This window comes from Lolium rigidum, chromosome 3, assembly GCF_022539505.1.
Source record: "Lolium rigidum isolate FL_2022 chromosome 3, APGP_CSIRO_Lrig_0.1, whole genome shotgun sequence".
NCBI classification, from domain to species: domain Eukaryota; kingdom Viridiplantae; phylum Streptophyta; class Magnoliopsida; order Poales; family Poaceae; genus Lolium; species Lolium rigidum.
The window spans coordinates 4,492,225-4,563,854 of record NC_061510.1 but is presented as its reverse complement, the minus strand read 5'-3'; the positions used below and the strand labels follow the sequence as shown (position 1 = coordinate 4,563,854).

General features: G+C 45.8%; 6 protein-coding genes and 1 pseudogene across 7 annotated transcripts; 3 read left to right on the top strand and 4 right to left on the bottom strand.

Moving 5' to 3' along the window:
* Window positions 1-199: 199 nt before the first annotated feature.
* LOC124694196 (BTB/POZ and MATH domain-containing protein 1-like) lies at window positions 200-1,279 on the bottom strand. Its single transcript, XM_047227213.1, has one exon. The coding sequence runs from the start codon at window positions 1,277-1,279 to the stop codon at window positions 200-202; it is 1,080 nt and encodes a 359-aa protein (XP_047083169.1).
* A 1,372-nt stretch (window positions 1,280-2,651) lies between these two features.
* LOC124699029 (BTB/POZ and MATH domain-containing protein 2-like) lies at window positions 2,652-3,716 on the bottom strand. Its single transcript, XM_047231400.1, has one exon. The coding sequence runs from the start codon at window positions 3,714-3,716 to the stop codon at window positions 2,652-2,654; it is 1,065 nt and encodes a 354-aa protein (XP_047087356.1).
* Window positions 3,717-20,949: 17,233 nt separating this feature from the next.
* Window positions 20,950-23,036, top strand: LOC124694220 (annotated as a pseudogene).
* Window positions 23,037-23,901: 865 nt separating this feature from the next.
* On the top strand, window positions 23,902-28,619 carry LOC124701109 (bifunctional fucokinase/fucose pyrophosphorylase-like). 2 transcript variants are annotated; one of them, XM_047233158.1, is made up of 7 exons: window positions 23,902-23,985; window positions 24,081-24,360; window positions 24,434-24,801; window positions 25,373-25,499; window positions 25,687-26,706; window positions 26,974-27,668; window positions 28,039-28,619. In XM_047233158.1, the coding sequence occupies exons 2-7, from the start codon at window positions 24,168-24,170 to the stop codon at window positions 28,435-28,437; spliced, it is 2,802 nt and encodes a 933-aa protein (XP_047089114.1). In that variant the 5' UTR covers window positions 23,902-23,985; window positions 24,081-24,167; the 3' UTR covers window positions 28,438-28,619. The 2 variants fall into 2 exon arrangements, with proteins under 2 accessions (XP_047089114.1, XP_047089113.1); XM_047233157.1 differs by lacking the exon at window positions 23,902-23,985 and having other exon boundaries at window positions 24,247-24,340.
* Window positions 28,620-29,089: 470 nt separating this feature from the next.
* LOC124694219 (cucumber peeling cupredoxin-like) lies at window positions 29,090-29,827 on the bottom strand. Its single transcript, XM_047227233.1, has one exon. It carries the CDS (start codon window positions 29,825-29,827, stop codon window positions 29,219-29,221), a length of 609 nt encoding a protein of 202 aa, XP_047083189.1. The 3' UTR covers window positions 29,090-29,218.
* Window positions 29,828-36,101: 6,274 nt separating this feature from the next.
* Window positions 36,102-36,722, bottom strand: LOC124694218 (early nodulin-like protein 1). Its single transcript, XM_047227232.1, has one exon. It carries the CDS (start codon window positions 36,720-36,722, stop codon window positions 36,102-36,104), a length of 621 nt encoding a protein of 206 aa, XP_047083188.1.
* A 4,931-nt stretch (window positions 36,723-41,653) lies between these two features.
* Window positions 41,654-42,322, top strand: LOC124694195 (mitochondrial import inner membrane translocase subunit TIM23-1-like). Its single transcript, XM_047227212.1, has one exon. It carries the CDS (start codon window positions 41,654-41,656, stop codon window positions 42,245-42,247), a length of 594 nt encoding a protein of 197 aa, XP_047083168.1. The 3' UTR covers window positions 42,248-42,322.
* Window positions 42,323-71,630: the final 29,308 nt, after the last annotated feature.

The following is a 71,630-nucleotide window of genomic DNA, read 5'->3' as shown; positions in this document are numbered from 1 at the left end:
CCAAAACTAAGGAGAAACAAAACAACACAGAAGAAAGAAACAAAATCATGTGGATTTCCTTGGAATTTTTAGCGCCAATAGGATCAGAGCACACATTCTCTAAGGGAAGTTCAGTCTTTCTACGGACACACCACACAGATATAAAATTGACAGAATACGACTACAACTCCATGCGTCAATCGGTTCTGAGCCAGACTGATCAGACTCCTGATGGTGCGGCGACCTTGTCTAAAATGTCCATTATAATCGATGGACAGCTTGCTGTGAGATGCTTGAATCCATCAGTCTCCTTGACAACTCGAAGCACATCCAAGGAAGACAGGTATCCAAGGCAAGCATGTTTGAGTTGCACAGAGTTGTGCTGCTCCGCTAAAGCTAGGGTGGTTGCAACTGTTTGCACATCAATTCTCTGGCATAGCTTCACTTCACTAATAGCCTTTAGCCTGTCCAGTCCATACCGATCTGCGGCAACCAACAAGTGCTGTAATGCCCCATTCTGATCAAGTTCAGAACTCCTTGGCAGGGAATCTGTGTAGATGAAGTGAAGAAGTGCCTCGAATATGGCAGGTTCCATGTCATCAATCTTGATGCATTTTATGGTGGTCTCCTTCATTTGACCAAAAAGCTCGGCCTTGAAGACCGAGGATCGTGCAGCTAACACACATCTGTGGGCATTGAAGAGTTGATCGCCGACACTGAATGTCACATCCATGCCATCCCCATCCTTCAACATGCTTGCAAAGTGTTTGTGCAGGTTTGACTTTGGGACTGGGACTATGGCTGTGCTTACATCTTCCGTGCGAGGCTCTTTGAGGATGGTCAAAACGCACCTGATTGTGAAGCAGTCGTCGTTGCGGGATAGCAGTTCTTGCAGCTTGGGTTTCTCAACAAATGTGCTCCAGCCCCAGTAACCACCTACCGACTGAAAGGTATGTGTCGCCCTCTTTTTTAGGTTACTAACTTTTCCATCTTTCTGCAATAGACTCAAGGTGAATTTCACCTTCACTCCTGTTGTCCCGCTGCAGAAACATAAGAAGGCCGACATGTAGGCATCTTTGTGCTCCTCGCTCCACCCATCAGGGTACATCATGATGTTCCAGCCGTAGCCGCCGACGGTGAATGTGCTCGAGCTAACAAACTTACCGGCACCCATGCCCTCGAGCAGTGAGAACCTAATCACCTCAAAGTCGTGGGTTGAGGTGGCGTACTTTGTCAGGCACCGTGACGAGGTCTTGGGTATGGGGTTGTCAACTGAAGAAGTAGTTGAGTTCTTCCCCATGGTGTGCAAAGGAGGACGCTGCAAACTTTCTGGGTCCGACGTAGACTGTAGGTTTTATCCGGCGGTGGCGTCAGATCGAAGAGGAACGGGAGCGGCGGGAGGAACAGGAGTGCACGCGCTGGTGATCAGGCGGCGGCAGTGATCGTGCGATGACGAAGATGTGCGGGACAGAGGGTACGATCCTAGGACCGATCGCTGGCCGCTAAGTAGGTTGAGTTTCATGTATGGAGATTAATCGGGGTGCACAAGGAGACGTTTAGGCTCTCCCTAAAAAAAGGAGATGGTTAGGATCCGGTTAGGGTCGGTCTTTTCGATCTTGAATTACGTAAAGTTACATGTTTTCATTAAAGAATAAAGATATACTAGCTTACCCCTCGGTAAGTTAGGCCTCTTTTGGTTCAAAAGTTTTTTTTTGTTTTGCATATTTTGTAGGATTCTATTATTTAGAGGAATTTTTTCTACATGGCCTGTTTGGTTTGTTGGATTGGAAGTTCCTATGGTGTACTTTGTATGCAATGCTAATGGAAATTTTCCGTGGAGTACAACCTAATGGAAAGTTCCTATATATCCCATGCATTCAGAATTGACATACTCCCTCCATCCATAAATAAATGTCCTCGATTTGTTAAAAGTTAGTATGGTTTTGACAAATCGAAGACATCTATCTATAGACAGAGGTGGTAGTTAAAATCAAAGTCAAACCGCAAAATGGTATAACTAGGATAACGATAACGACCTTCTCATACTTCGTGCATATGAATTCTAAAAAGAAGTTTGTGGATATTAAGATTCCTCAGTTTTTCCTTTGAGACCGAGATAAAATAGTAATCCATTTTTCCTTTATTCCTGCTAACCAATGGATTCATAGTGCTACCTAAGAAAAAAAATATTCATATGTTTTTGCTCCACTTTTTCCGTGAGCCAAAAGAGGCTTAGCATCTCTTCAACACGAAGTCTAAAAACAAGACATGTTGATAAAATAAAATGACGGCACATCTCTGAATGTTATCACAAATATGAGGGAGTGCCATTATTTTGCTTATAAAAGGCTAAGAGAGTTCGTCGACCTAGCTAGAAGAAGAATTAAGGTCAAAAGAAAACCTAGTCATGAGCTTCCGAGTTCGCTTCTCTGGGAGACGATTGGTTGAACTGTACAATCAACTTTCGCATGAAACAAGCTTTAGCAAAGAAACGGAAAAACCATGTGAATTTCCTTAAATTTTCGGTGAAATAACTCAAAGTAAAGAGCACACATTTTCGAAGAGAAGCTTAAGTCTTGCAATGGACACACCAGACTGATGGTAAAAATCGACAGAATGCTACTAGAACTCCACGGTACAATCAAAATTCTGAGCCAGACCGCTCATACTTCTCACAGCTTGTCTAGAATGTCCATGGCAATCGATGGACAGCTTGCCGCAAGATGCTTGAATCCATCAGTCTCCTTGACAACTCGAAGCACATCCAAGGAAGACAGGTATCCAAGACAAGCATGTTTGAGTTGCACCGAGTTGTGCTGCTCCGCTAAAGCTAGGGTGGTTGCAACTGTTTGCACATCAATTCTCAGGCAGAGCTTCCCTTCACAAATAGCCTTTAGCCTATCCAGTCCATACCGATCCGCGGCAACCAACAGGTGCTGCAACGCCACACTTTGATCAACATCGCAATCACCAGACAATGAATCTGTGTATATGAAGTGAAGAAGCGCATCGAAGATGGCAGGTTCCATGTCATCGATCTTGATGCATTTCATGGCGGTCTCCTTCATTTGACCAAAAAGCTCTGCCTTGAAGACCGGTGATCGTGCGGCTAACACACATCTGTGGGCACTGAAGAGTTGATTGCCGACACTGAATGTCACATCCACGCCTTCCCCATCCTTCAACATGCTTGCGAAGTGTGTGTGCAGGTTCGACTCCGGTATTGGGACAATGACTGTGCTTACATCTTCTGTGCGAATTTCCTTTATGACAGTCAAAACACACCTGATTGTGAAGCAATCGTCATTACGGGATAGCAGTTCTTGCAGCTTGGACTTTTCGATAAAATGGGTGTAGCCCCAAGAAGCACCTACTGACAGAAAGGTATGTTTTGTGCTCACAAGATTACTCTCTTTTCCATCTTTCTCCAGTAAACTGAAAGTGAACTTCACCTTCACATCCGGTGTCCCACTGTAGAAACGCAAGAAAACCGACACATAGGCAGCGTTGTCCTCCTCCTTCTCCCCATCAGGGTACATCCTGATTCTCCAGCCATAGCCGCTGAGAGTGAACATGCTCGAGCTAACGAACTTACCGGCACCCATACCTTCGAGCAGCGAATACTCCATTACCTCAAAGTTGTGGGCGGTGGTGACGCCTTCTGTCCAGCACCTCGACAAGGTCTCGGAGATGGCGGAGATGGGCTTCTTAACTGAAGAAGTAGAGTTGTTGCCCATGGTGTGGAAAGGAGTAAACAAACGGTGCAAACTTTCAGGGTCTGACGTAAGGTTTCATGGGGATGCGGGGGTGGTGACCGGAGGCGGGCCAGGCGGCGGTGCTGGCGAGGCTTGGCAATACTACAATCGATCGCTCGGTGGGTTGAGTTAATTTCATATATATTGATGAGATCAATCGTGGTGAAAAGATACGTTCAGGATCCTGTTATGGTCTTTTTGGTATTCAATTTTGTTAAGTTAGGTGTTTTTAGCTAACAAGGCTAGCTTCCCGATTGGTAAATTATGGCTTCTTTTGGTTCAAAAGGTTTTTTTGTGCAAATTTTGTAGGATTCTATTCCATATAGGAATTTTATTACATGGCTTGTTTGATATCTACATGACCTTGTATGCAATAATTAAGGAAAGTTTCTGCCGAGCCTAGACGAATGGAAAGTTCCTATATGTAATTTCATGTGTACACCTGTGTTTCCAATTCATCAGCGATCCGTTCTGATCCTATGTTTAATTTTATGGGTGTTTTTTCTCAGCTACAACCCCATTTTTGCAACTAAATAGAAATCTCATTTGCATCCCATGCTATCACATATCAGAGTGCAGTTCTATGATAAAAGAGAACTAGTGAAACCGATGTTTTATTTACTCCTGTGTGTCGTACCAAAGAAGCCTTTTTTTTTCAAAATGAGAGCATGCCCCAGCCTCTGCATCCAAATGATGCACACAATTTTTCTTTATTATATTATTCACAAAATCTTACAAGGAAGATACAAAGATCAACTTGAAGCCACCTTTCTAGCGACAACTCGCTATATCTACAAGAGTGATGAAGGGGGTGACCATGAACATGGCCAATACCCTAACAATACACCAACCCACATCATCTAAAACTGAATGCCTTCCCAAGCCGTCCATTGCGGGTGAGAAGTACAACCAGTCAAGCAGATCCTTAGCGCACGCCATTGCACACGCCACATAAATCGATACCGCCGTCTTCCTCGAACCATCTCCAAGATGGATCATCGCATTGACCTTGCCAGGCCTACCATCGATGCTCCCACGGCGCCAGATAACACCACCATCCTGCGCGCATCTATCACACTGCGTCCATCTCCGAGACACCACTGCACCATGACGCCAAGAATCGACGACGCCGACGCAGCAGAAGCACACCGCTCCACCTCAGCACCACCACCAACCGTTGTCTGCTCCAAAAATGATGTCCCCAACAGCTAGAACGGCGTTGCACGCCGCCATTGTCCGATCCGGGAGACCCGAGTCTAGGATTTCCCCCGAAGCAGCCCAGGCGAAAAGGACCCGAGTCTAGGATTTCCCCGGATCAGCGGGAGTGCATGGTTTCTGGATGCAACCGCCTTCGAATGGTTGTCCAGGATATTTTCTACCAGGCTACTTGGCGGTCTGTTAAGAGATTACATGATGCTTAGAATGCTTAGTACTTTTTTATTGTTTCGATGGTTGATTTTTGTATCGACCCTCGTTGATCCTTGAGTTGTAAACTTCGAATATTTCGCTTTTTTAATAAAAGGTTGTGTGCATCAACCGATGCAGAGGCCGGGGCATCCCCCATTTCGGAAAAAAAGAGACAATGCCTTCAACAAGGTAACGACAAACATGCGTCACCATCGTACGCCATGACCGAAGTCGGGACCGGCTTTCACCGGCAGCCACGCCTTGCCGTCGGGAGCTAGACAACGAATCGCGAGATCCGCCGAAGCTAGCCACAAAACTAGCCGATCTCCGCCAGCGAAAGACAAGACTACCACCGCCGTGCCTAGAGTAGATACTCCAGGCGCCCCCGTGAAGCGGAAGGAACACAAACGAGGACCGCGCGTCGCTGCCCGCAGGAGCCCGCACATCTCTTCCGCCCGAGCCCCATGGGGCCCGATCGGACTGAATGGCGCCGCCTCTGCATCTTGCAGCCGCCGGATCCGCTGTGGCCGCCATCCCCTCGCTACACCAACGCCATGAGAAGAGGCGACGAGCGCCGTCAACTCGGCGCCAGGAGGGAAGTCCGCCGCCGCCACCACACCGCCCGGGCTTTGCCCGGTGATGCTCCAGGCGGCGGCGGCGGAAGGGAGAGCGCGGGAGGGGGTGCAGGGGGAGGGGGAGGGGGCGTGCGTCCCGGCGGCGGCGCGGGGGTGGTTTAGGGTTGGGGAGGGGGCCGTGCAGTGTGCCCGTGTCTTATAGTATGTCAGTTGGCCAGTTGGGTGTTTTACCAAAGAAGCCATTTGGTGTTTGAATTACAGGAAGGAAAAGACAAAACTTCAAATTAACATAGTTATAATTATGATATTATTACAATCATAATAAATACCTTTACCTCATACTTCATGTGTATGAATTCTAAAAAATAAGTTTGCATGATATTATAATTCACGAGTTTCTTTTAAATTGTTCTCCTTTTTTATTCACGAGTTTTCTTTTAAATGGTCCGTCATTTTTTTTTACTTTATTCTAGTCAAACCCAATGGATTAATAGTTAATAGTGCCACCTAACAAAAATAGATATTCATATGTTCTTCCTCCACTTTTTCTATGAACCAATGAGGGCGTAAGCATCTGTTCAACACGATTTTATTCAACAAAAATACATGTTGATAAAATGGTACTGCATCTTTGAATGTGCACTACACCTAGCACAAACTATGCTGTTTTTTTAGGAAAAACACCTAGCACAAAATACGTTATTTGTTTAGGGAACACCTAGCACAAATGATGGTGCATCATGGTGGTCGCCGACACTGAATGTCACATCCGTGCCTTCTCCATCTTTCAACATGGTTGCATAGTGTGTGTGCAGGTTCCGGGATTGGGACTATGGATATGCTCGCATCTTCTCTGTGCGGCTTTTTTATGATGGTTATTAAAATTCACTTGATTGCGAAGCAGTCGTCATTTCCGGGTAGTAGTTCTTGAAGGTTGGACTTACATATGAATTTTTCCTACCCTATTTCGGGAGCTTGGGATCCTCCTAAAATCAAACTCTATGTCTGACTCACTAATAAGAGGGGCATTTGGACTGCTAACCAGCTGCTAAAATGAAGTCTTCCTCATAATCCTCGTTGTGTTTTCTGCAATGTGAGAGGTGAGGTGAGGACATCCAACACATATTCATGAGTTTTGCATTCGTCAAAAATCATCTAGTGCTCAGTGTTGACCTAGGCAGGAGTGCCCCAGCTACGTTCATCTCTTCATATATGAAATCATGGCGCTTATCGGGAGAAAAAAATTATGCAAAGGAACAGCATGAATAGTTTTGATTATAAGTACAACAAAATTTGCCGTGCGAGAAATTGAAGCATTTTGTAACATATATAAACATCAAATTAAAGCTAATGCATGTCAATGGGAAGCAGCGAGCGGAGGTTGCCTCGTTCTTCCCTTTGTTATTTCGTATGGTTGGTCTCATGATCTGTGTCTAAAATTTTCTAGTTGCTTAGTTCGTAATCATGTTTGTTTACAGTTCGTTTGCGGGTTTCAATGATTTTCTTTGATAAAACATGGTTTCTTGTGACAAGATGAGGAAAGTCTACGTCAATTGCCTAAACTACTATGATGTATTACTACCAAAACTACGGTAAATGTTACTACCTTACTTTTGTAAATTCTCATTTTTTTAGCAGTGTAAATTATAATTTTTCTGATATACATTTTAAAAAACAAAATCTCAGTTAAAAGTAGGCTACTACATTTCTTTTTTTACCATCTTCTACATTTCCTTTGGGTTAAGTAAGGCCTGTTCGGCGTCAAAGTAGGCCTCTATTTGAACAGAACTTTTTTTTGAGAACTATTTGAACAGAACTACTACATTTCCTTTGGTGTTTGAATTACAGGAAGGAAAAGACAAAACTTCAAATTAACATAGTTATAATTATGATATTATTACAATCATAATAAATACCTTTACCTCATACTTCATGTGTATGAATTCTAAAAAATAAGTTTGCATGATATTATAATTCACGAGTTTCTTTTAAATTGTTCTCCTTTTTTATTCACGAGTTTTCTTTTAAATGGTCCGTCATTTTTTTTTACTTTATTCTAGTCAAACCCAATGGATTAATAGTTAATAGTGCCACCTAACAAAAATAGATATTCATATGTTCTTCCTCCACTTTTTCTATGAACCAATGAGGGCGTAAGCATCTGTTCAACACGATTTTATTCAACAAAAATACATGTTGATAAAATGGTACTGCATCTTTGAATGTGCACTACACCTAGCACAAACTATGCTGTTTTTTTAGGAAAAACACCTAGCACAAAATACGTTATTTGTTTAGGGAACACCTAGCACAAATGATGGTGCATCATGGTGGTCGCCGACACTGAATGTCACATCCGTGCCTTCTCCATCTTTCAACATGGTTGCATAGTGTGTGTGCAGGTTCCGGGATTGGGACTATGGATATGCTCGCATCTTCTCTGTGCGGCTTTTTTATGATGGTTATTAAAATTCACTTGATTGCGAAGCAGTCGTCATTTCCGGGTAGTAGTTCTTGAAGGTTGGACTTACATATGAATTTTTCCTACCCTATTTCGGGAGCTTGGGATCCTCCTAAAATCAAACTCTATGTCTGACTCACTAATAAGAGGGGCATTTGGACTGCTAACCAGCTGCTAAAATGAAGTCTTCCTCATAATCCTCGTTGTGTTTTCTGCAATGTGAGAGGTGAGGTGAGGACATCCAACACATATTCATGAGTTTTGCATTCGTCAAAAATCATCTAGTGCTCAGTGTTGACCTAGGCAGGAGTGCCCCAGCTACGTTCATCTCTTCATATATGAAATCATGGCGCTTATCGGGAGAAAAAATTATGCAAAGGAACAGCATGAATAGTTTTGATTATAAGTACAACAAAATTTGCCGTGCGAGAAATTGAAGCATTTTGTAACATATATAAACATCAAATTAAAGCTAATGCATGTCAATGGGAAGCAGCGAGCGGAGGTTGCCTCGTTCTTCCCTTTGTTATTTCGTATGGTTGGTCTCATGATCTGTGTCTAAAATTTTCTAGTTGCTTAGTTCGTAATCATGTTTGTTTACAGTTCGTTTGCGGGTTTCAATGATTTTCTTTGATAAAACATGGTTTCTTGTGACAAGATGAGGAAAGTCTACGTCAATTGCCTAAACTACTATGATGTATTACTACCAAAACTACGGTAAATGTTACTACCTTACTTTTGTAAATTCTCATTTTTTTAGCAGTGTAAATTATAATTTTTCTGATATACATTTTAAAAAACAAAATCTCAGTTAAAAGTAGGCTACTACATTTCTTTTTTTACCATCTTCTACATTTCCTTTGGGTTAAGTAAGGCCTGTTCGGCGTCAAAGTAGGCCTCTATTTGAACAGAACTTTTTTTTGAGAACTATTTGAACAGAACTACTACAATGGTCGGCTGCTAGATCCAATGTGCACAGCCCATAATGAGTCCTACAACGTTTGGGTAAATATTAGTGGCCGCCGTTCAGAGCATGTCTAGCAGGCCCCTCAAAACGCTGGTATCATGTATTATTCCGACGGGATAGGGAGTGAGGGCGAAATGGGCCGTCTAGCAGGCCTCGTATTCGGGCCGGCCACTACCGGCAGAATACGGGGCCCGTCAAACCCACCCCGTCGCCCCCTACAAATAGAGGGTGAAGGTGCGAGTGGGGGTCCAACCCCTCACTCGCAACCCTAGCCCCGTCGTGCGCCGCCGCCAGCCATAACCACTCCGGCGACAATTCTCATGCGCACGCCGCCGCATTTGCACCGCCGCCAGCCGTGAGCGCACAGCGTAGGAGCAGCCTCTCGCCCGCCGCCGGATCAAAGCCGGCCACGGTGGAGGAGGTGTGGCGTCGCCACTGCAAATTCTCCGCCGCCGGGAGTCGGCGCGCGGCGTGCAAGTACGTCGGCTCCGAGTGGAGGGCGGCCGCTACCACAAGATCGACCCGCCGTTGAAGCCGATGAGCGGCGGCGATTTTGAGAAGTGGCGGCGCGCGTGGGAGCAGGAGCGTGATGACCCACAAGTATAGGGGGTGTATCGTAGTATCTTCGATAAGTAAGAATGTCGATCCCAACGAGGAGCAGAAGGTGTTGACAAGCAGTTTCGATGAAGGTTTCACTGTAAATGCTCACAGACAAGTATTCAGGGGGTTTTGATGTAACAGATGAATAAAGTACGAGTAGGTAAAATGCGAGAGAAATAATTGCAGCGAGTGGCCCAATCCTTTTTAGCACAAAGGACAAGCCGGTTTGTTTACTTATAATGACCAAACGTTCTCGAGGACACACGGGATTTTAGTCTAGTGCTTTCGCTACATACAGACTGATTAATCTTCATTGTTTTGATAAGTGTTGTGTGGGTGAACCTATGCTAATGTACCGCCCTTCCTAGGACTAATACATACTTGTGATTATACCCCTTGCAAGCATCCGCAACTACAAGAAAGTAATTAAGATAAATCTAACCACAGCCTTAAACTCGAGATCCCGCAATCCCTCCCGCATCAATATACCAACGGGGGTTTAGGTTTCGTCACTCCGGCAACCCCGCAATTGGCAAACGAGTACAAGATGCATTCCCCTAGGCCCATAAATGGTGAAGTGTCGTGTAGTCGACGTTCACACGACACCACTAGAAGAATAACACCACAACTTAAATATCATAACATTGAATATTACTCAACCATAGTTCACTACTAACATTTAGACTTCACCCATGTCCTCAAGAACTAAACGAACTACTCACGAGACATCATATGGAACATGATCAGAGGTGATATGATGATGAATAACAATCTGAACATAGACCTTGGTTCAATGGTTTCACTCAATAGCATAAACAACAAGTAGAAATCGAGTACCGGAGAGTTTCCCCTATCAAACAATCAAGATCAAACCCAAATTGCTACAGCGGTGACGAGGTGCCACGGAGGAGATGACGGTGATGATGGTGGAGATGATGATGGTGGTGATGGAGATGATGTCCAGCTCGATGGCGGTGACGATGGCGTCGATTTCCCCTCCGGGAGGGAATTTCCCCGGCGGATTCCCGCCCGCCGGAGAGCTCTTTTCTCTCTGGTGTTCTCCGCCCCGCAGAGGCGGCTGTAACCCTTCGTGAGGATTCCTCCGTGGCTTAGGTCTTCGGGACGAAGGGTTTCGCGAAGAAAAGGAGGCGAAAGAGGCCGAGGGGGCCCCACACCACATGGTGGCGCGGCCGAGCCATGGGCCGCGCCACCCTATGGTGTGGGCCCACCCCGGGTCCAACCGGCTCCCCCTTCCGGCTTCCTCCGTCATCCGGAAAAATAGGATTTTCCGTAAAACTTCCTTCCACGATTGATCTTCCGAAATATTGCATCCCGACGGTGCTTTTTCCAGCAGTAATCCTGGCTCCGGTGCTCGATCTCCAAATAATCATGAAACATGCAAAATAGATGAAATAACATAAGTATTGTGTCCCAATATGAAATATATCAATGAATAACAGCAAATTATGGTATAAAATAGTGATGCAAATTGGACGTATCAACTCCCCCCAAGCTTAGACTTCGCTTGTCCCCAAGCGAAACTGAACTCTGTAAACAGGTCCACATGTTTATGGAGTGAAGAGTCGATAAATAAAATACGGACAAGAAGCATCATATTCATTCACACAAGACATTATAGTAAACAACTTCCTCATATAACTCAATCTTGAAACAAGTATAAGGTAGTCACAAATAAGGGTGCATAAGGAATCATAATTGGTTATGGCAAACTTTGTTCTTGGTCAGAGAACATTTAACAGATTATATTCATCTATTGAGCAGCGCTCTCATATCAAAAGCTTATGGTAAACTTGCATACTCAATCATATTAATCATTGATGACTTTCAAAGCTATATTCATTCAAGGTAAAACTTGTACTAAACAAGAAAGAGTAAAGACATGATGAAGCAAATCACAATATAATAGTTTAATCACAACAACTCAAATGCTTGCTTGAGATGGAGGGAAATAGGTTTACCGACTCAACATAAAGTAAAAGACAGGCCCTTCGCAGAGGGAAGCAGAGATTAAATCATGTGCTAGAGCTTTTTCAGTTTTGAAATCATATAAAGTGAATAAAAGTAAAGTTTTGAGAGGTGTTTGTTGTTGTCAACGATCGGTAGCGGGTACTCTAACCCCTTGCCAAACAAACCTCCAAAGAGCGGCTCCCATGAAGGACGTTATCTCTACCAAACAAGGTAGATCATCCCTCTTCTCTTTTGTTTACACATGTATTTTAGTTTATTTAAGGGTGACACTCCCCCAACCTTTGCTTACACAAGCCATGGCTAACCGAATCCTCGGGTGCCTTCCAACAATCTCATACCATGGAGGAGTGTCTATTGCAAAATTAAGTTGCTTACTGATGAATCAGGGCAAAACATGTGAAGAGGATTATTAATGAAAGTTGATTAATTGGGGCTGGGAACCCCGTTGCCAGCTCTTATTGCAAAATTATAGGATAAGTGGATGAAGCCACTAGTCCATTAGTGGAGGCTGCCTAACAAGACTGAAAGATAAAACACCACATACTTCCTCATGAGCTATAAAACATTGACACAAATAAGAAGTAGTAAGTTTTGAATTGTTTAAAGGTAGCACATGAAGTATTTACTTGGAATGGCAAACAATACCATGCAAGTAGGTAGGTATGGTGGACACAAATGGCATAGGTTTGGGTTCAGGTTTGGATGCACGAGAAGTATTCCCTCTCAGCATGTGTCTTTGGCTAGCAAGGTTAATTAGCAAGCATAAGAGTTGAGGGAAACAAACAAATATACATGTGATAGAAACAATCATGCATCTTACTTGTAAGCACAAACAGTTTTAACTTTAGAATACTAAGCTAAGAACTGATAAGAAAGATAATAATATTTTCTACATGTACTTCCTCTATTCTTCTAAAACTCAAAGTGTTGTTGCTATTGACCATTGCTAATTTTGCCAAAACCAAATAGATTAACTCAATGCTCCCAAAGTGGTACCAATACTAAAATCAAAATCAATCATATAGCAGAAATTGCAAACTAGAATAAGGTGTGCAATATGTAAATGATAAGACTTCTCATTAATATTCCATAACGATAACTCACACCAAGGGATACATAGACAAACTAAAGGAGAGATACTTCCACACTGCAACCCATCTCATATGATAACTTCCCTACTCATGATATGACACTACTTGATAGTAAAAAGTAAAAGGTAATGATAATGTGATACCGCGGCACTCCCCCAAGCTTGGAACAAACCAAGGGGATGCCAATACCGATGATGGATTACTCCTTTGGCGATGGTGGTGATGAATTCCCGTCTTCGGACTTCCAAGATAGTGGCTCTCCATCAACAAATGACATCTTGGTCTCGGGAATCCTGAAACTAGCAAGCACGGCTTATATGTTTAAACCTGTTTTCATACTCACAGCTTCCGATTATGAATGTCATAGAGTTGAGCTTGGAGTTTGTTGGTGGTGTCGTGAAGTGAGAGGATGTCGCCCCATAGCTTTGCAGCTTCCTTCTCGTGTTCAGCAATGAGTTCAGACACAATCTTGTGAAAGATATCCACTTCACGCTCGGCCATCTTCTTGTAATTGAAGACCTCTTGTTCTAGCTTCTCCATCCTGTCTTCCAAGCTTCCTTCTCCTTTGGATGCATCCTCAGCTCCTCCATGTACAAGTTGCCAACATCCTTGCAGGAGTTGTCCTTCGGAGTTCCCGATGAAGACATGATGGCTCTAGATCTAAAACAAATCCTGGCAGAAACAGCTCGAAACAAGACACGTCGAGAAAACGATATACGGACCTCCGGGGGTCCGGGGATTTTATAATAATAATTTTCAGAACAAACGGAAAGTACCAGATCGAACCAGAGTCGGAAAGGGGCGACGAGGCGGCCAGACCATAGGTCGGCGCGGGCCCAGGTCAGGCCGCGCCGGCCTATGGTGGCACGCCCTCGTGCGTCCTTTCCACTCCGTTTCGAACTCGTAATTTTTCATATTTTCCAAAAACAACAAAAATAATGTTCGGAAAGTAAATCGCGAACTTTTCATTACCGAGTAATGTTACCTATTCAAAGTTGAGTTCTGGCGGATCTGTCAATTTGTCCTTTGATGAAAGCCTCCGGTGTTTCCACTCGAATAATATCAACATCAACATTATAAGAATCACCCGAGATATAATGCTTGAGTCTTTGTCCATTACCACTTGCGTAGCATTGCCTTGGAGAGAGCTAATTTTAATTGCTCCTCGAACGATACACCTCCTCAACAACATACGGTCCTTCCCATTTCGAGAGTAATTTCCCCGCAAAGAATCCGAGACGAGACCGATACAATAGGACTTTATCCCCAATATTAAACTCTCTTTTGATGATCCTTCTATCATGCCATTTTTTAACTTTTTCTTTAAAGAGTTTAGCATTTTCATAAGCTTCACTTCTCCATTCATCTAGGGAACTTAATTGTAGCAACCTCTTATCACCGGCAAGTTTAGGATCTTTATTTAATTCTCTAACAGCCCGATAGGCTTTGTGTTCCAGTTCTAAAAGTAAATGACAAGCTTTTCCATAAACCATTTTATAAGGTGACATTCCCATGGGGTTTTTATAAGCAGTTCTATAAGCCCATAGTGCGTCTTTCAATTTACTAGCCCAATTCTTTCTAGATTTATTAACGGTTTTCTCGCAAGATAGATTTAATTTCTCTATTTGATAGTTCTACTTGACCACTACTTTGAGGGTGATAAGCGGAAGCAATTCTATGATTAATACCATACTTAGCAAGAGTTTTTCTAAAACCTCCATGAATAAAATGAAAACCTCCATCAGTCATAATATATCTAGGTACTCCAAATCTAGGAAAAATAATATCTAAAAGCATTTTTAAAGAGGTCTCACCATCAAGCACTTTTTGTAGGTATGGCTTCCACCCATTTAGTAACATAATCAACAGCAACAAGTATATGAGTGTTACCTTTTGAAGAGGGAAAAGGTCCCATGAAGTCAAATCCCCAACAATCAAACGGTTCAATGACAAGAGTATAATTCATAGGCATTTCATTGCGTCTGGAGATATTACCAACCCTTTGACATTCATCACAAGATAAAATAAACTTCCTTGCATCTTTGAAGAGAGTTGGCCAATAAAAACCTGATTGTAGAACCTTTTGCGCGGTTCTATCTCCGCGTGATGTCCTCCATAAGCACCGCCATGACATTTACTCAATATCTCTTGTTGTTCATATTCGGGAACACACCTTTGCATAATACCATCCACTCCTTCTTTATATAAGTGTGGGTCATCCTGAAATAATGCCTCAAGTCATAAAAGAATTTCCTCCTCTCGCTGAGCTGAAAAGGTTGGAGGCAAGTACTTGGAAACAATAAAGTTAGCATAATCAGCATACCAAGGACTGTCTCGCGAGCTCACCTTTATTACAGCCAATTGTTCATTTGGAAAACTATCATTAACAGGAACAGGATCATAAGCAATATTTTCCAATCTAGACAAATTATCAAGCAACAGGATTATCAGCACCTTTCCTATCTACAATATGTAAATCAAATTCTTGCAAAAGAAGTACCCATCTAATAAGCCTCGGCTTAGCATCTTTCTTTGTCATAAGGTATCTAATTGCAGCATGATCAGTATGAATTGTAACTTTTGAATCAACAATATAAGATCTAAATTTATCACAAGCAAAGACTACGACTAACAATTCTTTTTCAGTAGTAGCATAATTTCTTTGAGCAGCATCAAGAGTCTTGCTAGCATAATGAATAACATTTAATTTTTTATCTACTCGCTGTCCAAGAACAGCGCCTACAGAGAAAATCACTAGCATCACACATAATTTCAAATGGTAAATTCCAATCGGGAGGTTCAACTATAGGAGCAAGCTTGTTAAGGCTTTCTTTAGAGTTTCAAAAGCTTCCTTACAATCATCATCAAAAACAAAAGGTACATCTTTTTGAAGAAGATTAGTAAGAGGCTTTGAAATCTTGGAGAAATCTTTAATAAATCTCCTATAAAACCCAACATGACCAAGAACACTACGAATACCTTTAACATCCCTCGGATAGGGCATCTTCTCAATAGCTTCAACTTTAGCTCTATCAACTTCAATACCTCTCTCGGAAATTTTATGTCCCAATACAATTCCTTCATTAACCATAAAGTGGCATTTCTCCCAATTAAGAACAAGGTTAGTTTCTTCACATCTCTGCAAAACTTTATCAAGGTTTCGCAAGCAACTATCAAAAGAATTCCCATAGACGGAAAAATCATCCATGAATACTTCCACAATACTCTCACAAAAGCCATGAAAAATAGCAGACATGCATCTTTGAAAAGTAGCAGGAGCATTACATAAACCAAAAGGCATACGCCTATAAGCATAAGTTCCATAGGGACAAGTAAAAGTGGTTTTCTCTTGATCTTTAGCTTTAACGAGCAATTTGTGAAAACCCGTAATAACCATCAAGAAAGCAAAAATGAGTATTTTTAGATAACCTTTCTAGCATTTGATCAATAAATGGTAAAGGGTAATGATCTTTCTTAGTAACTTTATTAACTTTTCGATAATCAATGCACATTCTATACCCTAGAACTACTCTTTGAGGTATGAGCTCATCATTATCGTTAGGCACAACAGTCATTCCTCCTTTCTTAGGAACGCAATGCACAGGACTAACCCATCTACTATCGGCAATAGGATATATAATACCAGCTTCAAGAAGTCGTAATACCTCATTTCTTACCACATCCTTCATCTTGGGAATTAGACGACGCTGAGGTTCAACAACAGGCTTCGCATCATCTTCCATATTAATGGCGTGTTGGCAAATAGAGGGAGAAATCCCCTTCAAGTCATCAAGAGTATAGCCAATAGCGCCTCGGTGTTTCTTCAATATTTGCAATAATCTTTCTTCTTCAAACTCTGTAAGCTTAGAACTAATAATAACAGGATATATTTTCTTATCATCAATATGAGCATATTTAAGATTATCTGGCAAAGGCTTTAAATCAAAAACAGGATCTTCCTTTGGTGGCGGTGTTGTACCCAAGTCTTCCACCGGTAAATCATGCTTGAGAATAGGTTGGCGAAGAAAAATCTCCTCAAGCTCATCTCTTTCTTTCCTAAAAACTTCACTCTCGCTATCCTCCAAATGTTGTTGCAAAGGATTATTAGGAACAAGAACAATAGATTCACACTGCTCCATTTTAAAATCATTACTAGGCAAATCAGCTTTATAAGGCGTTTTAGTAAATTTAGAGAAGTTAAACTCATAAGATTCACCAGCAAATTTAGTCAAAATTTTCTCTTTCTTGCAATCTATAATAGCTCCACAAGTATTTAGAAAAGGTCTACCAAAAATGATAGGACAATAATCACTAGCAAGTAGAACCAAGTACCAAAAAGTCAGCAGGATATTTAATCTTACCACATAGAACTTCCACATCTCGAACAATACCAATTGGTGAAATAGTTTCTCTATTAGCCATCTGAATAACCACATCAATATCTTCAAGTTCACAAGAATCAATTTCGTGCATAATCTCCGTGTAAAGCTCATAAGGTATAGCACTAACACTTGCACCAATATCACATAAACCATAATAGCAATGATCACCAATTTTAACGAGATAGCATAGGAACACTAGCTTGTTTGGGTTTATTAGGATGTGAAACAATATTAGAAGCATCTTCACGTGAAAATAATATGACCATCCTCCACATTTTCAGTCACAAGATCTTTAACTATGGCAACAAGCAGGTTCAACTTTTATTTGTTCTTCGAGTTCTCTAGGTTTCTTTTCACTTTTATGAACCGCACTATTTATAACAGAGTACTCTTTCATTTTAGCAGGAAAAGGAGTTTTTTCAATATAAGCTTCAGGAATAACACGATCAGCAGTTTCAATTACAACACACTTATTAATAGATGAATCAATTTTATCTTTATATGGTTCATGATACTTATCAAAATTCTTCTTAGGCAATTCATAATGAGAGGCAAAAGCTTTATAAAGGTTTGCAGCAACTTGAGAATCAAGGCCATATGTAGCACTCATATTACGAAATGTATCGAGTATCCATAAAGGCTTCAATGCATTTATAATCATAAATTATACCCGATTCTCTATCTTTGTCGTTCTCCCAACCTTCGCATTTTCTTGGATCCGATCAAGAAGGTCCCTTTTAAACTCTTCTTTGTTGCGTGTAAATGATCCAGAACAAGAAGTATCCAAGCAAGGTCTTGTCTTGAAAAGAAAGTCTTGCATAGAAATTATCAATAATAACATTACCAGGAAGCTCATGAATGGGGCATTTGAGCATTAAAGACTTCAATCTCCCCCAAGCTTGGGCAATACTCTCTCCATCATGAGGCCGTAAATTATATATGCGGTTCCGATCTTTGTGAATTTCACTTGGAGGATAAAATTTGGAATAGAATAAAGGCACAATGTCCTCCCAATCAAGAGAATCACCATTCTTCAGCAATTTATACCAATGCGCCGCTTTACCGGACAGACGATATAGAGAATAGTTTCTTCCTAACTTCATTCATAGCAATACCTGCACATTTGAATAACCCGCATAATTCATGCAAAAACAGTAAATGATCACCGGGATGGACAGTTCCATCCCCTTCATAGCGGTTATCCATAACATGTTCAATAATTTTCGTAGGTATTTTATATGGTATTACTTCCTCACCTGGCGCCTCATCCACTACCGTTGCAGTAGTAGTAGATTTTCCAAATAGAAATTGAAGAGAAGATCTCTCCATAATGACTTATAGCAAGCGAGCGTAAATAAAATCAGCACAAACGGTAAAAGTTTTCCTTACCAATTCCACTTACCAATAGCGCTTCACTCCCCGGCAACGGCGCTTGGAAAATAGTCTTGATGACCCACAAGTATAGGGGGTGTATCGTAGTATCTTCGATAAGTAAGAATGTCGATCCCAACGAGGAGCGAGAAGGTGTTGACAAGCAGTTTCGATGAAGGTTTCACTGTAAATGCTCACGAGACAAGTATTCAAGGGGTTTTGATGTAACGGATGAATAAAGTACGAGTAGGTAAAATGCGAGAGAAATAATTGCAGCGAGTGGCCCAATCCTTTTTAGCACAAAGGACAAGCCGGTTTGTTTACTTATAATGACCAAACGTTCTCGAGGACACACGGGATTTTAGTCTAGTGCTTTCGCTACATACAGCTGATTAATCTTCATTGTTTTGATAAGTGTTGTATGGGTGAACCTATGCTAATGTACCGCCCTTCCTAGGACTAATACATACTTGTGATTATACCCCTTGCAAGCATCCGCAACTACAAGAAAGTAATTAAGATAAATCTAACCACAGACCTTAAACTCGAGATCCTGCGATCCCTCCCGCATCGATATACCAACGGGGGTTTAGGTTTACGTCACTCCGGCAACCCCGCAATTGGCAAACGAGTACAAGATGCATTCCCCTAGGCCCATAAATGGTGAAGTGTCGTGTAGTCGACGTTCACACGACACCACTAGAAGAATAACACCACAACTTAAATATCATAACATTGAATATTACTCAACCATAGTTCACTACTAACATTTAGACTTCACCCATGTCCTCAAGAACTAAACGAACTACTCACGAGACATCATATGGAACATGATCAGAGGTGATATGATGATGAATAACAATCTGAACATAGACCTTGGTTCAATGGTTTCACTCAATAGCATAAACAACAAGTAGAAATCAGTACCGGGAGAGTTTCCCCTACCAAACAATCAAGATCAAACCCAAATTGCTACAGCGGTGACGAGGTGCTGCGGAGGAGATGGCGGTGATGATGGTGGAGATGATGATGGTGGTGATGGAGATGATGTCCAGCTCGATGGCGGTGACGATGGCGTCAATTTCCCCCTCCGGGAGGGAATTTCCCCGGCGGATTCCCGCCCGCCGGAGAGCTCTTTTCTCTCCGGTGTTCTCCGCCCCGCGAGGCGGCCGTAACCCTTCGTGAGGATTCCTCGTGGCTTAGATCTTCGGGACGAAGGGTTTCGCGAAGAAAAGGAGGCGAAAGAGGCCGAGGGGGCCCCACACCACATGGTGGCGCGGCCGGAGCCATGGGCCGCGCCACCCTATGGTGTGGGCCCACCCTGGGTCCAACCGGCTCCCCCTTCCGGCTTCCTCCGTCATCCGGAAAAATAGGATTTTTCGTAAAACTTCCTTCCACAGTTGATCTTCCGAAATATTGCATCCCGACGGTGCTTTTTCCAGCGAGAATCCCGGCTCCGGTGCTCGATCTCCAAATAATCATGAAACATGCAAAATAGATGAAATAACATAAGTATTGTGTCCCAATATGAAATATATCAATGAATAACAGCAAATTATGGTATAAAATAGTGATGCAAATTGGACGTATCAGAGCGCTCCTGGAAGGCCGCATGGGAGGGGAGCTCCAGCGGCGGAGCGCCGCGAGCCGGCGATGAGGAAGAGGAGCCACTGCCACCACTCCGCTCATCATCCTCGACGACTAGGCTAGCATTGTAGAAGTCGCGATCCAGTAGGATCGCGCAACTTTGTATATCTTCTATCTATGATCAATGTGAAGAACTATCTATGAATTCTCCTGGATTTTGCATTTTTTAAAATATGGGGTAAAATAAGGGATCTGTTAGATGGAATGGTTCGTGCGTATCAATTTTTGATACAGGACACTATATTCCCTTGATACGGGACGAGCAAAATACAGGGTATGTTAGACATGCTCGTACCTCCGTCCCCTACCTCCAGCCGCCCACCGCCAATTCCCGTCGAAGCGGCGGCGATCTGGACTGTACCGACTCCGAAGTGCTCCCGTACGCTTGGGTGGCATGCTGGCCCATTATCTAGCTGCACCTTTGCCCCCACAGTCGCAGCCGCCGCCGTCTCCGGTAGCTGATTGTCGCCTTCGAGCTCCTAATCGACGGCATTCGTCCGTGAGGCGAGCAAGAACAGCTTACGAAGGACTAACTCAGCTAGGCGGACTAGTCCACTGCACCGTGGACTCAAGCGAGCGGCAGTACTACCTGGTAAGCAGCAACTTTGTAAAATTACAAGCTCCCCCCCCCCCCCTCGATTTGCCGCTGCGGTCCCCCTAACACCCCCCCCCCCGATCTGAGAGTTTGCAGCGCGGTCGTTCCACTCCATTCCAGAATCCAGACCATGGACCAGAACACAACTTCAGTTGACAATCCTACATCAGAGACCTCGTCCAGATGCCTGACAGAGTGCGTCACTGCCGCGCACAACTTCGAAGTGAGTAGGTACTCGCTGCCCCAGGGTATGGGTGCCGGCAAGTTTGTTAGCTCGAGCACATTCAGTGTCAGTGGCTACGACTGTACTATCAGGATCTACCCTGATGGCTTGAAGGAGGAGAACCCTCCTTACATGTCGGCCTACTTGCATCTCTCCAGCGGCACAACGGATGCGAAGTTGGAGTACACTTTCAGCTTACTGGAGAAAGATGGAAAAGTTACTACCAATCTAGAAAGCCTGGCACACACCTTTCAGCCGGTAGCTGGTTCTTGGGGTTGGTCCAAGTTCATTGAGAAGCCCAAGCTGCAAGAACTACTGGATCGCAATGACGACTGCGTCACAATCAGATGTGTTCTTACTGTCATAAAAGAGCCTCGCACGGAAGATGTAAGCGTGGTCATAGTCCCAGTCCCGCAGTAGGATCTGCACACAAACTTTGGAAACATGTTGAAGGATGGAGAAGGTGTGGACGTGACATTCAGTGTCCGCGATCAGCTCTTCAGTGCACATAGATACGTGTTAGCCGCGCGATCGCCAATCTTCAAGGCGGAGCTCTTTGGTGAACTGAAGGAGACCACCATGAAATGCATCAAGATCGATGACATGGAACCTGCCATCTTCGAGGCACTTCTTCACTTCATATACACTGATTCACTGCCAAGCAATTTTGATGTAGATAAAAATGTGGCACTCCAGCACTTGTTGGTTGCCGCAGATCGGTATGGACTGGACAGGCTAAAGGCTATTTGTGAAGGAAAATGATCTGATTCCCCCGGGGGATGGAGCGTTCTCACTTCTCAGCCTCCGCCTTGGTTGGGCGACGCGTGTCCGGTCCAAAACGTGGGTCCCACCAGTACATCTTATCCCCACGCGTTCTTCCTCCTCCGATCGTTCTCCCAGATATCCATCTCTCTCTCCAACTACCCCATCGAGCATGGATCTCTCCTCCACTCTACGCAGCGAGGCTGGCCGCCGCCGCCGGGGAACCCATGGCGCCGCCGCTGCTCACGCTACCGACGACGCTGGTTGGCCGCTGCGCGCCGCGACCCATGGCCGGCCGCCGCGACCAGAGTCGCCCGCCTCGCCACCGCACGCCTCGTCCCATCGCCGGCCGCCGCGACCAGCGTCGCCCGCCACGTCACCGCAAGCCGGCCGGCCTCCGCGCGTCTGGCGCACCCCTCGTCCTGGAGCCCGCGGGCTGCCTCTCCCTGCTAGTCTCGGAGCTCGTCTCTATGCAAAGTCCCCGCCTCTGCTCGACCCGCGCGCCACGCTGTCTGCTCCCACTCCGGCCAACGGCTCCGCGGCTCATCTCCATCCCCATGGAACTACCTCCAGCTTCGTCGCTCCCAACGGAGGTGCTACATACGGCAGCTCACGACTTCAGGAGTTGGTGTTCACGGTGCTGCTACCTTGAGCGTCTGGCATTGCTACGGGTGGAGTCCGGGGTTTGCTACCTTAGGTGTTAAGTGCTGTTACCGGCGGAGGGCGGCTTTTGCTACCTTTGGCGTGTGGCGTTGCTACTGGCGTTGCTACTAGCAGTTCCGTGCATCGCTCTCTTGGTCGGATGGAGTTGCTGCAACCTTGGGGCAGCGCTGTTGTCGGTTGCAGATGAGGTTTCCCATTGATGTCTTCGGCAACTTGTAACATATTAATATTTTTTTTGCTACAATTTATTTGTGGTGTTGCTACATCTGCATATATGTTTGCTACGTGGTCTCCGGCGAGGCCTCCGGCAAATCCAGCCTTTTTATTTTCTTTTCTGAACGAAGCGTTTTTTTGCTTCAGTCATTTGCTGCCGGGAGATGTTTTTTTGCTACATACAAATCTAACCGTTAAAATGGTTGATCCGACGCTGGGGATCCAGGGGCTGGGGAATCAGATCCCCCGGGGGACGCCCAGCAGTTCCCATTTGTGAAGGGAAGTTGTGCCGAAAAATTGATGTGCAAACAGTTGCAACCACCCTAGCTCTAGCGGTCTTTTTGCACCTGTTCTAGTGATGGTAGAAATGTGTTGTCAGATAAAACTAGAACATGAAGACAGACACGCGGCCACAAACGTCCAACTTCACGAATGAAACACAATATAGGCAGGTGCAAATGCAAGTGTCAACGCTTTGGTTCTATAAGGAATGAAGCATCCTAATCCACAATAATCACATACAAATGGGCAGTAACCTTCAAAATGAGAAAAAAAAAGTAGCAAATGTCTGACCATACATTGCATTCAGGATAATACAGTTCTGATTGGATAACTGTCGGATGTGAAAGGCCCCAAGGATCTTGACCGGATAACTGACGGATGTCAATGTGCAACTGTCGGTAGTGGTGGCCACAAGTTGCAGATATCTCACCGTTTCTGACTTTCTGTGCAGATGCAGCATATCCGATTAGCATAATTTGGTCTGGAGTTGTGAAGATCTGAATCGAGATCGGTGAACAAGAATTTGCAGAGCACGATGACAGGCATAGACCGTCGGCAGCAGCGCCAGGTTTACCTGCCACTCCAAAGCCCAACTACATTCGACTTGACTGGGGCCACTCGTGTCGCGCTCCGACGCTGACAAGGCACACCACTGACCACTTCGCCGGAGCCGGACCAACCCACCAGCGCGCGCTCCGATCTGCGGAGGCGACGATGGAGCGTGGGCGGAGGGCGCACACGGCGGACGAGGCGGCGGCGGTGCTGCGGAAGGCGTGGTGCCGGCTGCGGCTGTCGGCGCGCGACCCGGCGCGGGTCCCTGCCTGGGACGCCGTCGCGCTCACCGCCGCCAGCCCCGAGCAGGCCGCGCTCTACGACCGCCAGCTCGCCCGCGCGCGCCGCCTCGGCCGCTTCCCGCCCTCCACCGCCGCCCTCGCCGTCCCGGACCCCGGCGGCGCCCGCATCGGCTCCGGCGGCGCCACGCTCCACGCCGTCGCCTCCCTCGTCCGCCACCTCCTCTCCCAGGTCAGCCTCCACTCCCCACCACGTGTCGCCTGCCGCAGCACTATACTGTGCCTGATTCCCACTCCCCTGACCTGTATGACACCTGAATTTCGCAGGCCTCCGAGGAAGAGATCGCCGAATTCTTCCCCGAAGCAAACGGTTCCTCTCCCGCCGACCTCCCGCTCGGCTCAGTGATACGCTTCATGGCGACGAAGCACGTGCTGCTGCTCCACGCCGGCGGGGACAGCAAGCGGGTGCCCTGGGCGAACCCCATGGGGAAGGCCTTCCTGCCTGTGCCCTACTTGGCCGGGGACAACCCCGACGGGCCCGTCCCGCTGCTCTTCGACCACATCCTCGCCATCTCGGCCAGCGCAAGGCAAGCATTCAAGAACCAAGGTTGTGGCTTTCAGACATACATCTACCAATTTTTCAAGTAATAGCTTCCATTTGATTGATATGGCATGATCAGGTGGAATGCTCATAATGACGGGGGACGTCCTCCCGTGCTTCGACGCCTCGGACCTAGTCCTCCCCGACGACGCCGCGTGCATCGTCACGGTGCCGACGACGCTGGACGTGGCCTCTAACCATGGAGTGGTTGTGGCCTCCAAGGATGGAACCGAGGGGGGGAATTACTCTCTCTGTTTGGTTGATAATCTCCTGCAGAAGCCAACAATGAGTGAGCTTGTGGAGGCCCAGGCCTTTCTAGATGATGGTCGGCCGCTGCTTGACACGGGGATAATAGCTGTGAGGGGTAAAGCATGGCAGGAGCTTGTTGCCCTCGCATACTCATCTAGCCAGGCCATCATTCAGGAGATCATAACTAGCAGAAACGAGGCAAGCTACTGTTTCCGGCATTGATATGTGAGCTATAACATTTAACAAACATGGATCTCTCCTTTCTGATATCTTATTAAATCACTTGTGTGTGCCGTGCATATACCTAAATCACTTGCGCACCACACAGCAGCCAACATATGTTTATGCAACCTAGGTTCAGGAAATTATGTCAGCACCGTTATTCTGCAAAAATACTTGATGCATCTGTGCACATTTTATTATCCCTAAAAATTACCGAATGAATTTTATGTTGGGCTTGTCTATTTTGCTCTTAACTCTGATATGCTAGTAACCAAACAAAATCTGTTGTAGGATGTGAATATGCATTCTCTATGTGAATGATCACTTTTTTTTGTCAAATTGAACCACTAATAGACGGATAAAGTCCACTCTGTGCCCATATGGAAAGTAGATATTTTCTTGCAAAGATGTTTAGAATCCAACTGTTCTTATCTGAATATGTTTAATTTAGACTGTTGACTTGAAACAAATGCCAAACATGTCCCTGATTAAAGATGTTCCTTGTTAACTTCCATTATGTCTGCTCATACTTGTCAATCTATTGCAGTTGAGTTTATATGAAGATCTTGTGGCTGCATGGGTACCAACCAGGCATGAATGGTTGAGGAACCGTCCATTTGGCCGGCAACTCATTGATGCTTTAGGAAGGCACAAGATGTTCAGCTTTTGTTCATGTATGTTCCTGGTTATATACAGTTAACTTGTTTCCATTGCTTGTTTTGCTTTGTGTTAGTATATTATGTTGGCTTTTCTATCTCAAGGTTATGCTTCTATTTTCATGGATCATTTGGATGAGTTCATCTGTTTTCTTGGATCAGTTGCGCAAATAGGATCCTAAGTTGGGATTGTTTTCCTTTTCAGATGACTTCACTTTTTTGCATTTTGGTACTTCTGCTGAGGTTCTAGATCATTTGGCGGGCACATATTCAACACTTGTAGGTCGAGGGCACATGTGTTGGATACCAGAGATAACTGCTTGTGATATTGCTGCTACAACTGTCATTTTATCTAGCAAAATTTGTGCTGGGGTCTCAATTGGAGAGGGTTCGTTGGTTTACGATTCATCACTCTCAGGCAGAGTAAGGATTGGTTCTCAGTCGATTGTGGTTGGGGTGAATGTAGATGAGTTAATCGAGGATACTCCTCCTCAGGTTATTAGTACCACCTGTTTCACATTACCTGATCGGCATTGCCTCTGGGAAGTGCCATTGGTAAACTCCATGGGAAGAGTTATGGTCTACTGCGGTCTTCATGACAATCCAAAAGTTTCTATAAAGAGGGACGGGACATTCTGTGGAAAGCCGTGGAGAAATGTCTTGGAAGATCATAAAATCCAGGATGCGGATATGTGGGACTCATCCAACCATGACAAGTGCTTGTGGAATGCTAGGCTTTTTCCCATCATGTCTCCCTCTGAAATGCTAAATGTAGGCATGTGGCTCATGGGAACAGGACATGACCCAGATGGAGAAGTTAGTTGCATGTGGAGAAAATCACAGAGAGTCAGCTTGGAAGAGCTGCATCGTTCAATTGACTACCATCAGCTTTGCACGGATTCTAGCAAGCATCAAGCAGATATTGCAGCTGCCATAGCTAAAAGTTGCATGACTAATGGCTTACTCGGGCGTAACCTGTTTCAGCTATGTGAGGAAATGTTAGTGAATAATGATTCCAGTTCACAAGTCTGTAAAGAATTACTTACATATTTTCCTAGTCACGGGGATCAGTATTCTGGCGTTCTTCCTCAGAGCAGAGCATACCAGGTCAAAATGGATCTGCTTAGAGCTTCTGGAGATCTTTCTACTGCATCTATGGTTGAAGAGAAAGTATGGGCCTCTGTTGCAAGTGAAACTTCATCGGCTGTAAAATATGGGTCTAAAGGTACAGACTGCAGAAAATGGCAATACCCTTGTTTTTGTAAGGAATAGGCCCACATGGCCACACCCCTGCTCAATTCCATAGAACTGAAACGGTTCTTTAACATCTAGATTTCTCACTATAACATTATATTCCAAACAAATAAGTATAGCGCATCCAGTATTCATAATGAAACCAGAGGAAATCTTGATAGGCAAAGAGATTACTGTTATTTTCTCACTATAAACGCTTCTATTATCCTGATCAAGAAATGCATTTTTTTTTTGGTAGAACCATCAACTGATGCAATGAGTTCAAGCAATGGAAACTTGCATCCTAAGAAGGCTATGGTAGAATTACCGGTCCGTGTTGACTTTGTTGGGGGTTGGAGTGATACACCTCCATGGAGCTTGGAGCGTCCAGGTTGTGTTTTGAACATGGCAATAAGCTTGGAAGGAAGCCTTCCAGTTGGAGCTATTATAGAGGCAACAGAAGACCAGCATGGAGTTCTTATTGAAGATGATGCTGAGCGAAAGGTTTATATCGATGATCTGTCATCTATCTCTCACCCATTCCGAGAAGCCGATACATTCCGTCTAGTCAAGTCTGCTCTTGTTGCCACTGGTATCCTTGGCCATAGAATACTGTCAAAGTCAGGCCTAAAGATCAGGACCTGGGCAAATGTTCCTCGTGGAAGTGGTCTAGGCACTTCTAGCATATTAGCAGCTGCTGTAGTTAAGGGTCTATTTCAACTGATGGAAGACGACGCGAGTGATGATAATGTTGCTAGAGCTGTGCTGGTAGTGGAACAAATAATGGGCACGGGCGGTGGGTGGCAAGATCAAATTGGCGGCCTGTATCCTGGAATCAAGTGCACAGAGAGCTTTCCAGAACAGCCGTTGCGCCTGCAGGTTGTTCCACTGCTGGCATCTCCTCAGCTGATTCAGGAGTTGGAACAGCGCCTCCTGGTTGTGTTCACTGGCCAAGTAAGTTTTTCTGCTGATACCAAGAAAACAAATGTAGAGACTTATTCCCATTTTTACTATGTGCCGGTAATCAGTAGAATTTTTAAGAGTTTTGTAAATGTAGATGCTGCATTTTGGAGGTGTAGGTTTGGAGATTATAATGTGGGAAAAGGTGAATGAAATTCTAGTTTGAAATGTTTGAAAGCACAAACAAGAGTCCCTCCAAGTCATACCCGATGTATAACTTCAAAAACGAGTGCATTTGTTTCTGTGATGTTCATGTTACTCATTTACCACCTATATTGATTTTCCGCAACATTTTCTTAGACACTGTTGCATGGCCGTAGTATTTGAAGCACACCTGAATGAACTCTATTTTCGGTCCGCGCAGGTGAGGCTCGCCCACCGAGTCCTGGAGAAGGTCGTCACCCGGTACCTCCGGCGCGACAGCCTCCTGATATCCAGCATCAAGAGGCTGGCCGAGCTGGCCAACACCGGGAGAGAAGCCCTGATGAACGGCGAGATGGACGAGCTGGGCGACATAATGCTGGAGGCCTGGAGGCTGCACCAGGAGCTGGACCCGTTCTGCAGCAACAGGGCCGTGGACGAGCTCTTCGCGTTCGCCGCCCCGTACTGCTGCGGGTACAAGCTGGTCGGAGCCGGCGGCGGCGGCTTCGCCCTGCTGCTGGCCAGGAGCGTGAGTTGTGCAGGTGAACTCAGGCGGGCGCTCCGGGAGTCCGCCGCGTTTGATGTCAAGGTGTACGACTGGAGCGTCGCCATGCCCCGATGACGAGGAGAGAGCGCATGACAATCTGGAAGCTTTGTCGCCTTACTGTAATCATTGTGGTATACTGTATGTAGGATGAAGAGAATTTCGTTGCTGTCATTTTGTACTTTCTGCTTCAGGCATTGCATACTGGACCAGGTGTAGCACTCGTTTTCAGTAATACATTGGGCAGATGATTCAGACAACCGGTTGCAAACAGAATATAAACATTTACGGAATAAATAAATTATACAAGGAGCTAGTAGATTCGAGTTTCTTCCTGGCAATGAATCAATCAAGATGAAATGAATGGCATGGATTCCTGGCCGGTCCAGGGAATAAATTGTGGTCTTGGCACCGACAGAGACGCAATTGGGGGCAACCTGTTTTGTTCCGTACCCACCATGTGCGCCGAGCACAGGCGTCCCACTCTCCCCCATCACATGAGCTGTGTGACAGCCTAATGCGACGATGAACAGATCACACTAGCGGATAATTACTTGCGCTTAGATTTGTATGTACTCCTAGAAATTCAGAATTAATGATGCAGCGATGAATGAAACATCTCCAATTTTACATCAATTGATTTGAAAATGTAAATTGGGGGAGAGAGATATAAAGTTAAAAAATGGTTCAAAGAATTGGGGATCCGAGGAAGTGCAAGTGCTCATCCATCAAAATGTGCCAATCCACATCGATTAATAATCCAAATACACATCAAGGTCGTCTGTCCGTATCAAAAATCAAATGAATGGGGAAGGAAGAAGAGTTGTGAGTAGCAGCAGCAAGCAAGAAGCTCCCGAATCTACAGGAACAGAGCGAGAGACAGAGCGGCCGCAGCAGCGAGCGCCACCGCGGATCCGGCGCCGGCGACCCCCCGTGTCCCGGCAGCAGAGTCGTCCCCGTTGTCGGAGAGCGAGGGCAGGGCCTCGACGGGCGCGGCGGCGGGCGGGAGCGCCGCGAGGGCCTTGAGCGCGGCCTGGTCGTCGGCGGAGGGCGGCAGGAGCTTGCCGTCGGCCGCGGGCACGTCGACGGACAGCTTCTGGCCCTTGCGGCAGTGGCCGGCGGCGGAGCTGGTGAAGTAGGCCCGGCCCGGCGCGGTGAGGTTGAAGACGGAGTTGCCGTCGTCGAGCGCCAGCACCGGGTCCGACACGTCGCAGGCGGCGAAGGCCTTGGCGGTGACCTGCACCGCGCTGTCCTGGCTCGGCGGGTAGAGGAAGAAGAGGGAGTCGCCGAGCTTGAAGGGGAGCGACTTGCCCCACTGCACGTACACGTCGGGTTTGGAGGCTGGCGGCGGCGCCCACGCGTCCAGCCCCCCCACCTTGTACATCGCCGCGCCGCACCCGTCGGCCAGCAGCAGCACTGCCGCCGCCAGAGTCGCCGCAAGAGTCGCCAGCGCCGACGGGCTAGCCATCGTTATGAGCTGGGGTGAGTGTGTCTTCTCGGTCCGAAGCTCGGCTCAAGCTCGGTTCTTTGCTTGTATTGACAGTGCTGGTACCAGCTAATCTTGTGCTTGTGGTTTGGTTTGCATGTGGACGCGCGCGCGGACTGTGGCAGAGCGGTGCAGAGAGTGTATTTATTTATGAGGGGGAGCGGCGGTGCGGCGGAGGCAACGGGCGGATGAATTTGGTCGGGTTTGACCTCCGCCGGCCGGTGATCCGCGTGCGGGCGGGTGAAACGGTCGGATTAGGGATGGTTTTTGTTGACAGACGGATTAGGGAGGGGTTGAGGGCATGAAGAACAATACTCCCTCCGGTTCCTTTCTATAATACTGTCATTTGTTTCAGAATATAAGGTTGTAGTTTGGCTCTTTTTTAATTACCCTCTCTACCGGTCAGCTCCCACACAACATGCGTGAAAAAATCCATACAAAAAGGAAACAATTAATTGAGATTCCTAATGCATGACCCCTACGATTTTTTAGATTTAGGAAGCAATGTTTTTATTTCCTTAATATAACCTGACTGCACATATATGGAGAGTCAACCAGAGAGATTTGTGGAATTTGTTATGTTAATTTAGGAAGTTACCGATTTCCTTCATTTTACTCTGATCTCAAATCGTTAATCTAGGGGGTCTTGTGTAAAGAACACTCTTGTGCTAATTTCCGTGCCAAAAAACAATAAGCACTATAGAATGAAACGGAGGGAGTAATTGATAACAACGTTTCATCTTAGTCTCATGACTTACAATAGATTATATTTTTAGTCTCAACTATAGTAACAAAATATGGGATTTGCTAGTTTGACTCAAGTCATACACCGTATGTTTGCACCGTGATTCATGCATATGAGTTGCAAGTTGGGTTGCAATTGAGATTTTTCAGTTGTAGTTGTAAATAAAGTTTGTAACTGGAAAAAAACATTAGTATCGTTAGATTTGCTTCATGATTCGTGCTAGTCATCAGTTGCAACTGAGATTTGATGACATCATCTGACTAAGATGTTAACAGAGAAATAATCACACCCATAAAATATCTCTAAATATGTCACGCGAGAGATTGTTGCTAAGAGATGATGATATATCTTACCTAAGAGAAGGCAAACTTCTTTTTTTTTTCTATTTGTATCTCCTCTACATCATAATTATCTTATGTAGCATTGCTAAGATATAACCATTATACATGTCCTAAGGGCATCTACATATTTAACCCACGTAAAGTCCGTGTGGATAGAGGATCATAAGAGATAAGAGAGTGCAGAGCCCGATCTATTCGCATTGATCTATTTTCAACTTAAATTTAGGTTGGAAATACGTCGATGCAGACACAACACGAACCGCACGTGTATCCTCTCCCTGCCACATCCGACCCACCTAGAAGCGTCACAGCGGCCGCTTCAGCGCCTACGCGCGCTATACTCTACTCCGCCATCAATGGAACACTTGTTTGCAGCGGCTGCAATAGGACTGGCGGAAGACACAGGTCTTCGGCGCCATCATTAATGGCATACATAGTTATAGTTTATCGCTCTCATCGATGGCGGCCGCGTCTCTTTTTAAAGGCTAGCGACCGTAGCTCCTCTTGTCCACACCGTACAACCATTACCACCTCCATCCCCTCTTACCACGAACCCCACAACGATGCCACGTCGAGATATATATCTGCCACAACCCCTCCACCGCCGTCACCTCTAGCGCGGGTGTCGTTAGGCCCTCGACCCAAATGACAAGGACGGTGAGAGGAGCGATTTTGTGTCTACGATCTAATCCAAACGGACTAAAATGAACACTTTTGATGTTTAAAATGGTTCGAGCTGTTAGAGATGTCTAATCCGTTGTTGGGTCGCTAACGGAACATGTTCAGCACCTGCTTCTAGGATGCGTCGTGGCTCGGGAAGTTTGGACCTGGGCTTTGAGCCGTTGGGGTAAGCTTGGGTGGCTACCTGCGGCTGACGAGGACCTGGTCTCCTGGTGGACCTCTAGACCTGGACAAGGGGCCTCGCAGCGAGACTTGTGGACTTCGTTGATCCTGGTTTTCTGGTCCATCTGGACACACAGGAATGATGTCGTCTTCAATTCGGCGACGCCGGCGGTCCTGGCGATCAAGACGAAGATCGGGAGGAGTACGAAAGGTGGCGTCTAGGCTGGGCTCTTTCGTAGTGATAGCTTTGGCTTCCCGGAGCCGGTGGAGTTGTGGTGGCAATTAGGAGAGTAGGCTTTGGGTCGGGGAGCTGCCACCCCATGTTGGCAGCATGAACTTGCCGCTTGCGGCGTCGCCGGGCTTCTTTGCCCCTTCTTCTATATATTAATACACCTTCCAGGGTGTATTCTCGAAATTTTTTGTAACGCCAGATCATAGTCTTTTCTCGAAAAGGAGATAGCCCCAATAGACACTAATCACATAGAGCTGGCTGTGTTCTTTTGGGGCTCCAGATGGGCGTGCGCTGGTGCTCACCGGCGGCAAGCCGCAAGGGCAAGGCTGCATGCACATGGGAGCACATGGATCCAGAGGTGAGAGACGAGAGCCTTTTTGTATTTTCTCTGGATTTTCTGGACCGGTTCGCGACAGTGCTGGTGGGTTAGTTACGGGGAATGCGGAGGATTTGGCACGACTTGTCAGCAAGCAACTTCGTGTGTGCTTTGCGCGCGCAGACCCGGAGGTCGGCAGTTCTGGATAGAGCAAACCAGGTTAAGCTCTAGTAATCGCTTCACCCGTCGTCGGCGTCTTTTTAAGCTTGGTATGCACATGTGTGCACGTCCAGGTTCAATACCTGGTGCTACAATATCCGACGGCTGCTAGGCGTCCGCGGCAGGAGCTTGGATCAACCCTTTTTTCCACTGCTCCATCCATCTGGTCAAGATCTTCAGGACAAGACTTGTCCTTGTTACAGAGTTCTTTATTTCAGCCATTGTTGTTTTTATTACATTCATGATACGGATTGAGTAGTCCGGATCTTGTTTCTTCATGCAAGGTCTAGATTAGGTTAGAAGCCTGATTTTCAATTGCTATAAGATTTCCAAGGCTTTGGCTTTTCTGCTTTGTAAGTGTTGCATCTTGGGCAGCTGTCTCGGAAGGTGGTGGTGATGACCCGCTTGGCTTGGTGGAGCAGCTAGATGTCGGGCGCCGTCCACGGAATTTGTCAGGGTTGAGGGCCTCTTCCTCGTGTCGTGTGGATGAGGAGGTTGCTCTTGAGTCTTGATGTTGTCTCAGCGTCGCTTTAGCACAACTTCTCGGAGGGTTCACTTCTTCATCTACGTTCGAGCTTTTTGTGTGTTTGCTTTTCACATAACATTCACAACATCTTTCCTCTGACGGTGGTGAAAGGCCATCTGGTCTTGATGCAGTGGTGTTTCGAGTTTAGGGTTGGGTGTTCCTAGGGATCGCGTGAGCTTGTCCTCGTGGGTGTTGGCGTGTTGCATAGTTTTTGCCCAGCTTTCCCCTAATTAACTTAGCACTTTCTTCTTAATTATTGTATAAGTAAAACAAAACTTTTGCTTTCATTTAAAAAAATCTAGATGAACAAGCCGCACCATTGGCCAATAAGTTGATGCACCATGAATACCACACTCAAGGAGACGAACTCACATCTCGGATATGAGCTGTAAGGTGGGTCTAATGGCATTGTTATCCCAGGCAAAAAGATTATCGAGCATTAGCCTATTCAAGTTTGCATCGAGAGAAATTTTATCCAAGTGTTTTATATCTCTTACTTTATGGTCATGACGCAAGAAAAAATCTCAATCTTTTATAATACTTTGTTAAACATGAACATTTTTCATTGTTTTAAGCGAGACTTAAGGACCTTAATTATTTTTTATTTATTTTGTTTTGATCTTGATAGTCAAGTTCTATTAATGGCTTAGAAGAAAACTAATGGCCGTGAGTCTGTTCCAGTTCTTGAGTTCTCATTGAATGGTTTATATCTTGTATGATGACCATGTTATTACGGCGTTTGTGCTCCTTGAATGTCAGCTTGCACTTCCTGAACATGAGGATCATGTTTTCCCAGCTTGTACTTTCTCAGGGACGAGCAAAAGTATCAGCTCGGGGTGGTTTGATGCATGCATTTTGCATACATGTTTGCGCCTTGATGCAATAATGCAACATTTTATCGAGATATTCTGAGGTGGTGTCACATTTTGCATACATGTTTATGCCACGTTTTATGTATAATGGGGACAAAAAGAGCAATAAAATATATTTCTAGCTACAACAATGAAGATTGGAAACCATAATTACCTTCCTTACACAGAATGAAGTCTAGGAGAAGAAGAATTGACGCGTTCAAATAAAGCACACATTGTCAAAATTTACTGAAGCAACTACAACGGGTAACTATGTAAGACACAACAAACATCATTAAACCAACATGCCAACTATTACATGGTAGGACCCTCATAAAACCTTATAATTCTAGGCTTTTCTATTTTCTTGTACCTAATAACACACTAGAAGATATTTATTAAATTGTATGCTTTATGTATAAATATAAATAATTTAAATATACCCAAATACACAATACATTGTCATAAATTCATCCGGTAGCCATGTGATTAAGTATTTCTCTCACATTTAAGCGAAACCTTCTCAATCTTTTCATGACATCCTCTCAAAAAAGGACAATAACTTTGGTTCGAGACTTGCCATGACTACCATAATCAATTTAGCAACATTATAATGTGGTTAAGGATAAATATAACACTTAAATTGTCTAGAAAAATTATGAAAGGTATGAAAGATTAGTATAAATATCATTTGTTTCATCTCACCCACACCCAAAACAATCAAATAGGAATGTAGATCACATGTGAGTTGTTGTTGAAAACTCACTGAATGTTTAGTCCATACTCTTTTGGATGATGTACCCTTTTTTGCTGGTAATAAAGTCATTTAAAGTTCAAAGAACCGTGCTGCCCTAATTTTGGAACTCAATGACTTAGATGGTTGAAGATCTGCTATTGGGGACACAACAAAGGACAGAAAGAACATTCGCAGTGTGCTGCAGGATGTAACTATATCTAAGATCAATAGATAGACAAACAAAGTGGCACACGAGTTGGCTAAATTGGGAGTTCTGGGGTGTGCGTGAGTTTTATGATTGGTTCAGCAACCCCCTGTGTAGATGATCTGCTCAATCAAGAATGTAATGAATATGTCTTCCTTTGATTAATATATACTACCTCCGGACTTATTTAATCGACGCAACTGTAGTGAAACGGTAAGCTAGTTTTGGCTCCCTCCGCGTCGATTTAATCCGACCGGAGGGAGTATAAGTCAAGTTCTTTTTTTTTGTAGAACTAACCTTGTGTCATCTTCTTCAAAACTACCACAAAACACATCACCGGGGACAAACCATTAACAAAACATCACGACACCCATAAAAAGGTACCATGCTCCTGGACAAAGTCTTCAAGAAAGAATTGTCGCTTTGCATGTTGTTGTTGCCAAGTTTAGCACCTCAAATGTAGAACTTGGAATTCCCATCCACGAAACATCGCTTCGACTCAAGACTTTCAACAAGGGCACACGACACTTACGACGACATTGCCTTGTCTGATTGGTGTGAGCGGCGCTGCACGACTAAAAATATAATTGTAGCAAGACAATCTAAGGTATGAGAAATGGAAAAAACAGTGCAGATCAGGAAGAACACAAGGGTGCCTAGATATGCATTGTTACATAGAGGGTACTATAGTGTTTTGTTAACACGGTTTGTTGATTTTTTTTTTTAGAACTAGGTATTGTTAATGTTTCACATGATATTGCTACCCTAAGTCGTCGTGAATAACCCTCTGACCCGATCACTAAGAATCGTGCAAATAAAAGAACATTTGAAGATCTTAAACCAAATGGTTATGAATCTGGACTGAGAAATAATAACATTTGGTAAGTCGCCCTAGAAATGGTCACCCCAAACATAGATGTATCTGATTGATATTGTACCTCCTCAATCATCTCGAGTCATAACCTAGGATAAACGGCGCAATTGTCTTTATTTATCTGGTTTATGGACTTTGAACATTGAAATGTTCCCAGTTAGAGGAAACCAATTTACTAATTATTTATGAATCGCTCCATGGTAACTTCAAAGACATCTGTCATGTTAATTGTTCTTTTGGGCACGTTATTACTTTTATAGTTAGTAAATATACGAATTTATGTATATCCACTTCATGTGTTTCACTAAGTTGCATGAGCTGTTTGTGGGCACTTGCTTTTGGCCGACTGTATCCTTTTCTCTGTTCCGTTACGTTTCCTTGTACACGAGTAGAGCAAAGCACAGAGCGGCAACAGCAGCAGCGAGAACGGATGCGCGGGCAGCCGGTGGCGCGGCGCCGGAGTCATCGTCGTCGAGGGAAGCCAACGTCGGCAGGGCCTTGGTAGGCGCCGCCGCCGGCGGCAGCTTGGCCAGCGAGGCGAGCGCGGCGAGGTCGTCCGCGGACGGCGGCAGGTAGGTCCCGTTGGCCGCGGGCACGTCGAGCGACAGCCTCTGCCCCTTCCGGCAGTGTCCCGGCAGGGTGCTGGTGTAGTACACCCTCCCCGGCGCGGTGAGGTTGAAGACGGAGTTGCCGTCGGCGAGCCTGTGCAGCGGCGCCTTTACGCTGCAGCGCGCGGCCGCCCGCGCCGTGACCTGGACGACGTCGTCGTGGCCCGGCGGGTACAGGAACATGAGGGAGTCGCCGAGCCTGACGTGGGCGGACTTGCCCCACCGCAGATACAAGTCTGGCCTTGACGCCGGCGGCACCGCCCACGCGTCCAGCCCGCCCACCTTCTGCGTCCCGGCGACGCAGCCGTCGATCAGGAGTAGCACCAGCAGCAGTGCCGTCGCCGCGGTCACCTGCGACGCCAACGCCGACGGCCTAGGCATCATCGATTGTCCGAATTGATCCCTCTCCCACCTCGCACCTCAGCTCGATCGATCAGCCTGCTTCTTTCTGTGCACCGACTTCGACTAGCTGCCGCGGCAGCGCCAGTGCAGAATGCATTTATGACGATGAAGTGACAGGATTAGGGATGAAGCGTGTGGTACGGAGTACATTACATTGCGTGGTTAGCTTCCGGCTAATGGCTAGCTGCTGGTGCTTATCAAGTTGTCATCAGCGGCATCGATCACATGGGAGCAAATGGATCCAGAGGTGTGAGCTCTTGTTCTCTTCTTCTAGATTTCCAAGTGGCAGCATTGGGGGCGGTTACTTATGAGAAGAATGGAAGAGGCGTGGGGTTTAGTGCTAGTGGTGGCCAGATTGTTGCTTCTTCTTGGATACCAGGCTCGGCTCCGTTTCTGTCACGCCAAATCTGTATGCTATACGGCATGTTTTGTTGTTGCCTTCCATATTGTACCGCTTGTTGATCGTCACTCATGTTGCTTATGTAGTATGTGGTACTACTTGGCTAGAAATGGAGAATGGCAACCTTGAGGAGAATGGCAACCTCGGATTGGCCAACATTTTATTGAATCAGCCGTTTTCCACTTAATTAAAGCCAGAAAGAATATACATCCATAAGGTTCCAATATTACTCAGAATAAAATATAAAAACAAAATGAACCCTAGCACTTCTTTTTTTACTATTACACAAAAAATAAAGATCCACACTCATGCCTATCATGTTGCAATGGCTATAGGAACAAGACTCTCAATGCAGGGAAGTACACCGATGTACATCAAGTTTTGACACGCATTGTTTATGGCGCATGATCCAGGTCCATCATACTTTAGGCCATCCAAGTGAGCCACATCCTCTGCTTTCTTACTTTGGAAATCATATTGGAAGACTCGATGCAGATCTGCCAAAAGCACTCCACATTGTGAGATCGATATGGTGAGGGAGGTATCAACATCAATGATGCATCGGCGATACCACTGCGGGTTCACGGCATCGCTCGTCATCCAGAGCACCGTTCGCTGAGAAGAGTCGAATTGAGCTAGGCACAACTCACCACCTAGCTCATTTAAGGCGAAGTCGTCATGGTCAAGATCAGGGCATGGGACTGCATAGTTAAGCTAAATACTTCCTCTTTCAAGCAAAAACGAAGCAACCGGCTCCCTGGAGAATGTATGAGACCGGGCCCATGGAGGATCCAGAAAAGAGAACCATGGAAGAGTGTAGCGGTTTGCCAGCCGCCAACAGGGTACGGCGGATCCACACCACTGCGCCTCCAACCTCCGCCGGTTTCACCGATGGTACAGATCTCCATCCCCATCCGGGCCTCATTCGCTGAATAGTTAAAGAACCGAACGACCTTGTACTTGTTCGTACACGGATCAAGACCAAAACCAACAACGTTGCGGCATATGGAGGACGGCTGCAGCACGCTGCGGATGCTCTCGGGCAGCGTGAGAAGCTCCCTGGTGGAGGGGTTGAGGACGTAGATCTTGGTGCTCGTGGGAACCAGCACGAGCCCGTTGCAATGTCCAAGCAGGTAAACTTGCGCCGAAGCCCCCTCGAAGAAGTCCAGCGTGTATGCGAGGCTCGTGCTGGCTTGGCCCTTTTGCCATGTGTATAGGCTGATGCTGGTCGACCCTTTCGCGAGGAAATATGGGGTGAGCAGGAAACGCGGATGGCACCGGTGGTCGGACACTGCGCGCTGGAGGTGCGTGCTGGTGAAGGATCGGCTGGAGATGGTGGCGTGCCAGGCCCTGCACACGGACTTGAACCGCAGGAGAGGTCTCACTGGGAGTCGGACCAGGATCTCCCATACAAGGTCGTCTGGCATCTCAGGGATGGCTGGCCTTCGGAATCTCTTGCGAGTTGACTTATTCGGGGCGGTGCGTCTTTGTAGCAGCTTCGCAGTGTCCGCCGTGGCGCTATGCAGTGCCTTATTTGTGGTCTTCAGGCCCATTGTAGCCGAGTAGATGCACCAAAAAACACTATGATTAACATAGGATCTACTGCTTGTGAAGATATAATCGCGGAGATCCTAGATCGGATCAGACTCGGTTTCCTTGTCCGTCTCGAAAACTAGAAACGGTCAGATTTTTTTGGGGGTGAAATTCCAAATTCGACAGAGATGCTTTTTAAATACGCACGGATGGAGTACTCTGTACGGAGTACCGTGTCCGTGTACCCCGTTCGCCAGGATTTGACGCCACCATGCCGACATCCACCGTTTTCATCTACTAGGCCGTAGGCCGTACAGACGAATATCCCCCAACCTAGAGGTATCTCCAGCGGGTTGACGTATTTTGGACGTCAAAATTGATCGCCTACGTCTGATTTCGTTGGCTCACGAACGTGAAAATGGTTATGCGTCCGTTTGCACTGAAGGGTGTCTCCAGCGGCTCGACGCATATTGACTGTAGATTATTTTTTTCTGAAATATCGGAAAACATGAGAAACAAACAAATATCATGAACATATGGCCATCATATTGGCTCAAATTGAGGTCTCAAATAAGTTTATCATATTGTACACAAGGTACGGCACAAAATTTAGTCTAAAAGATGCCCAAACATGGTCAGAACATCAAATATAGTTTAAAAAAATTCCATGTTGGTTGACAATGGGGTCGTAGATCAGGCGTCTCGCGCGTGGATTTCGGCGCGCTTCTTCACGAACCAGGCTCTGGTGTCATCGTCCATGTTGCTCAAGTCGGCCAACATGATCCTTGTGTCCTCTGCCCGGATCTTGGCCTCAACGTCCATCCTTCTGGCCTCGGCGTCACGCATTTTAGCTTTGGCGTCTGCCTTTTTAGCCTCGACGTCTATCCAATGATCTCTTTGGTGAGGTTGAGGTAGATGGAACCGCGGCTTATTTTTCTAGACGCTTTTTCTCGTTCCTTTTGTCCAGAGCGGCTTGAGAGTCTGCCATGATCTTCTCCAAGGTTTAGCTGAACGCCGGGCAAGATCGGCCTTGGTCGACTTATGGCCCCGGGGACGAGGTTGAAGAGCTTTCTGCCCAGGATCGTCGTCTTCGCAGTCGACGACCAACGTGGCTATCCCATTCTTGATAGCTTCCTGGTAGGCCACATAGCCAATCCTCTAGTTTGATGGCGTCCATCAGCTTCTTCCAACAATGGACCATATAGAAGTCCTTCTTATGTGTTGCCTTGAACTTCTCCAAGGTCCTAGGTACCTTAAATAGCGAAAAGGTAGGTTTATGATCTGCAAAATGCCGCATAGATAGATTGAATGATCATGCCCGTTACTTACCAGTGCCATCACGCCCCTGCCGCTCTCGGGGTAGGCAACAACATGATCGACGGCGACGCAGAACTTGGAGGTCTCTTGTTTGATGTAGTTCTATCTTTTTCTGATTGAATCTTCCGTGCATTCGCTACGCATCTCGTAGGGCGCATGAAGCTTTCTCTCTTCGTACTCTTCGACCACTTGGCCCAGTAGACATTGCCCTTTTGCTGAGCACCATTTATGCAGTCATGGCTGGTCGCGAGCCATGCATCGCACAAACATTTGTCCTCGTCATCACTGAAGTCGCTGGTCCTATGGCTCTCCCCTTCTTCTTGCCAGCATCATCCCTGGTCAGGACAAGCCCTGTTGGCGCCTCCTCATCGGCATCGACGCAGGCGGTTGTTGCATGCGTGGGCTGGTATCGATGTCCACCCCATCCTGCGTCTGTGCCCAATGATCCTGCGTCCCTGTCCCGATGCCGCCTTCGCCGCCGAAGCCGCCACGAAGATCATGCCTGGATCGCCCTCATTGTGCCCCGTCCAATAGGCATACGAATCACCGGACGTCAGACGGATGACACACGGTAGAGAGAGACACTGAGAGAGCAAATGTACCGGGTCGTCCATCGTCGGGGCAGATGGTGTCATTTCCTCAAATAGGGTGCGGGGCACCGGCATACTCTCCTCCAGGACCTGACCCGTCTTCTGTGGCCTGATTCAGGTCGGGAACTGGGGCCCCATTGAAGTGTACCGACGCAGCGCCGGAGGCGAACCGAGACGCCGCATGGACCTGCGAGGGTGCATGCGTTCCAGGACGGAACTTACCGAGCTCAGCGACGAGGCCGAGGGAGTGACACCCACGATCCTCTCTTGCTTGACGAAGAGCATGGCCTCCGCTAGGCTCAGATGGAGGCCAGGATGGAGTCCTATGTGGGCGCTGGCTTTCACCTACATCTGCCACGCCATTTGGGAGGCGGCCTGCGCATGCTAAGCGGCGGCGGCCGCTGCATTTCTCTCTTTCAGATTCTTGCGCCGGCCGCGACGCTTCGCTGCCGCCTTTCTCCTCCTTCAACATCAACTTCTTTGGCGCCTTCGGCTTAGCTTCCTGTCCGCCGGTGGCGACACACTTTGAGTCGCTTGGAGATGCGGTCATCATTGGGGCTGTGGTGGTGTCTATGGGGGAGTTTGGGGCGGTGGCTGTGAGGGTTCCCTCGGAATCCATGGTGGCTGCGGCAACGAGGACGTACATCGCAATGGACTGGAGTGTTGGCGCCGGTTAACTTTGATTTCTCGAGCTGGAAATGACCACTGGCGAGAATGTTAGCGGCGTCCCAGCCACTGACATGCGGGTCTTACGTGAGATTCGACGGACACTCCATCCGTGCAACGTCCGTTGAGGTGCAAACTCGACGCATATTTGGACTAAGTATGCGTCTCCGCGAACAGCCAATCACTATGCGTGTGGCCGCTGGACTAGATCTCAGAGGCATTCTGTTAGAGGCCCATCATAGGCCCACGAGCCCAAACTCCAGACCCTTCTCCCCGTCCTCTCCACAAATCGGGAAACGACCATTCCCGTCCCGAATATACGCGGTCCGTCACCAGCTGCGTGCCCAAACCCTCCTCCTCCTCCACCTCCCTTTCTTGCCTCCCACGCCGCCCGCGCCGCCGCCATGGCCGATCCGCGGCTGCACCCATCGGGATCCGCCCCGCGCCGCGACGAGCCCGCCACGGACGGCACCGGCCGCCGGCTCTACAACCCGTACCAGGACCTCAACATCCCCTACAAGAACCTCTACGACCTGCCCACCTCCCCGGAGTTCCTCTTCCAGGAGGAGGCGCTCGTGCAGCGCCGCTCCTGGGGCGAGAACCTCACCTACTACACCGGCATCGGCTACCTCTCCGGCGCCCTCGCCGGCGCCGCCCTCGGCCTCCGCGAGGCCGCCGCCGGCGCCGAGCCGGCCGACACCGCCAAGATCCGCGCCAACCGCGTCCTCAACTCGTGCGGCGCCGCCGGCCGCCGCGTCGGCAACCGGCTCGGCGTCATCGGCCTCCTCTACGCCGGGATGGAGAGCGGCATGGTCGCCGCGCGCGACGGCCAGGACGACTGGGTCAACAGCGTCGTCGCGGGCCTCGGCACCGGCGCGCTCTTCCGGGCCGCCAACGGGCCCCGCTCCGCCGCCGTCGCCGGCGCCGTCGGTGGGGTCCTCGCCGGCGCCGCCCTCGCCGCCAAGCAGGCCGCCAAGAGATACCAGTTCGCCCTCTGATCCCTCTACAACCACTTCGGTACTACAGTATCACTTTCCTCTCCGCTGCTGCTGCTGCTGCTGTGATCGAATCAGTCAGATCAGTTGGGGCCGAGGATGCCATTTCTTCTTTTGTTGCTCTACTACTAGTGGCGGTTAATTAATTATTTGGGAAGGGTCATCTTCCCGACACTACAATGCTTATTATGTTATATCATCTGTAACAAAACGATGCTGATCAGCGTCAGATGATCAGCAATTTTTTGACATGCCTTGCAGTGTAACATCTTCTTCAGGTGTACTACACCTTACTTAGTTAGCTAGCGAGTGTCGACACAATAATACTTACATACGTTTGCATCATGCTGGCCAGTCCAGGACATTGTGGGATGTAATATTCATTGTAGTCTAGTTTGGCTAGATTATTGTGGTGCTCGCTTCTCTTGTCATGAAATGATTGTCCATGGAATGGTAGGTTAAGCAAGTCTTCCTCTACTAGTTCTGCTCATGTTATTTTTTTGCTGGAATGCTATACTGCTATTTGGGATAAGCTGAATTCATGAAAAAAATTGAGCATTTTGCATTCTCCTGATGTACCAACGCATTTTGCTCACAGTGGAATGCTGTAATACTATTTCTAATACGAACTTGAATTTGAAACCAAGTTAAGCTTTTGTTACTAAATGTTATTGTTAATAAGGCTTTCTCTTATCTTTCTGCATAAATTATTGTTATTGAAATGCCATACTGCTAATGAAAAAGTTGAGCTTTGGGTGTCCTGGTATTGAACAGTATAATTAATTATTTGGGAAGGGTCATCTTCTCGACACTATGGTGCTTATTATGTTATATCATCATGAAAAAATTGTGCCTTTTGCATCCTCCTGATGTGGCAACACATTTTGTTCACACTGGAATGCTGTACTACTATTTCTAATACGAACTTGAATTTGTAACCAAGTTAAGCTTTTGTTACTACTGTACTACATGTTACTGTTAGCTAGGCTTCCTCTGATCTTTACTACTATTTCACATAACTTGAATTCATGAAAAAGTTGAGCTTTTGGGGTCCTGGTATTGAACAGTACATTGTTAGTCACACGATGTAAAAGGGGTGAGCTTTTGCAATTTTTGGTTTCAACGATGCATTTGGACCACATGATGATTTTGCATTTCTCCCTGTATCACACTTACAAGAAAGGTCATCATGCACTTCTGGATTCTTGCAGCTCAGATGTATTTGCGTGTGCATCTTTTGTGTACATCAATGCACTTCGCAGGTAGTTATGTCAGGTTTTATCTTTCTGTAGATTGTATTCTTGCTGTAATGCTATTTGGAATTATACTTGAATTCATCAAAATTTGAGCGTTTTGTGTTCTGGTGTTTTAACAATGGACTGTTACTAACAGTGGAACTATGAACCGCTATTTTAAATTATTACTTCATTTCATGGAAAAGCTGAGATTTTTTTTTTCATTCTGGTATTAAACAATGCGTTTGTATCGCATAATTTTATAGTATTCCTCCTTGTGTATCCCTCAAACAAGTACGATCTTGTTGCCTAAATCGATCCTGACAGCTCTTGGATAGGCATCTGTGTCTACATTAATACTCTCCAAAGATGATCAGATTGCGTGTGCCTATTGCAACCATACATGGTTTTCATGTTTGTATGTCTTGTATTTGGATCTGAAGCCAATTGGCAATTGCGTTATTACTATGTCGTGGAGTGTTATATTCTTGATGTTCCAGGGTTGCGACAAGTCTTAATTTTGTACCCTGCTGATTTTACAATGCATTTTTACTCACTCTGGAGTTCTGTATTGCTATTTGGCATAAGTTGTGACTAGTCTTAACTTGGCGCCTGCTCATTTTACAATGCTTACTCACGCTGGAGTTCTGTATTGCTATTTGGCATAACTTGAATTTGTAAAGGTGAGCTTTTGAATTTTGCTTTTGAGTGATGCATTCGGTTCAAGTTTTGCATTCTCCCTATATCCCTTATACAAGCAGTATGGTCCTTTTGCCCATTTAGATCCTGGTAGCTCACACGTATTTGCTTATTCTCATCTGTAGCATAGACTAATACTCTCCAAGATAGCTGGATCGTGTTTGCTCTATGCAACCATATACATTGATTTTCATTTTTGCGAGTTCTGCATCTGAATCTGATACCGTCATCTTATGTCACCGGGTATTATATTCTTGTGTTCCATGGTGTCTAGTCTTAATTTTGAAGCTGCTGCTGTATATCGTCACTCCTGTTTGCTCGTTCTTGTGCAATGATGTCTCACTAGCTTTATATGGAGTATAATGAATCGTACTCACACTTTTTGCCGTGTCAAGTAGATTATATGTACTATGCCTATCATCACCGGTTATGATTTGCGACTGATTGCAGGCATTTGCTGCTTCCATTTTAGTCTTTGATCTTTGTCAGACCATGCTGATTGCTCAATTGCTTGTGTTCTCTGTTGTGTCCCAACCTCTTACTTGGAGATGTTAATACAGTGAGCAGTAGGTTCTGAATTGCTGCATCTTTCAGTTCATTTACTTGATGTCAACAGGAACCTTAAATTAGTAGCAGGAAAGCGTATCACCAGAGTTTTTTTTGGCAGCAGAGGTGCTGTTCTACACGAATGTGAGCTGGCCTATGTACACTTCAGGGAACTCTTTCTGTGATATGTTTTGGGTACAGAATCATATTCAAATGTTACCTTGTCAAGGTATTTCTGATGTACGATTTCATGGTCGGTTTGCGAGTCATCCGTTCTGTTGGTGCTGAACAGCAACAGATGACAACATGAAAAAGCTAGCTTCTTCTGCTCTAGGCTTTTCCGAAAACAGCAGCAGATGGCTTTGCACCCATTGCTTACCTAATGTCGTAATGACCTTGTGATTCTTTACCTTTGAAATTATTTTGTTTGAGTTGAAAAAGTTACGTTTACCCATTTGGGAAATTGCTAGTTGTGTAGATACGAAAGCACTCTGTGTTAGTATTCTCCATATCTGTTTGAATAAGAGTAATTGGTGTAGGTCAGCAACTTCATTTCCAGAGTTACCAGCTTGTTCGCCTATCAACTGATGCAGAGCAGTAGTTTCCGAATTCCCGTGTCTTCTAGTTCATTTCCGGGTGTCAGTAGGAATGTAAATGTTATCTGGCGTGCTCTCCGGGAACTCTGTCAGGAATATGTTTTGGTTACTGACTCATGATAGTCGCAATGGAACACGGATTTGGTGCTCTCGAGCACCCGTGGTCCTTTTTTTGTTGTTGCAAATTGCACTTTTTTGTTTCAAAAAATCACAAAATTTATTCCGCGAGTACATATACATGTATTAAACACTCGTGTGAAGTTTTGGTAGAAATATGGTTTCTATTTTGAGCTACCAAAAAAAAGAGAAATTTCTGGCTTTATATAGGTGTACGTAACAAAGAAAACTGTGAGAAACGTGTCTTTTTTGTGTAGCCTAAAATAAAATGTATTTTCTCCCAAAAAATTTGGCGTGCCTTTGTAATGTACTCTCACTACCATATTTTTTTGTTGATTTTTAAGAATCTTAGAAATGTGTGTTTAAATTTTTTGAATTATAGGTGCTGTTGGAGTTTTTCGCAATGTACTCCCTTGTAGTCATATCTTGTGGTGCACTTTAGGCAACTTTGATGTAGATATATTTGTCCAGTTTCCAATTGATTTCCAATTTCCAATTCATACATTATGTGCGGTGGTGCAAAACAATAGATGGTACATCATCTTGTTTGTTAAGAATTGGGGACTGGTGCCGGTCCTACCTTTACATATCCTAGTTATTCCCGATATTTACGCCGATAAAACGAGGTCAGCCGCAACCCGATAGGTCTTCAAATCGATCTCTCCAATGTCGCGCGACCAAACAGGCGGCGCCGGCGGCGCCGTTGCCGGCCGTCACAGTATCAATCTCTCGCCGGACATGCTGGCGAATATCCATGGCCGCCTTAGCATCCTCGACCGCCTCGCTTTCGCGTCGGTCTTCCGCCAGTCCCGCGACGCGTTCAAGCCTGAGGCGCCGTGGCTTGTTCTCCCCGGCGAGACCCTGGAGACCGTCACGCTCTTCTCCCCCGTCGACCGCCGCGCCGCCGCCGTGCGCGCCATGGACCCCTCCCTGCGCGGCCACGCTGTCCTGGGCTCCTCGGGCGGGTGGCTTGTCACCGCCGATGCCCGCGCCGGGATGCACGTCGTCAACCCGGTCACCGGCGAGCAGCGCGCGCTCCCGGCCATCACAACCATCCCCTGCCTCGAGGAGCGCTTCGGGCGTTCTCTCTTCGTCTCCGAACTAAAACCCTTCGTCCCAGGTCCCCCGTACAACGGCGTCTGCGAGCCGCATGCGATGTTCTGTCTGGTACCCGGGATGATGCGCAGCCATCTTTACCGCAAGGTCGTCCTCTCGGCCTTCCCCGGCGGCGCCGCCATGCTGATCACGGACGAGCGGTTTGGCGTCCCGGCGTTTGCGACGGCGGAGGACGCCGCGTGGAGGCTGGCGCCCTCGCGCGAGGGCGTCGAGGACGCAGTCCACTACAACGGCAGGTTCTACTCCGTCATGTGCTCCGGCACGGTGGAGGTGTGGGAGCACGACGCCCATGCCGGCGATTTCACGAGCGCGGCTGTCACGCCGAGGATTGGCAATGCCTCCGGTAACACCGCGTGGCGCCGCAAGTACCTCGTGGTGGTGCCAGGCGGGCGGCTGATGGTGGTGCTCAAGGGCTGGAAGAGGGCCACAGACGGGTGCAAGAGGTGGGCGTGCTCCTTCAAGGTGCTGGTCCTGGACGGAGCGCAGTGGAAGGGGACGGACGACATCGGCGACGCCGCGCTGTTCGTCGGGGCAAACGAGTCACTCTACGTGTCAACGAGGGTGCACCCAGAGCTCAAGCCCGGCCATGTCTACTACACCGAGGATGATCTGATTCACGCATCACCGCACGACGTCTACAAGGGAAGCAGCCACTATGAAGATGAGGACCACCGTGGCGTCGGGGTGTTCTGCCTCAAGGACGGCACGGTGGAGGATCTTGAGGGGCTCGGGCAGTATCCGTGCTGGCCACCACCGGCGTGGTTCATGCCTTCCATCCCATGATAAGATGATGACAATGATATACACATAGCAATTTTGACAATGATATGCACTCTGTTGCAAGGACCATTGAGCTAAGTTTTGTACTATCATTTAGCTTTATATCACATATTACATGGTATTTCTGCCTATATCCCTCGCACAAGTATGATCTTCTTGCTCATTTTTCCACACCGACAGCTCACCCCGAGTCCCCAACAGGCATCTTAGTGTACATTACAGATGTCGCTCTACTGCAACCGTATATGGCTTTTCATGTCTGTATGTTCTGAAGCCAATGGGAAAGAGTTATTGCTATGCCGCTGGGTATTATATTCTTGATGTTCCAGGTTTTGTGACTAACCTTAATTATGTGTCCCGCAGATGTTACAATTCATTTTTACTCACACTGGAGGTCTGTATTGCTATTTGGCTTAAATTGAATTTGTAAAAAAGTTGAGCTTTTGATTTTGATTTTGAGCGATGCATTCTGATGACCTGACTATTCTGCATTTCTCCTTAATCCCTTATTCAATTCCTATGATCATTCTTTCTTGTGCAATGATGTCTCACTGGAGTTTAATAGTAAACTGTGCTCCAGTGTCAAGTAGATTATATGTCCCGTGCCGATCATCACTGATAATGTTTTGTGACTTCTGCAATCATTTGCTGCTTCCCTTTTACGCTTTGATCTTTATCAGATCATGTCGATTGCTCAATTTCCTCAGTTCCCAGTCGTTTCCCAGTCTCTTACTTCCAGATGTTAATACAGTGAGCTGTAGGTTCTGAATTGCTGCACCTTTCAGTTCATTTCCTCGGTGTCAATAGGATACTGAAATTAGTAGTAGCAAAAGGGTATCACCAGTTTTTTTTTTTTTTTTTGGTAGTAGTACAGCTATTACAATGAGCAGCAGCTTCCGAGTTGTTTTATCTTTCATTTCGTGGTGTCAGTATATAGGAACCTGAGATTTGTAGCGGCGAAGAATATCACCAGATCTTTGGAAGTATAACATATATCGTATATCGAAATGTTAACAGGAATACGCTTCTGAGGGAATCCTGTTAAGTATATGTTTTGGTTACAGATTCATGAAAAGCAGCAAATGGCAACATGACGAATTACTCGACCTAATAATACACAGTCCTTTCCAACAGGACGGCCATTTTCCCAAATGTGTAAGCCTAAAATTTTCTGCCGCAACCACAAGAATATTAGTGATTGATGCAGGAAAGCACGAAATACATGCGGCAACTACATGTTGCCACTGAACTATTTTTGTATTTTTTTTTTTTGCGAAAAGAGAACTTGTATGTTGTATCCCGTAAGATTTTTTTTTTTTTTGCATGGTAATACGATTCTCCTTGATAAATAAAAGACGAGATACAAATTACGTATACACCGATCTTACAGATCTGGAAACATAGGATAAACCTATGTGACAAACCAACGCCTATCCATCTTCTTTGGCACCACCGTAGCAGCCACCAAGGAAAAAATTGACAGATCACCTCTTCACCTGAGCTCGACGCGGCTCCATCGCTGAACATCAGCTTTTCGGACCTCCAATGTAGTTTGCCATATGAGAAACCATTGCCGTTGAAAGAATCAGACCAGGGCAGCATGTCCCTGGACACGCCATCGAACTTCAGCAGCGGCACCCACGCACGACGATGTCGGAGTAGGGAACAGAACCATCAGCCTTCAACCACGAACCCACCACAAGGTGCACCATCTTCCAGCTGTCACCGGTGCGGACCACCGTCTGCACGTACTCCTGGACGAATCCTCTCTGCTCCACCTTGGCGCCGGAGACAACGCCGCGGCAACGGGGACGAGCGGGAGGAAAAAACCATCCGATGGAGTCGTCGCCACCGCCTCGCCGACACCATCCATGAACCCTAAAGCCACCGATCCGAAAGATCGGCAAGCCACTGATGCCACCAACTCCGAGCCGCCGCCATGAAGGACAGCGCCGGTGTGGGAGAAGAGTTGAGGCAGATTTATTTGCCCGGGTGCCGCTCCCACCACCCCAACGGCGCGCCATGCCAGAGAACTCATAGCCCTAAGTACCATGCAGAAAACGGGGTCCCCTCCCTCCTACCGCCGGAGCGGGAAGCGGAAGGAGAGGGGCCAACGCAGATGCCGGAGATTGGAGCAGGAAATTTGTTTCCGCCGCGGCCGCCTGGGAGACGCACACGCGGAAGACCAATTTGTTTCTGCTCGCTCTATCCCGTAGGAATATGATGCCACCATAGTCTTATGTTTGTGCCGTCCAAGACTCCTAGTAACCCGATCATATGTGTATTACAAACGGAATACGATGAGTTCATCACAAAATAAAAAAAGGGTAGTCTAGTCATTTCACAATAAATAACGCAATACTTCTGGAGTTTTACTAATTTTTGCAGGTAGAGACGGTATAACCTGATCGATCTCAGCCGCGGCCGATCGATCCCCTATTGATCCGTCCAATGCCACGCGACAAAACAGGCGCCGGCGTCGCCGGCCGCTTCGGTGTTGAGCTCTCGCCGGACATGCTGGCGAACATCCATGGCCGCCTGAGCTGCCTCGACCGCATCTCCTTTGCGTCGGTCTTCCGCGAGTCTCGCGACGCGTTCAAGCTGGAGGCGCCGTGGCTCGTCCTCCCCGGCGAGACACTGGAGTCGGCCACAGTCCTGTCCCTTGCCGATCGCCGCGCCCCCGCTGAGCGTGTCCCGAGCCCCGCGATGCGTGGCCATGCCTTGATCGGCTCGTCGCGCGGGTGGCTCGTCACCGCCGACGAGCGCGGCCGGATGAGCCTCGTCAACCCGGTCACCAGCGAGCAGCGCGCTCTCCCTGCCATCACCACCATCCCCTGCATCGAGGAGTGGACCGGGTGCTCCCTCTTTGTCTTCGACCTAAAACCCTTTGTCAGAGGCCCCCCGTACGCTCGCGACGAGCCGTACCCGCACGAGAAGTACATGCTGAGATTCGACCAGATGCGCAACGACCTCTACCGCAAGGTCGTCCTCTCGGACGGTTGCCACGGCGCCGCCATGCTGATCACGGGATGGCTTTTCGGTGTCGCGGCCTTCACGACTCTGGAGGACGCAGCGTGGAGGTTGGCGCCCTCGCGCGACGGCGTCGAGGACGCCATCCACCACGACGGCAGGTTCTACTCTATCACGTACTCCGGCGCGGTTGAAGTGTGGGAGCACGACGCAGACGGCGGTGTATTCACCAGCGCAACGGTCACGCCGGGTCCAGCCGGCGCCGGGTGGACCCACCCAGGGCTTTGCCGCAGGTACCTCGTGGCGGCGCCGGGCGGGCGGTTCATGGTGGTGCTCAAAACGGACAGGTACAACAGGAGCCGGCGGACGTCCTCATTCAAGGTGCATGTCCTCGACGGAGCGCAGTGGAAGGAGACGGACGACATCGGCGACACCGCTTTGTTCGTCGGGGCGAACGAATCTTTGTGCATGTCGACGACGGTGCACCCGGAGCTCAAGGCCGGCTGTGTTTACTTCACTGAAGACCATCTGGGTCAGGCATCATTGTGGAAGGACGCACCCAGTTATGGCGATGACGGCCAGCGTGGCCTCGGGGTGTTCTGCCTCAAGGACGGCACAATGGAGAAAGTCGAGGGGCAAGGGTGGCACCGGAGCTGGCCACCGCCAGCGTGGTTCACGCCTTCCATCCCATGAGATATGACCATGGCTATGTGCTAAATACTTTATGTGCAATGTTATACATACTGCCATTTTCAAAGGTTTGAGAGTGGACTTTCAGAGCAGGTGCTTATCGTACTCAACATTTTCTTTGTTTATTCAAAGAATCATATTCTGATGTTACCTTATCCTACTCAGCATTTTCTTTGTATAATTTCTTCCTAAACAATTTATTTTTCGATAAATGATGTTTTATTACTCAAAAGGTTTACCTATACGAATGCCAACATAAACAACCAAAAACAACTGGCTTGATCTACTCCAAGCCTTTTTGACTCGAGTCTAGAAAAGAGAACTTCATGATATATTTGACGTAGGTTTATCTGATATACTTGTCGTTTTGTTTACCCTTGAAATACAAAAGGTGTGCACGCTTACCCAGTTGGAAAAATGATCATCGACTCTATCAAAAAACAAAGTGCTCCTATTATCTGTAGAAGAATTTGCTGAGATCGGGTTCTAACAATCATTAGAGCATCTCCAGCCGTCTTCTCGGGAAGGCCCCCCAGGACCCCTTTTTTTATCTGGATGGACGAATACGGTCCAGTCGCATCTCCGTAACCTCGTTTTCGCCCGGATTTGGGTTTTCATCCGTCCGGCGAGCCCAGGTCATCCCCGGCCCCCGGAGAGCGCTCGGAGACTCCGGACGAAACGAAAGCGCGGGAAACGTCGAGAAAACTTCCCGCGCGGATGGTGGCCCGGACTTGTTAGCGACAGAGGCTAGTCGTCTTCCGCGCGCTTCAAAAGCCTGTCGCCGGTCAGACTTCGCCGGACGTGTAGCTTCCACGCGGCGTTGCCTCGGATTCACGCGCGGCTCCCTCTATTTATCGCGGAACCTACCGCGTATGGCCGCATTCAGCACCGCCGTCTCCCTCCTCTCCCCAGCCATGTCTTCTCTCCCCAATCCGCCTCCACCAGCGAGCAATGGCGGGCCACGGAGCGGCGAACAACGGCTTCGGCCATCGTTCCCTACACCAGTGGGAGGCGGGACTCCTGCACATGGCGGGCTACCCGGCGCCGCCGGACTTCCTCGTGCCCGGAGGATGGCGCCTGAGCGCGGGGGGAGTCCCGATCCCGCCGCTTCCGGTGGGAGGCGACGAGCTCGACGCCGCTATCGATGCTGTGCGGGTCACCCTCAGCTAGGAGTAGCACGCGGAGGAGCGGTACCTCGCCGACAACCATGTGGAATATCTTTAAATGTGGAGATGCTCTTAGCGCGAGAACCATGTGAATATCTCTGCGGGTAATGTTGCGACAGCACAATCCGTAGTACACATACTACAATGCTTTGCGTTGTCATTATAGTAAATCCCAATCCTACCTGTACTAGACTCGGAGTATACAAAGAAGGAATCAGAGTAGGATCCTAGCTTGTTCATCCCCTAAATATAAAGCCCGATCGTCTTTTCCCGAGATCTCAGCCGCGTGCAACCCCGCGCGCCCGATCGATCCATCCAATGCCGCGAGATCAAACAAACGCCGGTGTGAAGCTGTCGCCGGACATGGTGGCGAACATCCACGGCCGCCTTCGCATCCTCGATCGGCTCGCCTTCGCGTCGGTGTTCCGCGAGTCGTGCGAAGCGTTGGAGGCGCCGTGGATCGTCCTCCCCGGCAAGACCCCGGAGAAGGCGACGCTCTTCTCACTCGTGGACCAGCGCTCCGTGGTGGTGCACGCCCCGGACCCCGCGCTGCGCGGCCACGCCATCATCGGCTCCTCCCGCGGGTGGCTGGCCACCGCCGACGGCAGGGGCCGGATGAGCCTTGTGAACCCGGTGAGCGGCGAGCAGCGCGCTCTCCCGGCCATCACCACCATCCCAGGCCTCGAGGAGGAGTATGACGGGGTCTTCGCCTTCCCGCTAAAACCCTTCGTCAGGGGGCCCCCGTACGCCGGCGGCCGCGAGCCGTGCGGGTCGTTCACGATGAAGGCTGAGCACATGCGTGGCTACCTCTACCGTAAGGTGGTCCTCTCCGATTCCCCCGGCGGTGGAGGCTACGGCGCCGCCATGCTGATTACGGGCCAGCAGTTTGGCGTGGCGGCCTTCGCGACGGCCAAGGAGGCGGCGTGGAGGCTGGCTCCCTCGCGCGACGGCGTCGAGGACGCCATCCACCACGACGGCAGGTTCTACTCCGTCACGTACTCGGGTGCCGTGGAAGCGTGGGAGCACGACGCGGACACCGGCGAGTTCGCGAGTAAGGCTGTCACGCCGAGGCTTGACAATAATGCCGACGGCGGCGACCCGACGTGCCACCGCAAGTACCTCGTGGCGGCGCCGGGCGGGCAGCTGATGCTCGTGCTCAAGGACTGGAAGGAGACCAAGGACGACGAGTGCGACAGTGGCCGGTGGACCTGCTCATTCAAGGTGCAGGTCCTGGAGGGAGGGCAGTGGAAGGAGAGGGACGACATCGGCGAGGGCGCGCTGTTCATCGGGGCCAACGAGTCTCTGTACGTGTCGACGAGGGTGCACCTGGATCTCAAGGCCGGCCACGTCTACTACACGGAGGATGATCTGAGTTTCTGGGGGAACTGTCGCTGCCACAAAGACCGGCGTGTCGTCCGGGTGTTCTGCCTCAAGGACGGCACGGAGGGGAATGTCGACGGGCTCGGGCAGCACTGGAGCTGGCCTCCGCCGGCGTGGTTCACGCCTTGAATTCCATGATATTACAATGGCTTGGGCTTAACTTGGTCGAGGCTTGAGTACTCCGACAGAATGGAACCATTCAGCAGTGCAGATATGCGTGGCACTAGTTAATACGAGTAAACGTTTCAGCAGTTTCTGAAATTTCATTCTGCTATTGGAAATCTTACTCTTAGGAAGTTTTACTTTGTCCTATATTTGCTGACCATCAATGTTTATGTGTTGTCACTGACGCGAGCATCTGCTGGTATCGTTTTAGGTCTTGCCCTTTATGAGATCGACCATGCTGATTGTTCTTTCACAATTTTCTGTGTTTCCCCTTCATCTCCCAACTTCCTGGTTCTTCTGCTTATTTACCGATGCTAATACAACGATAATGCAGTGAGCAGTAGCTTCTGACTTAATGGCTGATCTTTTAGTTTGTTTCTTGGTGTCAGTAGCAGGGTTGTGTATGTTTTAGCGATCTTTCTACCTGCAGATGGGCCGCTACTGCTAGGCCTTGAAGCTAGTCTAGGAGGTGACCGATATATACGAGCAGCACAGTTACGGAAGGAAAGACTTGGGTTTGGAATTGGACGGCTTCGGCCTCCTTGCTTCCGTCTCCTTCCCCCTCATGTGTTACTCTCTCCTTTTTAATGGCTAGAACCCTGTAATTCATGGCTTCTAGGTTGAATTCTTGAGCAATTAATCTCTCAGACTAGTGTGGTGTTAACAGTGTATCACCAATTTTGCGCTGTACATTTAGTAGTATTACGGTTTGGTTATGGAATCATGTTTTGATGTCTCGCGTTATCATTTCGTCAGAATCACAGCCCATTCCGATGTTACCTATACACATGACAACATGAACCAACAAAAAATGGCTTCACGTTAGTACATATTAGAGCATCTCTAGCAGAGCCCATAAAAATGCGAACAGAAAACCCGGAGTTCAGTTCACCGAACTTGTGTTTACGGGTCGAAAAATTGCTGGCGCAGAACAGACCCCGCAAGCGAAAACTGTAAAACCGAATATTCCCTAAATATGTCATTAAGGCCCACCTGTCATCCATTTTTCTTTTTTCCTTTTTTTTTCATGTCTTCTTCTTACCGGAGCTCTCCCCGAGCTCTCCCCGGCCGGCCACCAGGCGGCAGCCCCCCGTCGGGCCGCCCCGCCCCCCGCCGAGCCCCGTCACGCGACCGCCTGCCGCGCGCCCGCCTGCCCCGCGCCGCCGTGGCCCCAGCCTGCATGCACCGCCATTGCCCGGCGCCGCCCGTCCTGCCTCGGCCTCGCCCCGGCGAGCTCGACCCGGCCTCCCCCTGCCCCACCTCGGCCAGCCCCGTCCCGCCCCAGCCCGTGTCGCTCCACGCTGCAGCGAGCTCATCCCGACCCGCGCCGCGCGAGCTCATGCCGCCCAAGAGCTCGCCACGCCCTGCGCCGCCCCACCCTGCAGCGAGCTCGCTCCACCCCGAGCCGCCCCACGCCGTCGCGAGCTCGCCGGAATTTGGTTGGATTTCGACGAATTTAGTTGGATTCCGGTGACTGTACCGGCGGAAGGATTAGCTCGAGCTAAAATTTCAGCGCGCCACGAGTGGGGGTTCGTGTTCAGTTCGCTCTTCTAGCCCCTACAAATACAGGTCGAGTTGGGTTTTCGGTCTCGGTCTGAAAAAAAAATTCGGTTTTGGCTCGTTTACGGTGATTGATCTGCGCCATTTTCTAAACTGAACCCATAAATTGGCAGTTATTTTTCGGTTTTGCCTAGTTTACGGGCTCTGCTAGAGATGCTCTTAGCCTATTAGACCACGCCATCATAGATTTCTCCCACGTATGCCTAGCCACCAAGGGGATCCATTATCACCAATGTTATTCAACATTGTGGCGGATATGTTGGCTATACTCATAGAGCGAGCCAAGTCTGATGGTCAGATTGAAGGTGTGATTCCACATCTTGTTGATGGTGGTTTATCTATCCTTCAATATGCCGACGATACAATTCTGTTTATGGAACACGATCTCGAAAAAGCTCACAACCTGAAATTAATTTTGGCGGCTTTTGAGCAGTTGTCGGGATTGAAAATCAATTTCCATAAAAGTGAATTATTCTGCTTCGGTGATGCCCAAGACGATACAGCTCTATATACAGAGTTGTTTGGTTGTGGGCAAGGCCAATTTCCTATTCGCTATTTGGGTATTCCGATTCATTATCGGAGACTTACGATTGCTGAATGGAAAATAGTGGAAGAAAGATTACAGAAACGTCTAAGTAGTTGGAAAGGTAAATTGCTGTCCCTGGGAGGAAGATTGGTACTCATTAATTCGGTACTGACAAATATGGTACTGTATATGTTATCATTCTTTCTATTGCCAAAAGGAATTCTGCATAAACTCGATTATTATCGATCCAGATTCTTTTGGCAAGGGGACAGCGAGAAAAAGAAATATCGACTGGTTAAATGGAGTATAGTTTTAGTCCCAAAGATCAAGGCGGGCTTGGAGTTCATGACCTCGAGGTCAAGAATTCAGCTCTGCTGGGTAAATGGCTTTTTAAGCTCCTTACCGAGGATGGGATTTGGCAATCTATTCTTCGGAGAAAATATATCGGCTCCAAGACGTTGTCCCAAGTGGTTTGGAAACCTGGGGATTCACACTTCTGGGCTGGTCTAATGGCGACAAAGAATATTTTCTTCCGTCATGGAACTTTCACAATTAAGAATGGAGCACAGATACGGTTCTGGGAGGATGCTTGGTTAGACAATGCACCCCTAAGTGAACAGTATCCTGCATTGTATAGTATCGTTTGTCGCAAAGGAGATACCATTGCCACAGTAATGGCTACCTCTCCCCCGAATGTGACGTTCAGACGAGTTTTGCTAGGACAAAGGCTTTTGGCATGGAATGCCTTAATTCAAAGGTTGGGGGATATTAATCTATCACCTGAACCAGATGAATTTAGATGGAATTTACATGTAGATGGCTCTTTCTCGGTCAAATCTTTATACAGCGCCATACTTCATTCTGATTTACCAGTTGAAAGGACGCGGATGTCGCCTAGAGGGGGGGGTGCATAGGCGATTTAAAACTTTTACGAGATGGGCTTAACAAATGCGGAATAAAACTAGCGTTTACTTTGTCAAGCCCAAAGCCTATAAACTATGGTTCACCTATGTGCACCAACAACTTATTCTAAGCAATGGTTCACCTATGTGCACCAACAACTTATGCTAAGCAAGACAAGCAACTTATGTGATAACAAGATATATATATAACTTCAAGCAAGATGGCTATCACAAAGTAAAGTGCATAAGTAAAGAGCTCGGGTATAGGAATAACCGAAGTGACGCGGAGACAACGATGTAGCCCGAAGTTCACACTCTTGCGAGTGCTACTCTCCGTTGGAGCGGTGTGGAGGACAAGTCACTCCAAATGCACGAGGGCCACCGTATTCTCCTCGAGAATTCCCACCAAAAGGGATGTCCTCGATCCACTATGGGACCTTAGGAAGGTCACCGAACCCGCACAAAGCTTGGGGCTATCTCCACAATTTAATTGGAGGCTCCCAATAAATTGCCACAAAGGCCTTGCCCTTGAAGATTCTCCACAACTTAATTGGAGTCCCCAAGAACATCACTAAGATGCCACAAAGGCCTTGCCCTTGAAGATTCTCCACAACTTAATTGGAGTCCCCAAGAACACCACTAAGATGCCACAAAGGCCTTGCCCTTAAAGATTCTCCACAACTTAATTGGAGTCCCCAAGAACACCACTAAGATGCCACAAAGGCCTTGCCCTTGAAGATTCTCCACAACTTAATTGGAGTCCCCAAGAACACCACTAAGATGCCACAAAGGTCTAGAATCCGTCTAGGGTTCCAAGAACCCAAGAGTAACAACCTTCTTGCTTTCACCTCCACGAATCACCGTGGAGAACTCAAACCGATGCACCAAATGCAATGGCAAGAACACTACAAAGATGCTCAAGTCCTTCTCTCTCAAATTCCAACAAAGCTACAAAAGCTATTGGGGGAATAAGAGAGGAAGAACAAATAAGAGGAGGAACACCAAATTTCTCCAAGATCTAGATCTAGTGGATTCCCCTCACAAAGAGAGGGATTTGATTGGTAGGAAATGTAGATCTAGATCTCCTCTCTCTTTTCCCTCAAGAATATGCAAAAATCATGGGAGGAATCAAGAACTAGGGCAAGCTTTGAAGGACAACAATGGAGGGGGAGAGAGAGAGAGTGAACCCACCAGCCCAAGGAGGAAGAAGGGGTCTTATATACCCCCTCCCAACGAAATATGACCGTTTGGGACCTCCCAGGCCGGAAAATCCGCCCCCGGGCCGGATTATCCGCCCCCCGAAAATCGCCCCTGGATTCGGGCCGGATATTTGGCCGGATATTGTCCAAAATTGGTCATTCGGGCCGGATTATCCGCCCCCCAGAAAACTGCAGAAACACCAAAACTATAACGGGCATAACTTTAGCATCCGGACTCCGATTTTGATGATCTTGGGCTTGTTTTAAAGCTAGGAACAAGCTCTACAAGATCATGCAGGAAACCATCATAGTCCAACAAGGGAGGATATAAACAAATGATGAAAGGTTTGACCTATCTAAAAAAGACATACCGGTAAAACCTCCAATCTTGAAAATGCAACAAGTTGCCCATGCAAAAACCATTCTCAATGAACTAGAGCTTGTCATGAGAATAAGCACAAGCTCTAAAACATCACATGGATAAGATCCAAATAAAACCAAGAAAGATGATGAACCAAACTCGAAAACGCAACAAGTGATCTATGCGAAATCCGTTTTCGATGAACTAGAGCTTGTCATGAGAATAAGCACAAGCTCTAAAACATCACATGGATAAGGTCCAAATAACAACCAAGAAAGATGATGCAAGGATGCAAAGGTTTGAGCTCTCTCCGAACGATACGATCGAGTTACTCACTCGAGAGCCCTCTTGATAGTACGGCAACTAAACTATAAACCGGTCTCCAACTACACTATGAGACCGGTGAGAAAGAAACCCTATCAAGAGCAAACCTTATACTTGCGCATTCCACTTGAGCTCGATGACGACGATCTTGACCTCAACAAGATGGAACGCCTTTCTTGCTTGTGTTTTCTTGACGAAGTCTTGTGGATTGCTCCCCCATAATCCACCATGAGAGAGCTTCTTCTTCGGCGCATCTTCACATAACCATGACCACCATGTGGATTGCTCCCCCATAATCCACCATGGGAGAGCTTCTTCTTCGGCGCATCTTCACATATCCATGATCACCATATGGATGGCAAGACTCAAGCAAAGGACCTCTTCGAGATGGCTCATCTTGAACTTGCACTTCATTTCTCCATGGCAAGCTTCAAGCTTATGAACTCTTCGAGTTGGCTCATCTTGAACTTGCACTTCATTTCTTCATTCTTCATCATGTTGATGTCTCGAAGTAACTTGAGGGCTCACTTCATCTTCATCTTCAAGACATACTTGACACTTGATATCCTTCATCAATTTCTTCTTATTGCAACCTAATACAAACATGTTGATGTCTTCAAGTAACGTGAGGGCTCACTTCATCTTCATCTTCAAGACATACTTGACACTTGATATCCTTCATCAAATTCTTCTTATTGCAACCTTGAAGCCAACATATGGTTCAAGAATTGCCTATGGACAACTCCTACAAATATAACTCAATGCAAACATTAGTCCATAGGGATTGTCATTAATTACCAAAACCACACATGGGGGCTCCATGCACTTTCAATCTCCCCCATTTTGGTAATTGATGACAATCTCTTTGAGAGGGTTTATATAAGGAATTGAAATAGCAAGCAAGTTGAATATATAGAGCAAACTCCCCCATAATATATGCGTGTGTGAATGATCTTGACTTTCATTGCATATATTGGCATTCAAAGCCTAGTGGAGTTTCCTCTAACTATTCAACTATGCAAAGCAAGAAGATGCAATGCAATAAAGGCACATGCTTAAGCACAAAGCAAAGACATAACCAAATTCCCTTAAACCCTCCAAACTTCTCCCCCATTGGCACCAATTGCCGAAATGGGTGAAAAATTTAGAAGGCCAATATAGTGAGAGTTCCTCCATAGCGTGTGCATTTCTCATAATTTGAGTGGATTCAAATGCACATATCCAACGACGAATATTCGGAAGGAATCACACTATAGATAGGATCAAAGATTGCAAAAAGATAACAAAGTCAAGAAGCTTCAACAAATGAAGCAAGCAACCAAATGAACCACAAAGAAGATACCAAAAGAAAGATAGATATTATGATAAGATCAAGAAGATTGCTCTAAATAATATGAGGAAGCTCCCAAGGTTTGTGCACAGTAACTAGACAATTTGCATTGTAGTATAAAGTGCACAAACATGGAATCATCACTCCCATAATATCATTCAAAAACAAAAGATACCAAGTGAATCAAACTCTAATGATCACCACAAGATAGTGCTCTAAATCAAATGAGGAAGCTCCCCAAGGTACATGCATAAAATAAAATGTTGCATTTAAATAAAATATGCATAACATGGAATCCTCACTCCCTCATTACCATTTAAAACACAAACATTTGCAATAGATCATAGATAGAAAATTAAGCTTACCACTTGCAACAAACAAATGGTTGAGCAACAAGTAAGAGGCACCATAATAAAAGGCTCAACCAAGAGGATATGTGAAAGGCATGATAAAGCATATTATAAGACTATTACAAGGATGAGCAAAAAGCATCATCATAGTCTTCAATGAATTATATTGCTTAGCATGACCAATCAACACGCAACAAATAAATAAGATATCGAATGGAGATGTATCATCTCTTATGTGTATAAGTTTCTCTAAGTGAGCAATATCACAAAGATATTTATCCACAAAGAAACATGCACACACAAAATAGATACACAAGAAATATAGCATGATATCCAAGACAAAGTCATGCAATATACCAATAAGATTTTTTGCTTAATAGCATGGCCAAAGGCTCAATTTTATCTTATGGTACATTCATGAACTTCAACCATAAACACATAAAATACATCACAAATATCCACAAGGGATAGAAGATAGTTGGGATGCTTTGAGAAAGACAACAAGTATCACAAACGAGGATACTAAAAGAAATAACTCAATTTGCACTTTCATCGATATTGCACATGTGAGAGGCTTGAGGAATTGATATGCAATAAAATTACTAGATAGGCATAGATGGGATGGGTGAATCATGATCATGATTTTATATACTTCCCAACATATGTGTTCATCTCAAACTACTCGCATTCGCAATAAAGAGGTTTCGTTAAGACTTTTGCAAGAAGCACAACATTTGTAAATCAAGAGATTCATGCCAAGATGCAACCATAAGGTTGGATACAAGAAAAGTATGCATGAGAAGATACTTGTTACCAATATAGCATTGGTGTGGATGTAGTAGATATGTGTTCGTTGACCATCCTAGCTTGCCTCAAGTTACCATTGAGTCACCACTTCTTTCCAAGAGTGAGACAAGCATCCAATGCATATCCATTGTACCTAACACAAAGGTAAGTACAAAATGGTCCCCAAACTAATTGGGTCCGAAGTAGTTAGACACACTACAACATATAGGACAAACTCCACAATTCTATGTGCATATAGATATGAAGAGTGTGGATTTGTTGCCACCGGTTGGCACTGCCCCCCTACTCACTGCCGTCAGATGATGGACTGGAGATTCGTTCTGAAGCGTGAGGGAAGCTGCAAAACCAAGTTAAATCTCCTAACTTCAGGTAAGCTATTTACTTAGATGCTAACTATGTGTCGATGTATCAGAGAAAGGGGCAGGACTTTTGCATTTGGCAGTGGGATGGCAGAAGTTGTACAACTTTACCTGTTGCGTAAGTTCAGATTTTTGCTATTCATGAGTGAAATAGTTTACTGAGGTTGGACCAGTCAAAACGCATGCCGCAGCATGAATGGAAGAAGTTAATGCTGGAGCATGCATGCCTCTCCATAATTGGCTCAGTTTGCACGCAGCACTTAATACTCAAAATCCAACACCTATATTGTTGCTGTGTCGATAACATTGCACCGGGGGAAAAGATTTACGGAAAACACTTACGGACGCAGCGTGGCATCAGCCAATTGGACGCACAAATCATGGTGGGTCCAAGTATTCAGCCCAGGAGAAACATATGCGCGCCACGCATGTCCGTAACACATCTTCCGTAAGAAATTGTCCGTAGACCCAGCATTATTGCTAGGACACGAACGAAGACTACTTATACGATTCAGATAGCTGGAAAATACTAGCCTACTATTCACACTGGTCCAACGTCCGTAGTACTCAAATATACAATACGGACTAAATACTTCAGCATACACACATGCAAAGGCGAGAACAACAGATGGGAATGAAAAATACTCGACACGGTGGCTCGATATCTCAAATGACCAGCATTGGCTGCTCCTCTTGATTTAACCCTGGCTGATGGGAGAGCCATTGCGGCGGCTCGGCGGCGCGACACACCATATCTACTTGGTAGCAATATCAGTGTATTGAGTTCAAATGTCTGATCGTGTGTAGATAGTCGTGCCTTGAAGAAGATTTTGGAGGCAATTGAGACTAGCCGACGTAATAGATAATCCGTAGTTTGTGAGCAACTTGGTTTCCAAATTCCACGTCGCCAACAAATTAAGGCTCGCAAATCACACACTGCAACCAATCTAAACCACACCTACACGGACCAAAATAGCTTTACCATAGTTGCATGCACTCGATGTAGAGAAAAACGCAAAGGACTAGCATCGCTGAGATGTTTCAACCAACATGGAAAGGCTGCAGCGCATTCAATATGCATGTCTGCAGGTTTACACATTGAGAGAGTACTACGTACTGTGATTTCTGGTGAAGGTTTGACCAAGAGTAAAATGTCTACGTAGTATCCAAACAAATGGCTGCTCTCAAGACTCCAGCGGCTAGTGTTCTTGCCAAAAATGAAAGTCCACTCTCGAAGAGTATGTACATAGAATCGAGCTTATCGAGGAACACTAGCCGCGCAACACTCAACTATTTTGTTCTATACAATACAACGGCTCGTACCACACTTCTTTATTACGTCCTCCTATTTTTCTCTCTTGCAGCTGGACCTGGCCATTTCTTCTGCCAGATTAGCTCGTGTCCATGCACACTTTAATTTTTTACCTGCAGAAGTTGCTGCATAGTTTGGCACCATACCTGACATTGCTTGCAGCTTCCGCCAATAAAGTCTGACTTGAAGTCAGCACGGACAGATGATTTGCAGGAAGAGCAGCTAATTAGAATAAGCCTGGTGGCAAGCAGATCGAATCTAAATGATCCATCGGACGGCAGCTAAAGGGGGGGTATTGCCACCGGGTGGCAACAACATATTTTGCTAGATATGAAATTGAATTTCATGCACATCTTAGCCAAATTAGGATTTGATGGAGTTTACCCTATATATTGGATCAATGAAAGTGACACATGCCATAAGATATACATATATTAAATATGCATGCACAATACTTTCAAGGACCAAAGGAAGATACAATTTGGACAAAACACCAAATAAATCAAGAGACAATGTTTGCCCAAATTATATCAAAGAATCAAATCAACACAAGATTGACTCCAAAGACGTATCTCATTATAAGAAGCTAATTAAGCCTAAGCACAAAGGAATGAGATAACCAACTCCCAAGAGAGCAAGGTTCCAACAAATAAACCAAACCCTCGACACTTTTTATGATGGCACAAAGTACCAAAAGGAAATTTATGTCTCCCAAAACCAAATTTTTGATAATGATCAAGAGAAGTTTAAGCATTATAACAAATATAGGAGAGCTCCCCAAGATTAGTGCATTATGTAGGATTTAGAATATGGATACAAAATGCACAAAACTAGGATCATCACGCTACCTATATCTACTAAAAATGCTAAGAAAGTTTGAATAGACAAATTAGATCCATGAGATGCAAGGAAGACACATGGGAGTCAAAGCACAACAAATTCATGGCAATAAATAAGGCAATTTAAACACAAGAGCCAATGTAGATATGATCAATAAATATCTACCTCATAATTTATTACCACTTGTCCTAGGACAAGAGGTATAAGGAAATATTTCCCGGTGGTAGTTTGTAAGTATACATAAGATCATATTTACAACGAATAAAGCATATGGTAAAAGATAAGAGTTAACCATCATGCAAAGATAGTTTCTTGATAGCTTCATTTAGTCATACCAACATAAAAGGCAATTAATAGTATTCATACCAACATGCAAAGCAATTAATAGTATTCATACCAACATGCAAAGAAATTAATAGTATGACTTGAAGCACATGGTTTCCCAAAAATGTATTGAGGGACACGTTGTGAAAAACTATGCCAAGAAAACTTTCACAAATAAGATCCACAAAGATATTAGCAATGAAGCTATTTAAGCAAATTGGAGATTGTTTGAGCAAACATGCCACATAGGAGAGAGATAATTTACGATATCAATTCTATGTGACACAACCTCAAATGTTCACATTTTCTAGGCTTGTAATATGCACAAAGCTTATTACTCCCCCATAATGTGATAAGGAATTTATTTTCACAAGAGGCAAAAAAAGATCCAACTAGAGATATTAATGGACATTAGAATTTGAATTTCTCATGAAGATGACATACCACATAGAGATTAGATAATCTTGCAATATCAATTCTAAGTGATATTCCTCATGTACACACATTGTTAGGATCATGAAATTCCCAAAGAAATATCACTCCCCCAAAATGGGATAGTCCATTAATCGCTCATAAGAGCCATATAAGATACAACAAGATGCAAAGTGGCTCATACACAAACACAAATACATGGTGTGCAACCCAACATGCATAGACTTGATTTCTCAAGAAAATCAAATAGGAATCACAACATATACAAACACATGTTAGGAACAAAAACTAACACATGCAAAGGGGCGAGTAACTTTCAATATAAATGAGTTGAGCACATGTTACCGCAAGGAGGAACATTGGATATATGATAGAAGCAAGATAACCAAGACTTGGCTTGAGATAATATAAATGATGAAGATCCCTTAATTCTTCATGATGTAGCCAAGTCTCCAATGCCCTCCAACAAGCACCTATTGATCAAGTTTTGGATTGTTGGTCCCCAACTAAGTTGGGTCCTAAGAGGTTAGTCACAATAGGCTTGGCAACCCAAATGGTTCTTTTCTTGACACCACTTTGAGCACCAACATATTTGGCAAACACATTGCCACCCTCATCCTTACGAAGAGAATAAACATCATCAATGGAGATAGAGTTGGATGAGGTACCAATAGTGCAAAAAGAGGAGATGTGGCCCTTCTCACGGCATATGTAGCAAGTTCTTTTCTTCTCCTTCTGCTCACTAGATTTCTCCACAATGGGAGCATTGGCTTGTATCTTCTTGGGAAGTGGCATTTCTTCAACTTGAGGTTGAATATGAGTTTGAGCTTGAGGCCGCTTCCCTTTTTGCTTCTTCTTCAAAGGACAAGATCTAACATGATGCCCTTCAATTTTGCACTTGAAGCAAACAATCTTCGTCGGGTCTTTGACTTGTAATTGGCCCTTCTTAATCTTGTTGCTCTTGGACTTGTTCTTGTTGTTGGAGTTGAATCGAAGTCCACTCTTGTCATTAGGGGATTGTTGCACACTCAACATCTTGTCAATTTTGCATTTCCCTTCATGACTCTTTACCAAGTCGTTCTTCAAAGAAGTGACTTGGGCCTTGAGCTCTTTGATTTCCTCTACATGGTTAGTAACAACACATGTACTAGAGGAAGTAGAACCTTCATTGTTAGAGCAACAAGGCAAGGAAGATAATTCATCACAAGATTTAGCAATACTATGAGTGGATGAATTACAAGCACTAGCACATGGCAATATAGCATTTTGAGTAGTAGTGCTAGTATCCACATGAGGCTCACAAGGTGTTGCCTTAGATATGATAGCCTCATGAGCTAACTTTAGCCTATCATGAGAGGCTAGAAGATCCTCATGGGAGCTAGAAAGCTTTCCATGATTTTCTTCTAATTTCCCATAATTGCAAGTTAGCAAATCAAGTTGAGCCCTTAGCTCAACATTCTCCTTCAAGATAGATGCTTCACAAGAAGTAGAGTTAGTAGCACAAGCATCATCACAAGACATATCAAGAAGAGAGGGTAACATAGCATGCTCTTTTAAATATGAAGCTTGTAGTTGCTCATATGACTTGGTGAGGATAGAGTGTTCGCTCTCCAAGGCCTTGTGTGCCTTGTCTAGATCATCTAGATCCTTATCAAGTTTATCATGACCAACACCAACTTTGAACTTTTCATTTTTAAGAAATTTTAATTTAGCTTTAGCATGGTCTCTTTCTTTAGTGAGTTTAGCAAATATTTCATTTTGAGACACCTCAAGGGTTTGAAGTTGCTCCTCAAGAGAGGCTACGGTCTCTTGTTCTTCTTCAAGATCATTCTTTAATGATGCTACATCATCGGCATACTCTCGTTCAAGAGCACCTTTTTTATCAATGGTGTTCTCATGCATCCAAATAAGTTTTTGGCTCTCAATAGCGGTAGTCAAGATTTCAAAGAAGTGAGAGCTAGCAATTTTATCTTTGTAAAGAACCTTGAATACAATCTCACCTTTATCGCGTAGAGAGACAACCCAATCCTCTTCTTCATATTCATCCTCATTCTTATCACCACGAGACATATTAGGTTCCATGGTAGGAGGTACCGTGGAACCCTTGGCCATAAGGCATATATGAGGACAGTGAGATAAAGATGAGGAGTTACTTGAGGCTCCTTTCAAGATCTTGTCTTGACCAATAGAATCTTTGGTTTCCTCTACATTGTTAGACACACAACAACTAGAGGAAATAGAATCATTTTTAACATGGCCACAAGACAATGCAAGCATATCATCATTAGATTTTTTCAAGCAACTTACACATGATATGCAAGGACTATCAACACAAGCATGTAAATCATTTCTAGTGCTAGATGTGTTTAATACCAAAGATGAAGCATTGCAATGAGATAGAGATGAAGAATCATCAATAGTAAGCTCAATATCAATATTGCAATTTTCATCACCACTCACCATATCATTACCTTGTGTCTTACCACACTTTGGTGAAGTGGATGAAGATGAGAACTCATCACGGCCGGAAGTGGAAGCAAAACAATCATCCTCAATGATAGTGGACACATCATATTTATCTTGAAGCTTTGTCCATAATTCATGAGCGCTCCCAAAAGGCATGATTGAAGAAGTAACTACATTGCTCACAACAATGGAAAACACATGAGAAGCAAGAGCATCGAGACAAGAGTTTTTCTCCTCCTCAAGAGATAAATTTTGAGGATCCTTAGGAGAAGAAAAACCCATGTCAAGAAATCGCTCCATGTCCGGGGACATACGCCGCAAAATATTAAGCACATAAATTTTCCATAGATCATAATTTGTGCCATCAAATATAAACAAGTTATTGTGCGCTAATCCCCTAACCGACATCTTTACTCTCAAGGCGGTGAAGCCTAAGAATGAGAGACCTTGCTCGATACCAATTGAAAGGACACGGATGTCGCCTAGAGGGGGGGTGAATAGGCGATTTAAAACTTTTACGAGATGGGCTTAACAAATGCGGAATAAAACTAGTGTTTACTTTGTCAAGCCCAAAGCCTATAAACTATGGTTCACCTATGTGCACCAACAACTTATTCTAAGCAATGGTTCACCTATGTGCACCAACAACTTATGCTAAGCAAGACAAGCAACTTATGTGATAGCAAGATATATATATAACTTCAAGCACGATGGCTATCACAAAGTAAAGTGCATAAGTAAAGAGCTCGGGTATAGGAATAACCGAAGTGACGCGGAGACAACGATGTAGCCCGAAGTTCACACTCTTGCGAGTGCTACTCTCCGTTGGAGCGGTGTGGAGGACAAGTCACTCCAAATGCACGAGGGCCACCATATTCTCCTCGAGAATTCCCACCAAAAGGGATGTCCTCGATCCACTATGGGACCTTAGGAAGGTCACCGAACCCGCACAAAGCTTGGGGCTATCTCCACAACTTAATTGGAGGCTCCCAATAAATTGCCACAAAGGCCTTGCCCTTGAAGATTCTCCACAACTTAATTGGAGTCCCCAAGAACACCACTAAGATGCCACAAAGGCCTTGCCCTTGAAGATTCTCCACAACTTAATTGGAGTCCCCAAGAACACCACTAAGATGCCACAAAGGCCTTGCCCTTGAAGATTCTCCACAACTTAATTGGAGTCCCCAAGAACACCACTAAGATGCCACAAAGGCCTATAATCCGTCTAGGGTTCAAAGAACCCAAGAGTAACAACCTTCTTGCTTTCACCTCCACGAATCACCGTGGAGAACTCAAACCGATGCACCAAATGCAATGGCAAGAACACTACAAAGATGCTCAAGTCCTTCTCTCTCAAATTCCAACAAAGCTACAAAAGCTATTGGGGGAATAAGAGAGGAAGAACAAATAAGAGGAGGAACACCAAATTTCTCCAAGATCTAGATCTAGTGGATTCCCCTCGCAAAGAGAGGGATTTGATTGGTAGGAAATGTAGATCTAGATCTCCTCTCTCTTTTCCCTCAAGAATATGCAAGAATCATGGGAGGAATCAAGAACTAGGGCAAGCTTTGAAGGACAACAATGGAGGTGAGAGAGAGAGAGAGTGAACCAACCAGCCCAAGGAGGAAGAAGAGGGTCTTATATACCCACTCCCAACGGAATATGACCGTTTGGGACCTCCCAGGCCGAAAAATCCGCCCCCGGGCCGGATTATCCGCCCCCGGGCCGGATTATCCGCCCCCCGAAAATCGCCCCTGGACTCGGGCCGGATATTTGGCTGGATATTGTCCAAAATTGGTCATTCCGGCCGGATTATCCGCCCCCCAGAAAACTGCTGAAACACCAAAACTAAAACGGGCATAACTTTAGCATCCGGACTCCGATTTTGATGATCTTGGGCTTGTTTTAAAGCTAGGAACAAGCTCTACAAGATCATGCAGTAAACCATCATAGTCCAACAAGGGAGGATATAAACAAATGATGAAAGGTTTGACCTATCTAAAAAAGACATACCGGTAAAACCTCCAATCTTGAAAATGCAACAAGTTGCCCATGCAAAAACCATTCTCAATGAACTAGAGCTTGTCATGAGAATAAGCACAAGCTCTAAAACATCACATGGATAAGATCCAAATAAAACCAAGAAAGATGATGAACCAAACTCGAAAACGCAACAAGTGATCTATGCGAAATCCGTTTTCGATGAACTGGAGCTTGTCATGAGAATAAGCACAAGCTCTAAAACATCACATGGATAAGGTCCAAATAACAACCAAGAAAGATGATGCAAGGATGCAAAGGTTTGAGCTCTCTCCGAACGATACGATCGAGTTATTCACTCGAGAGCCCTCTTGATAGTACGGCAACTAAACTATAAACCGGTCTCCAACTACACTATGAGACCGGTGAGAAAGAAACCCTATCAAGAGCAAACCTTATACTTGCGCATTCCACTTGAGCTCGATGACGACGATCTTGACCTCAACAAGATGGACGCCTTTCTTGCTTGTGTTTTCTTGACGAAGTCTTGTGGATTGCTCCCCCATAATCCACCATGAGAGAGCTTCTTCTTCGGCGCATCTTCACATAACCATGACCACCATGTGGATTGCTCCCCCATAATCCACCATGGGAGAGCTTCTTCTTCGGCGCATCTTCACATATCCATGATCACCATATGGATGGCAAGACTCAAGCAAAGGACCTCTTCGAGATGGCTCATCTTGAACTTGCACTTCATTTCTCCATGGCAAACCTCAAGCTTATGAACTCTTCGAGTTGGCTCATCTTGAACTTGCACTTCATTTCTTCATTCTTCATCATGTTGATGTCTCGAAGTAACTTGAGGGCTCACTTCATCTTCATCTTCAAGACATACTTGACACTTGATATCCTTCATCAATTTCTTCTTATTGCAACCTAATACAAACATGTTGATGTCTTCAAGTAACTTGAGGGCTCACTTCATCTTCATCTTCAAGACATACTTGACACTTGATATCCTTCATCAAATTCTTCTTATTGCAACCTTGAAGCCAACATATGGTTCAAGAATTGCCTATGGACAACTCCTACAAATATAACTCAATGCAAACATTAGTCCATAGGGATTGTCATTAATTACCAAAACCACACATGGGGGCTCCATGCACTTTCAATCTCCCCCATTTTGGTAATTGATGACAATCTCTTTGAGAGGGTTTATATAAGGAATTGAAGTAGCAAGCAAGTTGAATATATAGAGCAAACTCCCCCATAATATATGCGTGTGTGAATGATCTTGACTTTCATTGCATATATTGGCATTCAAAGCCTAGTGGAGTTTCCTCTAACTATTCAACTATGCAAAGCAAGAAGATGCAATGCAATAAAGGCACATGCTTAAGCACAAAGCAAAGACATAACCAAATTCCCTTAAACCCTCCAAACTTCTCTCCCATTGGCACCAATTGCCGAAATGGGTGAAAAATTTAGAAGGCCAATATAGTGAGAGTTCCTCCATAGCGTGTGCATTTCTCATAATTTGAGTGGATTCAAATGCACATATCCAATGACGAATATTCGGAAGGAATCACACTATAGATAGGATCAAAGATTGCAAAAAGATAACAAAGTCAAGAAGCTTCAACAAATGAAGCAAGCAACCAAATGAACCACAAAGAAGATACCAAAAGAAAGATAGATATTATGATAAGATCAAGAAGATTGCTCTAAATAATATGAGGAAGCTCCCCAAGGTTTGTGCACAGAACTAGACAATTTGCGTTGGAGTATAAAGTGCACAAACATGGAATCATCACTCCCATAATATCATTCAAAAACAAAAGATACCAAGTGAATCAAACTCTAATGATCACCACAAGATAGTGCTCTAAATCAAATGAGGAAGCTCCCCAAGGTACATGCATAAAATAAAATGTTGCATTTGAATAAAATATGCATAACATGGAATCCTCACTCCCTCATTACCATTTAAAACACAAACATTTGCAATAGATCATAGATAGAAAATTAAGCTTACCACTTGCAACAAACAAATGGTTGAGCAACAAGTAAGAGGCACCATAATAAAAGGCTCAACCAAGAGGATATGTGAAAGGCATGATAAAGCATGTTATAAGACTATTACAAGGATGAGCAAAAAACATCATCATAGTCTTCAATGAATTATATTGCTTAGCATGACCAATCAACACGCAACAAATAAATAAGATATCGAATGGAGATGTATCATCTCTTATGTGTATAAGTTTCTCTAAGTGAGCAATATCACAAAGATATTTATGCACAAAGAAACATGCACACACAAAATAGATACACAAGAAATATAGCATGATATCCAAGACAAAGTCATGCAATATACCAATAAGATTTTTTGCTTAATAGCATGGCCAAAGGCTCAATTTTATCTTATGGTACATTCATGAACTTCAACCATAAACACATAAAATACATCACAAATATCCACAAGGGATAGAAGATAGTTGGGATGCTTTGAGAAAGAGCAACAAGTATCACAAACGAGGATACTAAAAGAAATAACTTAATTTGCACTTTCATCGATATTGCACATGTGAGAGGCTTGAGGAATTGATATGCAATAAAATTGCTAGATAGGCATAGATGGGATGGGTGAATCATGATCATGATTTTATATACTTCCCAACATATGTGCTCATCTCAAACTACTCACATTCGCAATAAAGAGGTTTCGTTAAGACTTTTGCAAGAAGCACAACATTTGCAAATCAAGAGATTCATGCCAAGATGCAACCATAAGGTTGGATACAAGAAAAGTATGCATGAGAAGATACTTGTTACCAATATAGCATTG

What these genes read in the sequence shown, in the direction of transcription:
- LOC124694196 (XM_047227213.1), bottom strand. Translation starts at nt 1,279, where the DNA reads ATGGGGAAGAACTCAACTACTTCTTCAGTTGACAACCCCATACCCAAG.
- LOC124699029 (XM_047231400.1), bottom strand. Translation starts at nt 3,716, where the DNA reads ATGGGCAACAACTCTACTTCTTCAGTTAAGAAGCCCATCTCCGCCATC.
- LOC124701109 (XM_047233158.1), top strand. Translation starts at nt 24,168, where the DNA reads ATGGCGACGAAGCACGTGCTGCTGCTCCACGCCGGCGGGGACAGCAAG. An exon ending in GCAAGCATTCAAGAACCAAG is followed by an intron (nt 24,361 to 24,433) that starts GTTGTGGCTTTC and finishes TGGCATGATCAG; the next exon opens with GTGGAATGCTCATAATGACG. An exon ending in TGGTTGTGTTCACTGGCCAA is followed by an intron (nt 27,669 to 28,038) that starts GTAAGTTTTTCT and finishes CGGTCCGCGCAG; the next exon opens with GTGAGGCTCGCCCACCGAGT.
- LOC124694219 (XM_047227233.1), bottom strand. Translation starts at nt 29,827, where the DNA reads ATGGCTAGCCCGTCGGCGCTGGCGACTCTTGCGGCGACTCTGGCGGCG.
- LOC124694218 (XM_047227232.1), bottom strand. Translation starts at nt 36,722, where the DNA reads ATGCCTAGGCCGTCGGCGTTGGCGTCGCAGGTGACCGCGGCGACGGCA.
- LOC124694195 (XM_047227212.1), top strand. Translation starts at nt 41,654, where the DNA reads ATGGCCGATCCGCGGCTGCACCCATCGGGATCCGCCCCGCGCCGCGAC.